The 69,745-nt window shown below is 47.0% G+C and overlaps 4 protein-coding genes across 8 annotated transcripts in view; 1 reads left to right on the forward strand and 3 right to left on the reverse strand.

The window, feature by feature from the left end:
* Positions 1 to 334: 334 nt before the first annotated feature.
* arhgef19 (Rho guanine nucleotide exchange factor (GEF) 19) lies at positions 335 to 19,493 on the forward strand. The gene is made up of 16 exons (XM_076026497.1): positions 335 to 782; positions 12,402 to 13,107; positions 13,196 to 13,687; positions 14,019 to 14,154; positions 14,244 to 14,329; positions 14,406 to 14,662; positions 14,747 to 14,907; positions 14,983 to 15,135; positions 15,820 to 15,949; positions 16,150 to 16,224; positions 16,313 to 16,402; positions 16,492 to 16,655; positions 17,223 to 17,381; positions 17,465 to 17,541; positions 17,631 to 17,735; positions 17,814 to 19,493. The coding sequence occupies exons 2-16, from the start codon at positions 12,423 to 12,425 to the stop codon at positions 17,966 to 17,968; spliced, it is 2,925 nt and encodes a 974-aa protein (XP_075882612.1). The 5' UTR covers positions 335 to 782; positions 12,402 to 12,422; the 3' UTR covers positions 17,969 to 19,493.
* A 344-nt stretch (positions 19,494 to 19,837) lies between these two features.
* On the reverse strand, positions 19,838 to 27,395 carry LOC142888315 (pleckstrin homology domain-containing family N member 1). 2 transcript variants are annotated; one of them, XM_076026501.1, is made up of 11 exons: positions 26,442 to 27,395; positions 23,511 to 23,697; positions 22,746 to 22,892; positions 22,514 to 22,600; positions 21,944 to 22,031; positions 21,704 to 21,840; positions 21,477 to 21,623; positions 21,059 to 21,145; positions 20,854 to 20,929; positions 20,681 to 20,757; positions 19,838 to 20,271 (listed from the first exon to the last, which is right to left on the reverse strand). In XM_076026501.1, exons 1-11 carry the CDS (start codon positions 26,534 to 26,536, stop codon positions 20,233 to 20,235), a joined length of 1,167 nt encoding a protein of 388 aa, XP_075882616.1. In that variant the 5' UTR covers positions 26,537 to 27,395; the 3' UTR covers positions 19,838 to 20,232. The 2 variants fall into 2 exon arrangements, with proteins under 2 accessions (XP_075882616.1, XP_075882615.1); XM_076026500.1 differs by having other exon boundaries at positions 19,838 to 20,284; positions 26,442 to 27,394.
* Positions 27,396 to 27,563: 168 nt separating this feature from the next.
* Positions 27,564 to 35,272, reverse strand: ttll10 (tubulin tyrosine ligase-like family, member 10). Of its 2 annotated transcripts, XM_076026498.1 has the most exons (12): positions 35,141 to 35,272; positions 33,635 to 33,941; positions 33,395 to 33,497; positions 32,847 to 32,965; positions 32,619 to 32,739; positions 31,502 to 31,587; positions 30,551 to 30,728; positions 30,210 to 30,381; positions 29,387 to 29,527; positions 28,605 to 28,721; positions 28,446 to 28,539; positions 27,564 to 28,341 (listed from the first exon to the last, which is right to left on the reverse strand). In XM_076026498.1, exons 2-12 carry the CDS (start codon positions 33,897 to 33,899, stop codon positions 28,076 to 28,078), a joined length of 1,662 nt encoding a protein of 553 aa, XP_075882613.1. In that variant the 5' UTR covers positions 33,900 to 33,941; positions 35,141 to 35,272; the 3' UTR covers positions 27,564 to 28,075. The 2 variants fall into 2 exon arrangements, with proteins under 2 accessions (XP_075882613.1, XP_075882614.1); XM_076026499.1 differs by lacking the exon at positions 35,141 to 35,272 and having other exon boundaries at positions 33,395 to 33,450; positions 33,635 to 33,835.
* A 32,152-nt stretch (positions 35,273 to 67,424) lies between these two features.
* mib2 (MIB E3 ubiquitin protein ligase 2) overlaps positions 67,425 to 69,745 on the reverse strand; it is a 42,645-nt gene continuing 40,324 nt past the window's right edge. For all 3 annotated transcript variants that reach the window (XM_076026506.1, XM_076026505.1, XM_076026504.1), the window contains exon 19: positions 67,425 to 69,745. This exon is cut by the window's right edge and continues 316 nt beyond it. The gene's annotated coding sequence lies outside the window, so the exon portion shown is untranslated.

The following is a 69,745-nucleotide window of genomic DNA, read 5'->3' on the forward strand; positions in this document are numbered from 1 at the left end:
TGGGACTGAAAACAGGAGCTGCTCTGGGCAGATAAACACCACTTTGCCGTGCTAAATGTGCACGTCTGACATTTCTCACACCGTTCACGCGGCCACATCCGTGTGTCGCCGCTCAAAAATAAAATAAAAATTACACTCCGGGCCTTAAACACGGCCGCAATGAGCCCCGTCCCCTGCAGCAGCCAGCGAGGGTTTGTGTCCCTGCGAGCAGGTGCTGAAACGAGACACTAAATAACTATTAGAGGTAGAGGCAGGGCGAGGAGACGGCGGGGGTGTGGGAGGAGGAGGAGACAGAGAGAAAAGGGAGAGAGAGCTCTTCCCTGGCAGCAGGCAGCCAGAGAGGGAGGGGAGAAGGAGTGTGAGAGAGAGCGGAGGCAGAGCAGAGAGGAGCTTAGAGAGGGGATCTGCATTGTAAGTAGCTCAGAGGAGCAGCAAGTGGTGGCTCCTTTCTCCAACTTGCTCCTCTTTTTTTCCCCCTTCCTTCCTGTGGCGTTTTCTCCGAGGAGGAGGAGGAGGCCGAGCATGAGGACGGCAGAGGGGGAGAACTAGTAAAGTTTTGGAGCGGAAGGAAGGAATTCCAGAAGCAGGAGGAGAGGAGAAGAGCAGGAGGAGGAGGTGGAGGAGGAGGAGGGAGCAGAGAAACCGGGAGGAACACAAGGCAGCAATGGATAGCGGAGGGGCTCAGCCTGACCCCGGGGTGGCCTGGATTCACACGCTGCTGCTGCCGCTGCCGCTGCTGGCCACCGTCCAGCACACGCACTGAGGCTGCTCACACCAGCGAGGTAGAGTGCTGACACACACACACACACACACACACACACACACACACACACACACACACACACAGAGTGAACAAAGCGGAGGAAGATGTTCCCACTCCTCTGTTTCTGTTCCTGCTGCTGCGAGTGTTGAAAGTTGAAGCTTGCAGCTTCAATTTTTTTTCCGTACGGTGTGTTTTATCCGGCGAGCTGCGCTGTGGCTTTTTTGTGTGTTTTTTTTTTCCTCTGACAGCCTCGTAAAACAAAGCTGCCTATTGTCTCCGCGAGCGGGTCTCAGGTGGGAGACGATCCCGACGCTGAACTCCCTGCCACGGGCGCGTTGCACCGTAGCCGCATGCACGTCTAGATCTCGTCATGAAGCAGTTTTGCAAAGTTGTTTTTTTTTCCAAAGGGTTCACAGGTTGTCAAATATTCCTCTCAAGCTGTTGCACGAATCCTTCCAGCTCAACCCAGAGCTTTACATTACTCCCCCCAACCTCCCCCCCTTCCTCCCTGTACATGCTGCCTGCATGTAAAAGTCAGCGAGCAGCTGTGCTGAGCGGTGCATTGTGGGGGTTGGAGGGGTTGTGAGGGGGGGGGCTCAGCTCTCTGGTGGTTACAGTGCAACAGTGAGCCGCCGCAGAGCAGAGCCGGGGCAGGTAAGTGCATGTCTGGAGTATGCCGGATGAGGGGTTGTTAAAAAATTGTACATGGCTGAAACTGTCGGGCCCCTCCGTGGGAATCTGAGGCTGCGAGGCTCCGGAGCTTCTCCTCGGGGTGGTGGAGGGGGGCGCTGAGAGGAGACCCCTGTAGGCTGGGAGCGTTGAGGCTTCACCTGGTGGTGTCTCACCGGTTCAGTTTGGGCCTCGGTTGTGTTTTGTTCACGGGATTTGTGAAAGAAAGCAACCAACAAACTTTTTGTGTTCTTCTTCTTCTTCTTCTTTTTTTTTATTTCTGTCCATGCCCTCCTCGACCCTGGGTGCCCAAATGATGTAGGCCCTCTCCTCCTCCTCTCTCCTCTCCACCCGTCTGCCTCAGCAGGGTGACTCATTGCGCCGTCATGCGGGTTTTACTGCTGCATGTGCGGACGGTCGGCAGGTCCATATTTTGGCTGCGGCGCAAATTGATAGCTGTGTGCGTCTTCGAGATTATCTGATTTACTGAGGAGAGTCGGAGGGAGGGAAGGGGTGGGGGGTGGGGGGGCAAGTCAGTCACCGCAAACGACGGGCCACCTGCGCGCTGGGCAGAGAGAGAGGGAGAGAGGCATAAATCTGGACCTTGGACCTGTTCTGTTGCGCTTTATTACAGCCTGGAAATCCCCAGTGTGGCGGCCGGGGCCGCTGATAAGGACGAGAGGTGAAGGCAGCGACGCAGGTTGGAGCACAAGGCAGTTAAAGAGCCCAGTGTGCGAGATGGAGTAGATGTAGAGCGTGTAGCGTGACGCACCACAAACAGCAGATGACAACCAGGACCAGTCAGGTGACTGCAGGGTCAGTCTACAAATGTTATGTGTTTTTTTTTTTATTTCATCAGTGAGTTCCAGCAGACACCAGTTGCAGCTCTGTGATGACCTGTTGTCTCATGTCCCACCAGCACCAGCCCTTTAAAACAGCTTTATTCACCCACAAGTATGTCTGTGTGTGTGTGTGTGTGTGTGTGTGTGTGTGTGTGTGTGTATGTGTGTGTGTGTGTGTGTGTGTGTGTGTTGTTTTCCTCCCACGTGCTCATATCATAATCAGATTTATGGCCCCGCCCCTCCCACCACCACCACCAGCAGCATGTCTGGAGAGCACCTGCCCATCAGACACCTCGCTGTCGAAACGTGTGTGTGTGTGTGTGTGTGTGTGTGTGTGTGTGTGTGTGTGTGTGTTGTTTTCCTCCCACGTGCTCATATCATAATCAGATTTATGGCCCCGCCCCTCCCACCACCACCACCAGCAGCATGTCTGGAGAGCACCTGCCCATCAGACACCTCGCTGTCTAAACGTGTGCGTGTGCGTGTGTGCGTGTGTGTGTGTGAGGGGGGGTGGACAACAACCCATGTTGCCGCACCCTCGTGCAGCCTTTTCCCTCCCCTCAGCGGCCTCACGTGCTCGCACTCAGCTTTGACCGTGACACACACACACACAGTATTTTTCTTTCTGGTTTGAATGCTGTGACCTGGGTCGGCCCATCATCAACCTGTCCTCCACGCACTTCCAGAGAGGCTCCCGGCCTGTTTTTTGCCTCGTGGCCTAAATAGCAGCGGCCCTAATGGGCCGTAATAGCGGCCCTGCACGGCTCTCGCACGTGCGTGGCCGACTTTTTTTTTTCCTCTTTGTTTGTCTGCAGCCTCGCTTTAGTGGTCAATTTCAGAGGAATGAGCCGGGCCGGAGTCATCCGGGGAATGTGGAAAAGTGTCTCGGCTCTCGGCTCCGAGCAAGGAGAGGAGGAGGAGGAGGAGGGGGTGGGTGGGTTTCTCTCTCTCTCTCTCTCTCTCTCTCTCTCTCTCTCTCGCTCTCTCTCTCTCTCTGTCTCTCTCTCTCTGAGGACGGACGTGAACTTGCCTCCATACCTGAGTCGTATAACAGGACCACCGGCCGCGTTGAAAGAAGTGCGCCTTCTGCAAGCAGAGGGAAAAAAAAACAAACAGTGTTTTCTCAGGGGAAAACCTGCAGCGCTGGAAAAGCGAAAAAGTGCAACCACGGTGTCGTTCCTTATTCTGACATGTCAGGGAATATTTGGGCCCTAATGGGAGTAAAAAAAAAAAAAAACCCCAAAAAACCCTGCAGCCTGCAGGTCGTGTTGCTGCACAGCTGTCTGGCAGCCGAGCCCTCGGGCCTTCTTTCACGTTTCCATCCTGGACGCGCTGAGTGTTTTTCACATCTTGTAAGCCGTGAGAGATGAGGCGTCGCTGCTCCTCGTCCGTCTGGGCGTCCGGGTGGACTGACGGATGCTTTTTGTTTTTGCGGCAGTTCGCAGAAGCAGCAGACGGACCAGGTGTTGTTGTCGCGTCGCAAGTCGGAGGCTCGTCAATTAGATTTCCGATGACACCGGTGGAATTCAGAGCGCCGCGTCTCAATAGTTTATAGTCAGGAGGCTGGGGGCGGGGGGGTAGTTGGACTCCGTCCCGCTCCTTAAAAGGGCTGTTCTACTTTTTTTTTTTTTCTTTTTAAGCTGGTTAGGTTTTCAAAACAACAAGCAGCCAAATGAGCGGACGGCTTGTCCATACCTGTCCGCACAATAAAAAGGTGTGTGTGTGTGCGTGTGTGCGTGTGCGTGTGTGCGTGTGTGTGTATGTGTGTGTGTGTGTCTGTGTGTGTGTGTGTCTGTGTGTGTGTGTGCGGGGGCAGGGGGGTTGTGGAGGGGTGTTGGGGGGGCCGTAAGGAGAAACCAGCGGCGCTCAGCTGGGAGAAAGTGGAGCAGAAGACGAGGGGGAAATGGTGCATCAGCTCTGCGGTAAAGTAGGTCAGCCCGCTGAGCTTCAGAGACTCTGAGGCTCTGATTGACAAGCCCGAGCGCGGCAGCGACCGTCTATACGTCTTATTTATAAACTCGGGCCAAGGAAAACCCTGTAATGAGGGAAAATAAACACGGTCCTCGGCCATGTCAGTCAGATCATCGGCCTCAGGGCCATTAAGGCAAATATGTGGGAGATTTCAGGTGAAGCTTGGAAGGCCTGTATCATCAGATCTGGATTTGACGCCAGTGAAGCAGACCTGCACAATTCATTTGCTTTTCTTTTCTTTTCTTTTCTTTTTTGTAGCTTCCTGCTAAAATTCTTCTGCCTTGTTACATCTTTCTCATGTCTGGAAGGAAATGAAAAGTATGTTTTTTCCTTGTCTTTTTCTTTAATTTGTAATTGCAATATATGTTAACACCGGGATGGATAAGCTCTGCTTCCTCCTATTCCATTTTGGATTTCAAAAAAAATATATGTATTATTTTTATTTATTTTAGTAACTTGCTTGTTCAATCTTAAGTTGTTCGAAATAAAGTTCACAACCAACCTAGAAACAAAAACAAGGTGGTTTCAGTGGACAGAGCCAGCAACTGACCCTAGAAGTGGTTGGGTTGCCCTTTATGATGTCACAAGGGAACAATTCCCTGATCCTCTTGAGAACATTTCTGAAGGAAGGAGTTTAGTTTAGTTTAGTTTAGTAATTTTTTTAAAAAAACTTCTTCCAAATAATGACTCATTTTCATGAAGTTAAAGGAAGCCGCTGTGTAAGGTTCTATTGAGTCTTCTTTTTATTCTCACTGGTTGTATTTAAAAGCCATTACACAGTGTCTCAGTTTCATAACTCCTGGGTTGTGGATCAGGGCGCCGATTTGTAAATCTGCCGACAGGGCGACGCGCACGCGGGAGAAAGACAGGAATCCGTCATCCACCTAATTATATTTGAACAAATGCCACCGAAGAAAACATGCGAGCTCAGCACTCATCCGCTCACACGCAGACAACCAGCGTCTGTCAGGAGGTGCCGATTATAAGATTCTTCGGGATTTGGCGCTCGCTGACGCCTCTCGCCCCTCCTCCGGCTGCTCGGCTTCGGCGACTTACGGCAAAGCGCCGCGATTACGGCAGGTTGTTTCCACCGAGGTTGTCAAAGGGCCCCTTTGTGCTGCACGTCTCCTTCTGTGGAAGTGACCCCGGTGTTTTTTGAGAGGGGGAGTCGCGAGGGTGATGGGGTAGGTGGGGTGTGGTGGCTTGGGAGTGGATGGATGGATGGATGGATGGATGGATAGATAGATAGATAGATCTTTTATTATTAGGGAAATTGCGTTCCTCATTGCACAATCAGTTCACAAAGGCCATCGGACTGCAGGCAAATTAGATTCAAATCAGATTCCTTCTCAAATCCAAATTTTGTTGGCTGACTGTCCACACTGTTTTGAGCAGTTGTCCAAATGGGATCTGGCTCTGTTCAGACCGGGCCAGATTATTGACCCATCTGACAGGTTGCTGTAGCAATGACTTCGTCCAGCGTAGCGTGCAGTGTGTGGCATCATATAACTGCGACAGCGGCACTTGTTGCGATACCTTGCGGTACCTTGGCTTGAACGGAGCCACAGTTTCTCCCCACAGACTGATGAGGCAATGACCAGGGACTGCTGGTTTCTTCTGTCTGCTCCATTGCGTTACAGCTCCACACCTCGAATCCGCGCCCTCTGGTCTGGCGCATTGGCTCTTGCACCGCGCAAAGTCACGGACAGTCAAAACCCGATGGGTGTGTTTGGAGCCGTTCACACTGAGACACATCTGTCCAAATGCCATTTGAAACTATCTCTCCCGAAAGTGGTTTCAATCCGTTTTGCAAAAATTGGATTTCACGTGATTTGTGACTGCTCAGACGACAAAACAGCCATACGGTTTCAATCTGGTTGGGCTGAAAATCGGATTTTGCCCGCCAGTCTGAACGGGGCTAAAAGAGTGCATAGAGAGTAAAAGAATAATTCAAATAAAGAAGTGAGGATTTGAGATAGCAAAAAAGTGACAATGCCAGAGGTCTGAAAAGTAATCTGTGGGACAACACTGTGTGGAGAGAGAGGGAGGGAGGGAATCGGGGGGGGGGGGGGGGTGGGCTGGAGGTCAAAGGTTACAAAAGTCTTGGCGTTTACGTGTGAGATGGTGGCCATTTTTTTCCAGCCCTCTTAAAAGGGGAGATCAGTGTTTGTCCAAGTCGGTTAGCGGGAAGTCGGCCTGGCGAGACGACGGGGTCGGGGAAGGCCTCTCCACGACCTGTCGCTTCCAATCAGGGGTCATGACTCACACACACACACACACACACACACACACACACACACACACACACACACACACACAGGTGCGTGTCGGCCTCCTGTCAGAGCGTCGTGGCTGCGAGGCCCGAAGCTGCAGAGGAGGATTAAGGGGTCCCACAACCCTGCGTAAACATTATGGTAACCCCCCCGCTCCCACCACCACCACCCACCCCACCCCCTCATACACCCGCCTCCTCTGATCAGCTCACCTGTCTCAGCGGGAGCGCGGGAGATTACCCAGAAACCCCCTGACCCCGAATTATTCAGCCATTTAGCGCAAAGATGCGTCAGCCGGTGCATCGTCCTCCCAGGAGGAAAAAAAAAATGAAGCGCTCGGGTCAAAGCATCAGTCTGACATGTGGTTGGACTTTTTTTTTCCTCCCTCCTCCCCGTTTGGAATGCGAGACACGCTAAGAAGTTTGTTTTGATGGAGAGGCTTTAGATGGCGGCAGTCGGCGCAGCGAGAAGATGCTGACCGGCCTTTCATCCAGGTATTTCACCTCGGGGAGAGGGATTCACACACCTTGTTGTTGTTGTTGTTGTTGTTGTTGCCCACCTTGTTTGCTACATTAAACATCGACGAAAGACAATTTGTATAATTTAGAGACGGAACAAATTTGAACTGGGAATTTGGCAATTTGCATCACACAACATAAAAACCTAACCGTCTCTTTTGAAGGTTATTATGAAATCTGGTTGACAGGTTGAGTTTAATTATCCCCCGTCAACACATGATAATCTGCACTGCCGTTAGCGACGGCTGTTAGCGAGGGCTGCAGGAGACCTGTTGAAAATTCGAGGCGGTTGCCGGTTCACAAAACTGATTTTGTTTTTTGCTATTTTTGCTGGACGGCAGAATTATTCGGAGGAGGCGGGACTCAAACTCAGTCTGGAGCTCCGACAAACCGCTGAGACTGGATTCACACTGCAGGTCTTCTAATCGGTTACAATATCCGACTGTCTGGTCACATCCACCTTTAAAAAGGAAAGACGTTCCTCAAATCTAAGATGTGAATCCATCTAAAGTTTGCTAAAGATGCCGTTGTTGTGGCTTATTCAAACTTCATCTCTCTGAATCTCATCAGCTTCCAGCCAGGAGATCTGGAGGATCTTTTTTGTTTGTTTGTTTTGTTGTTTTCATTTATCCTCTCCTCTTTTCTCGGAGTGACGCTGAATGACGTCACATCTCGTCCCGGCAGACAGAGCCGGCCTCTTTTTACGGTTTGTTGCCCCCCCACCCCTGGCAATTAGCGGCCCGATGCCACCAGGTTGGACTGCGATGTGGCACGCACACGCCAGCGGCTTGCACCACACAGCGAGGACACTCCAGCCTGTCTGACCAAACACACAGCCGGAGAGTTACAGTCACGGGGAGGAGCCGTGCGTTTGTGAGGCTGGGGGTATGGAGGAGGGTGGGAGGGAAGGAAGGATTATCGTTTGAAAAAGTCTGAAGCATAAAATATCAGAACCTCTCATCTGTGACCAGAAGCGCCGCAGCACCGTCTGACCTCGTTCACCTTCTGAATGTGGGTTATTTTGTTTTTGTTGGGGTTCCTCTCAAAAGTGTGACTCTGCAGCGCCAGTGGAGCTCTCTACCTTCACCTCGCCCAGCAGGGAAAACAAGCAGCAGCACACAGCCTTCTTATTGTTTGAGCAGCATTGTGTTCTCTCGGAGAGAAGCAAGCAGCAAAAATCATTCAATTTACTGGCTTGTAAAATCACTCAAATCAGTTGATGTGCTTTGTGGGTGACACAAAGCACAATATTTTATTGTTTTAATTTTAAATTCTTTGACTCTCTCTCCCCCTCTCTCTCTCTCTCTTCATGTATATGTATTTGCTCAGCTGCACAGCTCCCATCTGCACAGTGGCACTTTTGTTTTTTTGGCCTGTCTCCTGGTGCAGGAAGTTAACATTAATCCCAAAGCAAAGCTCCGACTGGCAGAGTTTCTGCTTGGTTCTGTGCTACTGAAAAAAGCCCTTGGCAGACCTTTCAGACTGATAATCTCCGGGTCTCCGGGTTGTCGCCATGTATGAGCAGCTTTAACGCAACAGATTTAGAGGGGAAATGTTTCTGGGCTCAAATTGCTTCAGAAACTTTGGAATTTAGAAAGGCCCGGCTTGAGCTGAAATACTTTTATTTAGAAAAAAACAAAAAAAAAACAAAACAAGAAGTCTGCCAATGTTTGCATAAGCAAACTGGGGGAAGTTCCAGATAGTAGATTGATGGATGAAAATAGTAAAAGATGTATAAACGCTACCTGAGCTGGGGGATTTGATAGCAGCTTATAGTTTCTACAATGTCAAACAAAAAAACTACACAAAACTGTAACCGCCCAAAAAAAAAAAATTCATATGTGAAATCTCAGCACAGTGAGGTTACTTTAAATTACCAACTTGAACACTTTGGTTGCATGACGTGAACAAAATGCATTATAAATAAATCTGCATTTGCAGAGACAAAGTTTTGTTTATACTGTTACAACCTTAAAAATGCTGCTGCCTTTTTACAGAGAAAGTATTTTCCAAAAGTCACGTGCCATGAGTGAAAGTGGTCTTGCTGTCAAACCTCATGTGAGGATTTAAATCTTCATCTTCATGTACGGCTCCAAACAGTCCAGCCAGCTGTTTTAACACCTTCGCCTCTAAACCCTGCAAACATCCCACTCCTCCTGCCGCGCACTTGTGCAACTTTCGGCTCTGCTCAGATTTATGCTGTATTTGCATGACGGCGCGCCCTGCAGAGGAATTATTCCCAGATCACGGAAGATGAAGAAAAAATAAAATCCCAGATTTAAGGATTTTTCGACATATCGTGGTTGGCAGCGAGGACATGCCGGAGCGCCGCTCATTAGAGGCTGCGAGCAGCCGCGCCGTCTTAGAGCTGCCGGCTGAAATTACAGGGGGGGGAAAGTCCATAACCGTCACAAATAACAGCCTGCTGTGACAAGGGAAATTACACCTCCGAGAACCTGAACTTTTAATGTTTTGATATGATGCTCCGTATCAGCCTGAGGAATGCCCGCGTCATCAGCATCACCAAGTTTGATTCATTTGGCGGCAAGGAATTTGTCTTTGAACTAGAACTTTTGAATGTGTGACATATATATACAGTATATACAGTATGTATATATATATATATATATATATATATATATATAAAGTAGCATTTAGAAGAAGAAAAATGAAATGACCGTCTAAAAATATAACTGCCGAAATTTAAATTTTTATATTTTATCCCACATGGATGCAGGTACAATGTGTATGTGTGTTTGTGTGTGTGTGTGTGTGTGTGTTTGTGTGTGTGTGTAAAGTTTAAAAAAGGCGAACTAAAGGTGATTTGAAGAACTCCCTGTCAGTCAGTTGGAGAGTGGACCAATCAGATTTCAACCACACGAGTCCTTTCATCTTGATTCTGATCCGGTTCCTTGGCGCTCAGGCCAGCTGAAAACACTTCAGACTGGAGCTCGACAAAGTGGATGTGCGAGAGTTCAGGCTTGAAACTGACCAACCTGTGGCTTGCAGAGCTGTGAAGTCAGTGATGCCGTTCCAAAGTAGGTTACAGTGTTCAGTTGTTTAGTTCTCTTTTCAGCGTTCATGCATCACTTTCCTGTAGGTTGTGCAACAGTTTGATCTTTGATCAAGAGAAAAGAAAAAAAAACTTTTCACAGTTTTTCCTCTACCGTGCGACCTTATTGCACAAAGAAAGCCACACCCACGAGAATATGCAAAAAATAAACACCTTGAAATTTTAACATTTTCGAGAATGTGGACTTTAATCCTCCAAAAACACAGGAAAACCTTCCTTGCAGGACTTACTAAAGTACGTTTATGATAAAAGTCCTGCAGCACTGCTGCGTGTGAGGAGTTCCCACAGCCTCTCAGGTGTCCTCTGCTCAGGGCAGCCTGGCCATGTCACACACACACACCCACACACACACACACACACACACACAAAGGCTGCTATTGTCTGCTGCGGGGAACAGGTAACCGTTTGTGCCTGAGCTGACGTGCACGCCCGCGTACGTGTGCATGTGTAATGGTTCCGCTGGTTCCTCACCAGCGGAGACTGACGAATGACTGTGCTCGCCACAAGGTCAGGCCGGTACTGGCGTCTGCGGGCATGTGTGCGTGCGTGTGTGCGTGTGTGCGCGCACTCTCGTTAAATGACGCTTCCGGCCTTTGATTCTCCAGACAAATAAACGCTGTGTCGAGGAAATCATTAATCTGGCTTTTCATCCACCGAGTTGGGCTTCACTTTAATGGGTCAGGATCTCCGTTGCTACTCCAGTTTTATTGTGACACCAATAAGGTGCAGAGGCTGCTGATTCCAACGGTCAACTATCTGCATGAACACAATCTCAGAGGGGCAAAGCGAAAGCAGCCTTAAGATCTTTGGTCTGTTTATCAGTTTTCAGCTGCTGAGCCTGAAGTCCATTCAGAACCACAGGGGAGCTTCCTTTTGTCCCCACCAGTCCCTTCCACCTCCCGTATCTTTCTCATTTCCACAAAACATGACCGGTATATTTATCCCTTCATTGACGCCATTCTGGGTTTTCAGCTTCTTCAGTGTTCTCGTGCACACACACACACACACACACACACACACACACACACACAAAGAGACAGGATGGACCTTTTCTCATTTGTCAGCTCGCTGGTTGCTGTTATAGGAAACGCTGCTACTTAAGTAATAAACGTTCCACATGGCGGGAGTTTGGAGACCAAAGTCTGACTGTATGCAGCTTAGTCCAATGACTTATGATGTGTAGGAGCAAAGATGACCTATCGTGAAACTTTCAGAAATACTTTGCGAATGTTTAAGAAAACATGTTGTTATGACGCTGATGCTTTTTGAAAATCATCTGCATAGAATGGAATCAATCGTGAGGGGAGACAGGCTGGCTGAATAAATCCCCTGCATACGGGTGTGTATGTGTGTGTGTGTGTGTGTGTGTGTGAGCGTGCATGCACGCGCACACGTGTTTTACCTGGTGTTTAAGGCAGCAGTTAAGGATTACCTGCTCAGGAAGCAGGGGGTATGAGGACACAAAGTGTGTGTCTGTTTGTTTTGCAATGAGTGTGTGTGTGTTCAAGAGCGTGTCAGGCAGCCCAGGAGAGATAACTTTACGAGCCGCTGCAGCTGCCTTCAAACAGACAGCTACTGTAAACAGTTGATCAGAAAAGGAGCCGCGGGTCGAGCGAGAGGGAGTGATGGATGAGAGCAGATCTCAGGTGAAAGACAGTGGGCTGTCTTCCTCCGTCTACCTGGTGTAGCAGTGTCAGTGCAGTCCTGCCTTTTTGCGCGCGCGTGCACGCGTGTGCGTGTGTGTGTGTGTGTGTGTGTGTGTGTGTGTGTGTGTGTGTGTGTGTGTGTGTGTGTGTGTGTGTACAACCATGTTAAGTACAGGGGCTGAATACCTCGTGTGGAGTGGTCTTTAATTAGAGCAGGAAGACACGGCTCAGGAGACACACTACCAGACTTCCCTGTATGTGTGTGTGTCTCGGAGAGAATGACTTATGACTGTGAGATATCAATGGACTCCATCTGGACTTTCTAAGTCTATGTGTGTGTTTGATGAAAGTCTTGAAGATGATCCAAAAAAGAGGACAGAAAAAAAATTACATAGTAAGATGTTTGTGTTTTTAAAATGATCCCTCTCCCTAAACCAGTCAAATATAACGATCCATTTAGTTTGGTTTACTACTTTGTTGACAAAGTTGTGGGCCAGTAATTTAAAACTACTATTTTGCCATCTAACGACACTGAAGCTCTTGGACCCAACTCTTTTAAAGAGTAACTCTCTCAGTAGCATCGGCTCATCGGTGGTTCCCAGCTTCGCATATTAAATCCACGTCTTTCTCCGTCTTGTTCCCGCAGCGTCCATGAGTCTGTTCAGCCATGCTCCCTGGCTATGGATTCTCGCCGTTTCCTGACTTTCAACCCCACCTTCGCTGCCGTGGAGAGAGTGCCAGCATGTGGATCCCCAGCTCGGGAGACTCACCGGCTCTAAGCGAGTCCCCGGAGGACCGGCGCCTCCCCTTCCCTTGTCATCACAAGCACGTGGCCGTGTGCCAGCAGGAGACGCTGTCGTTTATCGAGCTCCAGCCACCGGCGAGTCCCAAACTGAACGGCCTCGTCTCTCCGAGGCCGACCATTCTCCCAGACGCACGATGCGCCACGCAGCCGTTGACCCTGAACGGTTTCAGGCAGGCGCTGAACGAACTGAATGATGCCCAGAATGGCTGCCATGGGACAGAAGGTGAGGACGAAACACCTTCGGCAACCATCAGCCCTCTGGCATCCGCCGGCGATGACGAGCTCCAGGGCCCGGATGCTTTCAGGATTTGTTCGCAGGAGCAGAGCGAGAGGCCCGTGGCAGTGACAACCGTGTGTCGTCCACTCCACGCGCCCCTTAGCCTCCCCCTGACGCTCCCCCTCTCAGCACTGTACACAAACAGAGACTCGTGGGAATCTCAGTCACCTTGCTCTCCATCCCCACCTGAGGGTTCCGGCGTTCAGAGCCTGTATCCCGGTCAGCCTCAGAGGAGGACTTCCCAGGGATCACTGAAAGAGAAATCTATCCGTAAGTCAAATTGCAACAAATTGCAACAAAAGCTTAAAACCATGTTTCTTCTTGATCCGTTAAAACATTTTTCCCCTCTAATTGCCAGGGCGAAAGATGCAAGTTTACTCCCCAGAGAGCCTGAGCGATGAGTCTCAATGCAGCTCCATCCTGGATGCGGATTACATCTTCCCTGGACCTTTTGCATCCTTCCTGGAGGAAGACCTCAGTGGATTATCTTCCCTAGAGGCTGTTTCAAGTCCGTCATCAAGCGACGGTGTCTCAGACCTTCCAAACTTAAGTCATGATGACATTTATGAACTCCCCACGGAGCCTCTACATATAATCGAGGACTCAGTGCCAGGACTCAGGGAGGACAGCGGCAGCACGGACACATCGAGCGCGTCGGGGGGAAGCTTTTTGCTACGGGGTCGCCACGGGGATCAGGAGCGACGGCGGTTCTCGGCTTCAGAGCTGATATCCAGACTTCAGCTGTCTCAGAGAAAGAACTCCTTCACCCTGAAGCTGGGGAAGTCACTGTCGGCTCGAGTAGCCTCCCGGGACAGACAGGGATCCACCGGCCTCAGCCTCAACCCCGACTGTAAGTAGCCAGTCCAAGGTTACTAAACACCACACCCATCACTTCAGGTGGTTTTGGGCCAATTTGGACTCAAGTGGAGGCACAAAGCTGGAGATCGAAAGATAAATTAATTGTGATTTGATGGAATTGATGTTTTCCCTACACATCCTCAGCATTCTATTCAGCCAAGTTATGGCATTTATTTTGTAGGGCCTCCGACTGACGTTACCAGGCTAGCAATCCACTCCAATGGCTTGACAGAAATGTCCTGATTTTCTTGCAATAAACGTCAAATAGATTGTCTTTACTTTGATGAGAAAAAGCAAAGCACCAATTTCTTTTTTTCCTCCAGCCAAGTCCAACGGCAAGCATCGCAGCTCGGCTGGTTCCACTGACAGCGCCCCCCACAGTCCCGTTGGACCTTCGCCTAGTTTGGTTCCTAGCAGTGAAGGCAGCATGCCTTTGCACCGGTGGAGCACGAAACTCGCGTAAATGTCACGCTATGGTGTTTTTTCTCACTAGAAGCTGCAAAGGGCTGCCGGCAGTCGTTCACGTGAACTCTTCAATTCCCTCACAGAATGCGCAAGAAATCCATAGAGGAGGACGCTGGTGCAATTCCCACAGTTGCCAATTCAAATCGCTTGTCACGGTTTTTGCCTGGCTGTAAGTTCCCCCCATGTATTTGTTAATTTGACAGACCAGTTTAAACATTACTTTACACTGTCAATGTCCTTTACAGCCATTCTGTACCAGGAGTACAGCGATGTCGCCATCAACAGAGAGATCCAGAGGCAGCAGGGGAAGGAGCCAGGCACAGAGGAGGAAGGACTCAGGGACGAAGGGTCAGACGGGATTCCGTCCCCTTCTAATCTGTCTCCATCCAGCTCCTTCCGTTCATCTCGGGGCTCCGCCTTTGCTCTGTGGCAGGACATCCCCGATGTCCGCACCAGTGGTCAGCTTGACTTCTTCAGCAACGAAGAGCGGAGGTTGCAGGAGGTGACTTTGAAACTCTGAATGCTTTCTGACCATTGGACATGCACCACAAGAACCAGCTGATGTACTCTGTCGTCCTCAACACAGGCAAAGTTTGAGCTGGTGACGTCGGAGGCCTCATACATTCGTAGTTTAACGATCGCAGTAGACCACTTCATGTTGTCCCACGAGCTGGCAGAGTGTCTTGGAGCTCAGGATAAGCAGTGGCTCTTCTCCAAGCTGCCTGAAGTCAAAGACGTCAGTGAGAGGTAAAGTCCTACGCTGACGATGTATTGGTGTGACTCCCCAGATTCTGTTTCATCATGTTTCCCCCTCTGCTCCAGGTTTCTTCAGGATCTGGAGCACAGGTTGGAAGAAGACATTCTTCGTTTTGACGTGTGCGACATCGTCCTGGAACACTGCCCGGCTCTGCGAAGGGTTTATTTACCTTATGTGACCAACCAGGCGTACCAAGAACAGACATACCAGCGATTACTGTAAGTAGTGGCTTATTTTAACTAGGAACTACATTTACAACCACCTAGCTTTTAACCACCTGTAAAATAGCAATCCGCCAACGCTAAGTATCTAACTATACCTTAGGTGTAAGTATATGTGATTTATATATATATTATGAATAAGTACATATCGACAGGGAGACTATTATTTTGTTGTTACTTTTTATATTAACTATACTATTTGTAACTGAAAAAGTCCTTCATGGGTGAAACTGAGGAAATGACTTTTACTCATGTCAGAATTTGGTTTATTTAATTGTTCAGACAACAAAATAGTCAGAAATAAATGCAAATCATCCAAAAGTAAAAAGTAAAGTTATTTTTTGTTTATTAAGATACAATGTGAAACTTGCAATCAATCAGTGCGTAAAGCTTTTACTCTACTACTTAAACAAAAGTGTCCAACTGTGCCGGACAATTCTGTCATTTCAATACAAAACTTCAAGCTTTCCATGATTTTTTTTTTTTTTTTTGGACTGAATGACCATATTCTTTCCTCTCAGGCTGTTCAGGTGTTATTTTACAACCACATGACTAAACTTGCAAATGACTCATTTAAAGGCTGTAGAATTTTTTTTCCTTCCTCCCCTCCTGCTGGAATTTACAGCCTCTTTCACTAAAAGTCATTAAAATCATCTAAATTTGCTCATCTTGTCGTGTCAGGCATGAGAACGCTCGGTTCCCCGCCATCCTGGCTCGTTTGGAGGAGGACCCCGTCTGCCAAAGACTTCCCCTGACCTCTTTTCTAATTCTCCCCTTTCAGAGGATCACACGGCTTAAAATGCTGGTGGAGGTGCGTGATTAAAATATTTACTTCATGTTTCCACTTGAAATCCATTTACGAGAAAGCTGTAAATGCGGTGATTTTGGGACCAGCAAAGCAATTTGCTGCCGCGGCTCATATTTCCAGGGGCGTGTCGCCAGAGTATTGTTGACTCTCTGGTGACTCTCTTTGAGACGGATTCAGGATTGTATTTGTTTTCCTTTCTGCAGAACATACTGAAGAGGACGACCCCTGGATCTCGGGACGAGGACACTGCCACGAAGGCATTCAATGAGCTCAAAAAGGTGATTATTATCTTTAATAACTACTTGGATGAAGTGCTGCTGCTGGTGCGGTGCGGCGGTAATAACCACGCTGGCGTGCGTCTCCTAGATCATCAAAGAATGCAACTCCAGCGTGCAGTCCATGAAGAGAATGGAGGAATTGATTCACCTCAACAAGAAGATCAATTTTGAGGGAAAAGTGAGCGGAGCGGAGCTTTGTTCCAACATCTTTGGCCTCCTCCAGATTTCCTCCAGTGACCTCACCCAGCTCGTGCTCTCTACCTGCAGATCTTTCCTCTGATCTCTCAGTCCCGCTGGCTTGTGAAACACGGAGAGCTGCTGGAGGTTGACACCCAGATGATGACCATGTCTGGGTCCAAGCTCAAGTTGCCCACCAAGCCCGTGTACCTCCATCTGTTCAACGACTGCCTGCTGCTATCCAGGAGGAAGGAGTGAGTAACCACAGTAGTAGACACCGATGTTCCACGCAAACACACACCAGGAACTGTGATGAGTTTTAGTGCGAATGCACAACAATACATGGCATGAAGGCTAATGTGAAAATGATCCATACTGGAGATCAGCCAATAGTTGATGTAATTTTTGTCATCAGAAGAGCATTTATCAGTCAATTTCCTCCAATATCCATACTCACCAAAGACAAATTGGTTGCAGGTCTTTATTGACGCAGAGTTCAGTGGTTTCCCATTCCTTACCAGTAGTGCCTTGTAATGCCATTTAGCTGTTGTGGAAGAAGACCCATAACATTTGCGTCCATATGGTTATCAAGTAGGGCCGTTCAGTGTGTTTTCAAAGATACAGATTTTTTTTATTATTTATTTATTTATTTTTTGTTTATCATGACAGTTTTGCAAATGTTGCCCCGTACTGAATTAGCAGTCTCTTGGAATCTAAAGTAAGACATAGAGTTGCTCTCCTGCTCTTTGAATTTTCACAGGTCTCCCTTGACTACACTCCCTCTTCAACTAAATCTCTTAAAACGGCCTCTTGTTTTGCAGCCCATGGAAGTTCATGGTGTTTGTCCACGCCAAGATTGGAGAGCTAAAAGTTAAGGACCTCAGCCAGAAGCTTCAGGGCATCTCAGGCTTCATCTTCCACCTGCAGTTGTGTGAAGGCCAGCAGCTCAAACACCAGATCCTGCTCAAGTCCAACACCGAGTGAGTCTCGCTCTCGCCTGTAGGTTTGTGGGAACTCGTGCGCGCGTCATCGGGCGACAATTTATCCGCTGTTTGTTCACAAGGAGCGGGAAGCAGCGGTGGATCACAGCGATGTTCCCATCCGATCCTCGCGAAGATATCGAGCAAGCCAGCGAGATTGGTCAGTAAAGGAGTTTGGGTGCGGCGTGACTCCTCCTGGTGTAAACCCTCGACTCATGGTGCTCACTGGTTTTGGTCTCCCCCTCTCAGATATATCCCAGGTCCAGTGCATCAAAAGCTACCAAGCCCAGGAGCACGACGAGCTCACGCTGGAGAAGGCCGACATCCTTCACGCCAAGACCATCACCAGCGACGGTAAGGGACATGATAATGTTCTGCACATCTCTGGACGATGGTTGCCGAGGTCTAAGCTGGGTTGTCGCCGTCCTCCAGGCTGGGTGGAGGGCATCAGGCTGTCTGACGGGGAGCGGGGCTGGTTCCCCAAATCCTACGTAGAGGAAATCACCAGTCGCAGCGCGCGCCTCCGCAACCTCCGGGAGAACATCCGCATCAAGTGCGTCACGCAGAAGCTGGAGGGGGAGGACTGACCGCCGTGGTCACGCCTGGTCACGTGACCGAGGTGCACCTCGCTCGCAGTGTTGCACTTGTAGCTCCCGGATCGACTGTTTAATGTTGAGTTGGAAGCGCAGAACATGCAGCTTAACTTGTAGACTCTAAACTGGGTGCCAAGGTTTTTTTTTTCACCAAGCAATTCTGAACAAAATATATCAAATATGCGAGGCTTACACATTTATCAGCACTTCTCAAAACCTTGAACCATTTTTAAAGGTGAATGAGCACATTTATCTGTAGCAGCAGAACCAGGAAAATGCTTTCATCTTTTATGCAAAACCAGACATTTGTTTTTTGTTAGACATTCAGGACGATTCATTCTCACCATGTTGTAACAAAAAGCTGGAAGCAGATCTGCACAAAGACACAACCCAGGCTGTTTACCACACCGTTGGAGCTGCTAAAATTCTGAATCTGTTGCGTCTTCCACGATTTAAACCACTTAGGTTGAAGCCTTGTGCTCCTGTGTGTGTTTCAGTGCAGATATGTGACGTGTGAAGTGTGAGTAGAAGATAAAAGAAACCTCTTTGTAATCCACGATAAACCAAACACATCCTCATTTAAAGGCTGCGTGGTATCTGATGTCTCTCGCCATTGATTACAGGATCCCACCTTAAAAGCCACAGAGGTGAGCTAAACTTGGAAATAAGTCCTGATCAGTCCCACTAGTAGGCACCGTCTGAGAGTCCAAAGCTTTGATGAATTCATTCCTTAACTCACATTTGCTGTATTTTTTGTCAAAATCTAAAAACAAAAAAAAACAAGCAAAAAACGCATCGTTGAGCTTCAAGGTGCACATGGCTTTTAACCTTGACTACTACTACTCACTGCGAGTCGAGCCCGTTTCCACAGTCACACTGGTGTAAATACTGACCTACCCGTCAGGGTTGGATTCATAAGGTGAGAATGTCAAACAGTCTGTATGGCTGAAGCAGCAGGTGCTGCTGTCAGGTTGGAGATTTTGTTGTTTTTTTTAGTTCCATCCTGCTGTTTTTGTAACCTGTCTCTAATCACGAGAGCATTGGATTATTTAAAAGCCGACAGAATCCACATTGTTCTGTCGGTTTTTAAGCAAGGCTAAAAGTGCTGAAAAGCACCTCGGATCAAAACACAAACTACTGACCCATGTTTAGAATTGTCCTGTTTGTTTGTTTTTTCCTCTTTTTATTTTGTTGTTAGTTGTAATTTAAGTATTTTGTGTATTTTTTTTTGTGTTTGTATTTATACTCCTCTAGCTGGCCCTTCTTTAAGGAGACTCTGATGTAAATGTCCGTCACTATAGATGGCTCTATGTATAAAGAGTAGGAAAGTGTTCTCATTTACTTTTCTCTCTTTTCTTTTTTTATTTTGTAATTTATAAGGAGAAAGAGTCCGAAAATATTAATACATTGTTGAACTAGTACAACATTACATATACAAATTGTGATACACTGGATGTTTGCCAGGTTTGTGCTTACTACTGCAAATGTTTAACCATTAAAATGAATGAAAAAACCTCCAGTTTACAATGTGTGCAGTGTTGTCGAGCCTGTTTGCAGTAACCTTTTTATCCACTAAGTGGCAGCGAATCTTACGCAGTTATTAAGAGACGAAGTGTGGACATTTTGATATTTTGACTTTGTGTATTTTATTTATGTGTATATATGTATGACTTTTTTTTCAAATTTTAGATATGTTGACATTTTGCATTCTATCACTCTTTTTCATGTTAAACTATCATATAACAGTCGTTCCAGTAAATTTCGGGCTAATTGTTTGGTTGGGGGGCATGGGGGGGAGGGGGGGGGGGGGTTCTATTTTATACTGTCCCAAAGAGTTAATTCTGAAATCATTAAAACAATCAGAATGGAAATAAGAATTTATTTGCATTTCAGAATTTCACAAATGCATCAAACTGTAATATTAGCATTTACGTTGTTAACTGAGTTGCAGCCCTAGGTACGTTTTGTTTGGTAGAAAACAGGGCAAAATGGCTCTCTGCATTGTCAACAACAGAGCAAACCAGCAGAACGGGAACTGATTTTGCAGGTCAGAACACGTCAGAACCTCTTCACAGCTGACCTCCAGACCTCCAGTCATATATACACACTATCTACACGGTGCTTCAGGTTCCCGGTCGCAGCGATGACTCCGCCGTCCTGTCAGCTGCGTCGGTTGACGTGACACCGGTCGGCCGTGATCATCGGTTCCTGCGACTCCTTCCGCTGCAGCTTGGGCCCGACGGGGGGCGCCGAGTGGCTCACAGCAGCGTGGCTGTTTTTGTCTTTTGGCTGTGGATCTTGTTGAAAAATCTTGTTGTTGCAACGGTGCCACACACACACAGAACACAAGCTTTCATTTGCAACCATGCCAACAACAGACACGCCTGATGTCTTTCAGAGCCCAGCGTGCCAGATTTAGAAACTGAGACAGCATAGTGGCTGCCATGACGGAAAACTATTTGCATTTTTGACCTTATCAATTTATATATACAAGAATCAGGCCAGGAATGTTTTTTTTTCCATACACATAAACGTGTTTTCTTCTTAAACAGACAGAAAACATGACAGTTTCACGGCGATTCCATCAATTTCACCCAACCCTATGAACGCACCTATCGGCATTTGATGGCATTGGATCGCTGTGAGCACGCCACACACTGGGCCCTCAAAGACTTGGATGGTTGTTGTGTCGGGACGTTTTCAAACCTGTTGCAGCTGGAAGATCCAGTTCCAGTAATCCTCCGGAGAGGGGCAGGAGACCAGCAGGGGCTCCATCAGCTCGCCTAGAACACAACCGGAGAGGCTGTGAGCTGGAGCTCAGGCACCGACGGCAGATAAATTTGGTTTAAACTGTGTTTTCTTGTGTTTTTGGAGTGTACCTATGAGCTCAAACTCCATCCGCCCCGGCAGGGCCGACCTCTCCACGGCTCTGATGCTGTGCCGCGCCAACCTGCCCTGTTGGACAAGACACCAGAGAAGAAGAAGGAGAAGAAGAAGAAGAAGAAGAAGAAGAAAAGCAAACATTGTAATTTTCTCTTACGGATAAAAGTTTGGCATTCTAAACTTGACTCTGTGTCAAACTACCTCATATCTTATGTTGAGACGCTTGTTGTCCACTGACAGCAGCAGCACATCTTGGGGGAAAAGAACCATCAGTCTTTCCTGGACACCCTGTGAGGAGGACAGAGCAGAGAAGTTCAGCTCCAAACTACTTCAGCCCAGGCGGACGCTCAGTGAATGAGTTCACAACATGTTGTTCCAAATAGTTTTTGTATGTCTATATTTTGCTTTTCCTGGTGATGAAACTATATGTGAGGTTTTGACTCAAGTAAAAAGTAAAACCTACAATAATTGACACAAAATAAATTGCAAATAAATAACATAGCAATAAGTAAATAAAATAAAACAATGAACAAACTGTATTTTGAAGAAGAAATATTGTAACGAGAAAAATATAGAAATGTATCAAAGGTCCGGTGTTTTGCAGACGTCACATTGTCACCTGTCTCTGGGCGTTGATGATGTGCACCATGGAGATGCAGCCCGGCTGCCCCATGTGCTGGATGGGCGTCCCCTCCCACTGCCAGATGGGAGACTGGAGCAGGTACTTCTTCAGCTCCTCCCTTTTCCAGTGCTCGTCGCACGGCAGCTGTGACACAGCGACAGAGCGAGGTGACGGGGGTGCGCGTGCGTAAGCGTCCGCTCACCTGCTGCTGCGACGACGCTCACCAGGTAGGAGAGGGCGCAGTGCGAGGGGCTCAGGGGCTGCGCGGTCGACTTGTACTTCCTGTCCTCCATCAGCTGCATCCACTCGTCCAGCTCGGCGGCAGTGGCGCAGATGAAGGTCTTGGGCTCCATCACCGGACCTGGGAACACAAAAGAAGAAGACGGAGAGGAGGAAGTTAATCGAAGCACAATGAGTTTTTTTTTTTCCTTTTTTTTAAACAGCATCACCCGAACTTGACTCACCACTGATCTCGAACATGTGCGGCGAATGTGAGGGCTCAGAGTTGAAGGAGACGACTTGGAGAGAAAGTCCAGACAGTGGGAGGATGCCCTGAGAGGTCAGAGGTTATATATATAACATGATATTAAATATCATTTTCCCAGCAGCAACAGTGTGTGAACGTATAATTTCTGACTAAAATTTTCAAAATGGGAACCGTTTAGTGAATATAGGAGCAAGAAACATCTCAGTGTTCTCCCTTTGAATGCTACAGATTGATCTTAGACTTTATTTCTTTTAGAATTCTATTGATCCCATTCATTTTTCGCCATGTTATATTCATTCCTTATTCTTTCATATTACTTGGGAGCGGACGAACAGAAATCTGGACATACAGAATTTCAGCTGCCAAAGCCCCTGAAGTCTGTTTAGAAAAACAAACAAACAAACAAACAAAACAAGCAACAACTGAGGGTGAGGGATTCAGTCTAAATATTCCATCCATTTGTATTTGCATTTTCTTCTGTTCTTTCCAAGATCGGAGTGCCATGGCTGCAGGCACTCTAAATGCTGCTGTCTTTTCAAAGTTATACCTTGTAGATGAAGTCCTGCTGGGAATGATCCAGGGCCAGAATCAGGAGGTGGAACGAGAACAGCACCAGGAAGTGCTCGCTTTTGCCCTGCAGGGACAAAAATAAATAAATAAATGAATAAAGAACACATCAGGATAAATAGCCACATGAATAGGAGGAGCGTGACTTCACTGCAGTTGGTCCCTGAGCCTGAACTGTCGCCCCTCTCACCTGCTGACTCCTCCCACCTTACCTGTGTGTAGCAGTCGTACAGGGACACCAGCGAGGAGTGGACGATCTCTCCGTACATGTGAGGCGGCTGGCCTTCCCAGTCTCTGATTGGCTGCTGCGAGAAGATCCTGTGGTGAAGTTCATCTCTGCTCTTGCCCCACAGCACCACCTACAGGCGTAGAACTGTGTCAGCCCACATGCATGTGTGAAACGATGAACGGAATCGTGTAATTGAAGCATTTGTAATGTTTTTTTGTTTTTAAAAAGAAAAAAGTCATTGTGTTTCTTAAAGCAGCATACTGTGCATTGACATGCTGCATTTTTCTTGTAAAATCTATGTTTAGCAAGATATTTCATGAGGCATTGAGTCACTACGTTACTCAGAATATTTGGAATTTTGCCTGCGTCACACATCTGCTCGCTTTTCTCAACAATGTTGCCCAAGAACTTGACATTTGAAAATCAAACTGAATTGTTTCCTCGCGTAAAAACAAAAAGAAAAAACCCAAATGCCAGAAGATTGTCACATTGCATTTAGTTTTTCGGACAAATTTATTTTCAGTTTCTTCTCTCTTGTAAGAAAGATGTTTGTGTGATCATGTCTCTTCCTTCCATTGTTTCCTGTTTGTGTTGAATCAGCGGCAGAAGGGGGGGGGCATAGCATCACAGTGCTGTGGTGGAAAATGTGTCATGTGATGTTCAAGTGTGCCCTCGACACCACAAAGAGAGTCGTGACGCCTCTCGCACCAATGCTGTTGGTTTTAATGCAAACAGACAAACGCGTGACCTCTTTTTGCTGGTTCTTTATCGAAGGCCGGCGTTGTGGCGGTGGCGGAGGAGGAGGCGGAAGTGGCAGCTTTGGCGGAGGCGGCAACTTTGGCGGCGGCGGCAACTTTGGCGGCGGCGGCAACGGCTTCCCCTCTTGGCTGTTCCTCACTGACAGCTGAAGCCGGGATTCTCCTATATTCCAGACCCTGGACAGACACACACCTGACGTCAGGCCGAGCACCTTCATGCGGGCAACCAGCCCAAGGTACCGGAGTTAATCGTCAAGCAAGCAGTTTGTGTTTTGAAGACTCAGATGTGATACCAAATGTTGACGTCAAGAACTAAACTTGCTTCATTAATATGTCACAAATCCATCCAGGAAATAATAACCTTCAGTCTAGAACTTCTCCAGCGCCGTGGTTACAGCATAACCAAACTCCTGCAAAAATAACCTTTAATGCTAAAACGAAGCATCAATGCTGCTCTCTTTAGCATATGTTGCTACTGTTGTGTCCATTATTGTTGTGTTGTATCCAGGGGCTGAGCCTTCATAAAACTGTGTCCTTCACAAAGAAAGAACAGAGCACTAGTAAATGAGACAAAAAAAAAGTGGGCCGCAATGGATTCTGGGATGCGCTGTGTCGTGAAGGAGTTATCTCGTGCTGTCCTCAGTCTCAGCCAATGATATCTTTTAGCTGGGTCAGTCAACAAGCTAAGGGGCAGCTTGCAGCTATTGATGCCTGCTTTCATCACAACTGCAAGACCTGTTGGAGTGACGGCTTTAAGCTGAAGCTTGTCAAGATGGACGAGTGAGCAGGTCTGCAACTCGAGGCCCAGATTTCCTGACTAACATCACACAGATCACTCACACACACACACACACACACACTCACACACACACACACACACACACACACACACACACACACACACACACACACACACACACACACACACACACAGGTTTTGTAAAACTTCTTTGCATTTATTTCTGATCAATTATAAAGTTGTGTAAGCAGCATTGCAGCATTATGCTGAGACTGCTTGCAAGTCTAAAATTTCAAAAACTATTACATTATCATTATTATTATCATTATTATTATTATTATTATCATTATTATCATTATTATTATTATTATTATCATTATTATCATTATTATTATTATTATTATTATCATTATTATTATTATTATTATTATCATCATAAGCAGGGTTTTCCAGTTTAACGGCTTGCTCCCCTCCCCCGAAGCCACCAGTTGCTGGACATAATCAGATTAGAGACAGACCGGCCACTGACTAATTACCAATATATGTATATATGTTTTTTTTTCCGCATGTCTGTGCCTTGTTTCTCATTTTTGTTTCCTTTGAGACCGCAGTCACCTAAATCAGCTGAGTCAGAGTGATTCTCACTCTAGAGTTTCTGTTTTTGTTCTCAGGAAGCTTTTTGTTCCTCTTTAAATACACGTTTGTATCTGCTAACCTTTTAAACCCCAGTTACTGAAGACCCATTATTTCCATAAAATGATTACTCCAGTAAGGACCATCCAAGCTAAATACAAATTAGCTTGAGCTCTTTAAGTTGCTAATGAGACTGATCCATGACATGTACTCACTGCTATTAAACTACAAGGTAGTAAAGTAACTACTTTACACATGTATGGATTACGATAATGACATTAATACAAGCTGGAAAGCTACAGAATAAGTTTGCGCTGAGGGTGATTTATACTTGAAACTGTCACTGGATGGATGAAGCCACAAGTGATCAAGGCTGCATCTTCTCAATATAAATATAACAAAATAAATAAGACAAAAAAAAACAGCACCAGCATCCAGCAACATAAGCACACAACAACAGCCACACACGCGGCCAAATAGCTATTGTTGTGATTAGCCGTCGCTAATCCCCCGGCCTCAGATGAGCGGGGATTTGTCCCGCTCTTCCACGGCATTAAACCTCTCCACGCTTCAGACGTTGTCTCTGGGTAATCTGCTAATCACATCAGTGCAGCATCGCCGAGTTCTCCAGGTTCATGTTCAGTAAATAGGAACCAATTAGTTCCCTCCACCTCGTCGTGCTGCTGCTGCTGCTAACGCTGAGTCACGGAGGGGGCGAAAAACAATCATACCAATGTCATCAACCATTCCTGTAGGTGTTTCTCCCGTTAAGGTTGAGTGATCTGAACAAGTTTGGCCTTTTCGTTGCGACGCTAACAAGTGGGATTAGCTTTGTGTTGCAGTTCACCTACTGTGTCTCTTTCTTTTTCTTTGCTTTCTTTTTTTTAACCAGCGAAGCAGCTTCTCATTAACAATTATCCCCAAAAAACTCTGTCGATGTCCAGAAAACAGTGTATTTAGCCCTCTGTTTGCAGCCATCTGCAACACACCAGGTTTCAGCTCCCTGACAAACTGCTAGCAGACAGAGCTTGGACAGCCCACTGCAGGATGGCCTGGCAGCCACCTGCATAACACTGTTGGGGGGCAAGTTAGGAGAGGAGCCAGTGAGCCCTTTGTGTCATCACAAAATTCAAATTTTCAGAATTGCATTATAGCAGCAAGCAAGAGAAGACCGGGACCCGTCGAGTTTTATGGAGAGTTCAACGACCTGCTGAAGACGCAGAATATTTTTAGAAAACATGAGTAGAGTGGCAGATAGGAAAGCGTTCAGACAGAAGGAGACATCCTCTTGCGTTTTGCATTTCCTGCAGCAGAATGTGACGCAGGTCATGCAGAAGTGTTGCAAACAAATATACAATCAAATCGAGACAGTTTGTCAATGAATGTCACCACTTCCTGCCCCACAGCGCCGCATTGTACATTTGAAGAATGAAAAGACGCATGTTGTGTTCTTTGACCCAGACACAGCAAACAGTCACGCACTCATGAATCACAGCGGGAGTGTGTTTCTTTTCTATTTCTTTTTTTGTTTTTTGCCTTCCTCTCTTACCCCAGGTTGTCTCCGGAGAGTTCCAGCAGCTCGATCTCGTCGGGGCCCACGTCGTCCACTCCAGTATGCCTCTGGGTCACACTGCAGCATCCCATGACGGGCGAGCACTCCTTCCCCGGCGCTCTCAGCTCCTAGTCCGCACTCTGAGCACCATCTGCCCAGACAATCATCCCCACGGTGTCTGCGTGTGTGTGTGTGTGTGTGTGTGTGTGTGTGTCTCACAAAATCCAAAGAGATAACACACCAAAACAGGGGGCTTGTCGGGTCCAGAGAGGATATTGCGTGCTGGCAGGAGGGAGGAAGGCAGAGGAGGGGGGAGGGGGACAGGGGAGGCTGCTGAGCTCTAGTTACCCCCTTTTTAAGAAAAAGAAAAAAAACTAATTTGCATTCGCCGATTATCCCCTTGAAGACCCTAAAAAAGATAGTCGTCAAAAGTCTTTGAAGAGCAGTCGAAGGCGAGAGCAGCGACAGGTTCTCATCAGTCGAGGTTCCTTCCTTCCTGTCAGCTGGTTCTTCTGCAGAGGACTGAGCGGCTGCCTCGGTTTCTGTCTCAACCGCTCTGACCTCACATGGGGAACCTGCTGACGCCTCGGCGTTGGCAGCAGCAGAAAAAGACACCTCCGCGTCCCTCGCGCCGGGGTGTGGGGGCAGGGAGGGGATGTGGATGAGGCAAGCTGTCCTGCTGGGAGAGACGGAGCCTGAGACTCTCCGGCGTTTTCCGCCCACCCAGGGGCCTGACGCGCCGCTGGGCGAGCGGGATAATTATGACTCATGAAACAGAGAGGTGAAGGGCTGGCAGTCAAAACAACGAGCCGCAAAAACGCAGTGTTGATCTCCCCCCTGGGACTCAGAGGGATGAGTGACGGGCAGTCAGTCTCAGTTTGACGCCTCTGTTTGACCCACTGCGGTGCATTTTACACCTGATTTGCGCTTCGATTACAGTGAACAGAAGAATCGTCCTAAAGTAAAATAAGCCACTGAAGTCAAAGGAGGGCAAATTTATCGCCACATCAAGGTTATAAAGATTTGGGACTGTTGACGATAGTTGATGACATCAAGACTGATTTCATTGCTTGTCTGGTTGTGAGATCTTTGAAGAAAATCACAAAGCGACCCTGCAGGTGGACTGACAAGTGTTGTTTTTAGTTTGTTTATTTCCATCTTCAAATCTGACTCAGCCCCCTGGCCTTTGACCCAATCATTTTTCAACCCCTCCTAGAATTAAGCGACCAATCAGAGGTCCTTTCAAGTGAAAAAAAAAAAAGAAAAACTATGACGAGTGAGATATAAAAGCAGGTGTTACACGCAGGCTTTACACGTGGAGAAGAAAGTTTCTGTTTCACTCTTTGACTGTTTTGGTCAACTTGTTGTTGAACACTACACTGGAGTTCACTCACGGCTCCGGCTCCTTCCAAGAAAGCCTCAAGAAGTAAAAATCGAATTGCGCTACTTGCAATGAAAAGAAGGTACAAAAAAGGTCCAAGGAGTTTTCTTTCACTGATATTGTAGCAGGTTCTTTCCAAAATGTGAATGTGAAACACATTCAACAGAGAAGGTAAAGACTCCTCCTGCCATGAGCACGAACATCCTCATCATTCTCATTCGTCAGTCTCAGATTATCAATCCTCAGATTATCAATCCTCCTTTGATGGGCTGGAGTTCTTTCTGATGTCCTCACGAGGGTGGGCTGCCAGAGTCAGAGATTGGATTTTGCCGACAGGTTCTGACTTAGACGTGCACGTCTTTGGGGATGTTTTGGCGTTTTTCTGGTTCGACCCTCTGCTTGAGTTTTTCTCAGAGAGACACGCCCCGTTATACAGCAGCACAAAGTCCCTCTGGCTGGCCAACGGGAGCATCGGCTGCCTGAGGCGACACTTGTGGAAGATCTCTAAGGACAAATCTGGAATCGGGGAAAAAGTGATGTAAAGAGGCACAAGGCAGTATAAAATCTTCAGCTAATTTCTGTAGTTAGCATGTAGCATGTGAGAGCATCACTGGACTGACCCAGTGTCTCCACCACGGTCCTGGGGACGACCTCCTTCAGCACCTCGCAGTTTGTGTGAAGAGCCGGGTTGCAGTTCATCTCCAACAGCCACACCTGTCAGGACAAGGCAGCTTGGAGACGTAGTCGCCACACCAAACACTGCGACTCCAGGTCCAAACCTTAAAGTCCTCGTCAACCATGAAGTCGCAGCCGAGAAGGTCGAAGAGGCCGAGGCGACGATCCAACTTGGACTTGACGGCGAGAAAACACTGAGTCATGATCTGCTGCATGCGTTTCTGAGGGGAAAACGAACAAATGTACTGCCACACAAAGCATAAGCATTGAGTGTAAGACGAGACAAGAATATTGTACAGCAAACACCAAACCGCAGTGCTACTTAAAATGCTTTAACACTTGTGTGCAACCTGCTTAAAATATGCAGCCATACCTCAGTTAGCTAGCCTGCTAAAACTAGCAAACTGTAGTCTTTTCTAACACTTTTTTAATTACGTCTCACGCACTCTCGGACACAACTCATAAATCTAAATACAAAAAGCAAGGGGATCAATTATAAGGGTATAATCACATACAAGCAGATAGTGTTGTTGTTTTGTTTTTAAATAAACGCTACATTAAGAGGAAGCAGAACAAACGTATCTCAAGTTTCACCAAACTTGTAACTGACTTCTCGACATAACACTAAGACGTCCTGCTAAGGAAAAGCGACAGCCAAGGCCAGGAAGACGGTACCGACCTACTGACCGACCAAGAAAAACAACCACCGGCCTACCGAGAAGCACACGTGACCACGTGACGTTTAATTTGGGGTAATAACAGCCCGCTTGTCAGACTCAGACAGGACTGACATCATCCGAGGCTGAGCCACCATCTCAATTAGCCGCAGAGAGCAACTACTATCATCAGGCTGGTAATTGGTCCCTGAGAGCAGCGGGCAGCTCACCGTGAAGGCGCCCAGCACCCAGTCCCTGGGCACAGCCCCGCCCACGGCCAGCCGCTCGTTGACGTAGACGTTGAAGTTCCGCATAGACCACACCGTGTCCTCCTTCAGCTGCCCGTACAGAGGGTTCCGCTTCTGCAGGTACTGCACTCCGACAGCAGGGGGAGACACACGAGAGGCAGCAGCAGCAGCAGCGGCAGCAGCAGCGCGGTTAAAGGGCCGCTGCTCTATGGTGGTACATTTGAGTTGAAATAATAATCACAACCAACACCTTAACTAAGACAAAATAAAATTTAAATGGGAAAAAAAAATCCGAAAACACACTAATTAAAAGGAAATGGAAATAGAATGGAAAAAAAATAAAAGCAAGCACGCATTAAACCTAAAATTCACTTTTGAAGCAGAACAGCAATAGTAGTTTCCTTTATTCCATTCGTTCCTAGTCATTGCATAACTGATGAAAGTAAAAAATCTAATTCAGAAGATAATTTCTCACAAACGGTCCTACATTTTGTTAATAATTATTTTTCATTATTGCCACGGCACTCGAGTCCCTGTGCCCGAGAGACTGTTTGCCTTGTTAAAGAGCAATTTATACTCTTTGTGAGTGTGACATTGAATCAATACCGCATGCTAAGCCTTAAATAAAGCACTGTCAACATTCGCTAATGTCTCTCTGTGTGTATTAAAGGTGTATCTACACCTGCTAGTTTCTAACATAGGAACCTAATCTAATGCCACGGCGGGTGCTTTAAAGGTTCACTACCTTTTTCTCTGTTTGTTTGTTTTTGTTTTTTACTTTTATAGAGGAACCTTGAGAGCGTACCTGATTGGTCAGGTGGGTGCACAGACTGTTTGAGTCGGGGTCGTAGGCGCCGCAGGTCAGCCGCACGTATCCGTGGCCAAAGAAGACCATGTAGGGTGAAGTGCAGGCGATCAGGAGGTACGAGCGCACGTCGAACTTCCTCCCGTCCAGCAGCAGCGGCTTCTGGATGTAACTGAGAGAAACGACGTGGCTGTTTCTGGGTCTGGTGGTGAGTCCGCCTGCGTTTCTCGAGCGGGTACGACAAGGAATGAGACAGAAGTCTGGCTGATTTCACAGAGACACTCTGAACCTCCAGCTCCGCCGAGAAGATCAAGCCTCGGAGACACCGCGTGTTCACCCACCGCTGGACGACGCAGGCCTGCGGCCGGCGCTGGGGCCTCTTCCTGCCGTTGTCCAGGAGCTGCAGCTTCAGCCTGAAGGCCTCGACCTCCTCCCGGCTTTTCAGCAGGAAGATCCCCCGGCCCCGGTTCAGACCCGTGGGCTTGCAGATCCACATGCGGCGCTCGGCGTCGCACACACCTGACCACACACACGACGGCACGTCAGTAAAGTCAAGGAAAGTTTCATTATAAATGGAAAAACAAATCACATTAAAAACTATTGCTGACTATCTATCTATCTATCTATCTATCTATCTATCTATCTATCTATCATGACAGGGCCATCATCAATTTCGAATTTCACCTAATGGGAAAATGTGGTTCCTCTGGGTGTTTTCAACACATTACTTTCAAACTGAAAGCGAGTGGAACCAGGTGTCTGCGTCTTTCCCCTGTTTGCCCACTGATAACCTTGTTTGTCGTGAACTCGCGCGCTGTGCATATCATAAAGCTGCGGCGCCACACCGGGACCCTTTTCAACTGCCTCGCACCACCTCCTCTTCCTCCTCCTCCTCCCCTTCCTCAAAGATGAAGCAGCACGTCTCTCACATCATATTGAATTCTTACCTGTCCTCATATTTTTTTAAAGTACTTTGTTTGTGGCCGCGCCCCGCCCTCTGCCCTTTGCTGGCTGGTCTCCATGGAAACCAGCCGTTCCCCTGGTGATTCTTATCGTGGCCTTACGGGAGGTGAAGTGCATTATTTTTCCAACGTCCTCGGCATCTTAATTAAAGGGTCACCAAGGCGACCGTTGTCTCGCAAGCCGACCCCCCCGCCGCCACCACCACCACCACCACTACCAGGTCTCAGGTTTGACTCATCCCCTTTCAAAAAGTGAAGCCCACAATCCAAACCCGGATCCAGTCGGACCGGTGCGCTGTTGCCTCGGCAGCAGGATGCGTTCGAGGCTACCTTCCTGCTGGTTGAAAAACTCCTCCCTCTCCGCCGTCACGTCCATGCGGAAGGTGGCGGGAACAAACTCATCCATTTTCAGCCTCCTGCGGAGAGCGAGAAGAAAAGGGGCGGAGCCCTGAGCCGCCCAGCCGTCCGTTTGTGTCCACAACAAAACAGTTCCAGGGTTCCAGGATTTTTTTTCCTTCCTTCTTATGTGTTGCAGATTAACCTTTGTATTTAATAATCATTTACAGTGGCCTCAGTTTGAGCAGTTATGATGTCATCAGTTTGAGCCAGCTTGTCAGCTTGACCTGACCAGAGACAAATGAATGTTAAATCCACAGTGTTCACTTTGATGCATTTCTAAGAAACTTTTTGAAACAGGAAGAAAAAAACAAAAGGATAATTTCCAAAAAAAAACTGCTAAAAAAGTAGATCTGACCTTTTACTTTTTACATTTGTCTAAGTGTCGCTGTCTTAAGCGTATTTATGTGTGAAAACACTTTGAGGAAAACTGTTGATTTACACTTTAGAAATGTAATATCTATTTTTGTGTATCCCCCTGAAGCAGTGTTTTCAACCACTGTGTATTATGTAATTGGTCTAAAAGTAATAATATTCAATTGTGAAGTGATTGTGCTTTAAAAGGAATGTGAGCTTATTTTCCTCCCTCAATTCCTCTCCAGGATATCAGCTTTTCGTGCCTCTTAACAGGTGTCACACTGAGTATAAGTCTAAGAGCAGTTTGTTGCATGTTTAGCTAAACTCTGTGCTCAAAGCCAGTCGGGAACACAATGGAACGTCTTCTTTTCTCTATCAATAATGGAGAAACGTTGCTCAATTCTGGTTAAACTTGAAGCCCTGCAGCAGCAGCAGCAGCGGCAGTCACACTGCGGCCTTTGTTTACAGGCTGGCAGTGACTTCCTGTTCCTCGTAACAACTAGGTCCCCTGGCTGCAGGCAACTCAACGCACGTCGGTCGAAAAAGTCAGCTTCATTCTTTTTTTAATTTTTTTTCCAAGACGCAAAAAATGTCAGGCGTCCATCGGCCCTTAAAGGTCAGCACCCACATGTGCGTCCCAGATTAAAACTGCGGAAGAAACAAACTCCCTCAGCGGAGAGACGGCCCACCTCACCTGAGCTGTTGACCGTGGCCGACTTTGCCGCTCACGCGCTCGTACTCGCGCAGGCTGCACAGGAGGCCGATCTTGGTGGTGAGGACGCCGTTGTTGGGGATCTGGAACAGCAGCTGCTCACCTGGGACCAACGGCGGAGGGGCGTAAGGACCTTTGGCAGGCGATCGCCTCACCGTTTTTCCTCGACCTGGCGAGGGCGAAGACCTCTGACGGGAAAAACGTGCCGACCTTCTCTGAAGTTGCTGTAGTTGGCGGTTGACTTGGTTTCGCACCACTTGAGTTTGAAGTCGTCCCTGTTTCTGTCGTGGATCCTCTTCCAGCCACGGCTCTCACAGTAGCCGCTCACTCTGAGGGAGAGGATGGAAGAAAGTCCGCTGTAAAGGCCCCATATTAGAGTCAAGTGTAGACTTTTACATATAAACAGGTGAAAATAGGTTTTTTTTTAGCCTTCTGTTTACAGCCTCCTGCTGGATTTTAGCCTACATCTAATGATGCTTTGTTGGACAAAAGAAGGGGACAGAAAGAAAGTGCTCTCAAGGGGCAGAGCCAACAACTGACTGGTGGGTGTGATCTCAAACCTGGTAGAGGTATCATCCCCCTTTCTGATGTCATAAAGGGCATATTTCCAATCTTTATTCTGGTAGGAATCATTATCAGTCCTAAGACGCATATTACTGCTCAAATGTCCAGAACATGGGACTTTCTAATCAAGTAATGTAAGTAAAAATATACCATAATGACTTTTGTGATACATGTATTATTTTTTTTTTACTGACATTGTTGCCCCGTTGACTCCCCCGAAGAAGAAGAAGGGCCCCAAACCCCGAGGTTCCTGCGTGGAGGACAAGGTTCTGCTGGGAATCGACCTCCGGAGGAAACCTGACACAGGTGATCACAGAGAGCACTAGTATTGTGTGTGTGTGTGTGTGTGTGTGTGTGTGTGTGTGTGTGTGTGTGTGTGTGTGTGTGTGTGTTTTATCTTGCAGACCACCATGTTGTCAGAATCATCACCACACCTGACACCTTCTTGCTTGTTTTCTTCCTCCTCTGCATCTTCTCCCTCCTGGCCCCTCCTGCTCCATCCTCTGATGTCACTTCCTGCCGGCCGCTCCGGTCAGGTGACCAGGAGTTCTTCGGAAGCTCTGAAGCTTCCGCAGGGCGCCTGTCTGGAAGGGGAACCTTTGCGTCCTCATTTTCCTCCACTTCCTCTCGCTGCTTCTCCAATGCGGTCGACAGCACAAGCGTCCCGCCGCCAGGCTCCGCCCACCTGTCAGCTGACATCCCCGCACGCCGCCTGCAGAGCGCTGGAGATGGCTGCCAATGCTTCAGCACGGACAAGCAGGCGAAACGTGACGTCAGTGCACCTCTGTGTCACGCCAGCGTTTGCACGCTCTCACATGAAATGATTTACTGACATCAAGTGTATTTAAAGGTCCAATTACAAATTTTATTGGACCAAATTGGACCCGAGTGATAAATGTTTTTTTTTTTTTTTTTTTTTAGGCTTGTCATATCCAGAAAAAACAGCATATTTATCGCTTGGAAAAGATGGTTGTATCATTTATGGTGAGTTCACTGGCAGGATACAGACACATATAGTCTGAATACGGACACATATAACTTGAACATATGGGTCCTCTAATAACAACACAAAGCTACTAACATGATCTTAAAGTCTAGGAATAATAATATCTACAAAAATACGTTTCTCAAATAGGTTTAGAGCTTAACATATCCATTAAATATTTCTAGTTTTTATTTTCTAGTTTATATAGTATATATATATTATAATATTTCTAATTTAAATACCCCTTGATATTTTGATATATGATATACACTACCAGTCAAAAGTTTGGACACACCTTCTCACTCAATTTTTTTTTATCTTTACAACTTTCTACACTGCAGATACATACTGAAGAGATCAAATATAGTGAGTGAGATACATGTAATTATGTAGCAAAGAAAAACACGTTATATAACTCTAAATGTGATTTTTATGAAAGGTGGCTACTTTGAAGACTTCAAATATAAAACCACGTTTTGGTTATTTTACACTTTTATTGTTCCCCACATAATTCCATGAGTGTTCTTACGTAGTTTTGATGCCCTCAGTGAGAAACTGCAATGTCAATCGTCATGAGAATAAAATAAAGGACATTAAAAAGGTGTCTCAACTTTGACTGATAGTGTGTCCATGTTTTCTTTGTTTCCAGTTTAAAAAAAATCTGCATCTGACCTTCATTTCAGCAGGTACACCTCGGTAGTCACCTATAGCAACGTTAACTTTTTACGTTTAACACAGCACCACTACGTTCTACTGCCGTTAGCATTAGCATTAGCAGTTTGTTTAAGTTGAGCGTTTCAGCCTCTAGGGGGTGCGAGCTCCTGAGCGTCGCCTCAGAGTCCTGGCCGATCGTCCCGGCCGATCGTCCCGCCTCCCTGCCTCGCTGCTTCAAGTGTAAAAACGGCACCAGACCAAACCCACTGAACCGGCACAGAGACGAAAAAAGCTTTTTTACCTGCAGCCAGACGGGCTGGGAGCCCCACTCAGCCTGCTCCTCTTCTGCAGTGCACACTCAGCCTGCGCGCCGAAGGCCCCCGCTGATAAAAATCACATGTTCTGTCAGCGGTTTGCCCCTCTAAAATGACCCCCTGACCCCGCCCGCCGTCCCCCCCTCCTCCCCTTGTCGCGGATATATTAAAGTCGATGTAAACAATCAGGCAGTCACTCAGGTAATAGGAGCCTTAGCAACAGTCGCCTCTTGTAGGTTGAACCTTTTGACAACAGCAGCCCCCAGACAAACTAGCCTCTCAAGGTTATATGCACACACACACACATACATACACACACACACACACACACACACACACACACAGACACAGACACACACGCACACACGCGCTACAAACGGCACACACGCCCAGCCTCCAGGTCCAGCTTCATTCATTATTAACGGCCCCTAAGCTTCTGTTGTGTGAAGCCTATGGTAACGTAAGACCGGGCCTGTCACTCAAAGTGGATCTTTCAGGGAGTCACATGCTCACACAAAAGGCACAAGACGTTTCCCTTCAACCTCAAGCGACAAAAGTTTCGACAAAGCAGCAGGAAGGAAATATTAACCAGGCTTCCTCCAAAAGAGGAGGCCCCGTCTGTTTTAGTATTAAACATCCAAATTAGCTTCGCGGAAACCATAGCATAACCTGAACCTGGAGCCGTTTGGCCTCTAGACATTGTTTTACTGACAACACAAAGTCATTGCGTGGAATCGTGTTCAGAATTACAGCAGTGTGTTGACATTAACCACGTTGTCTGGAGCCAAATCCAGCGGCAGGCAGGCAGGCAGGCAGGCAGGCAGGCAGGCCGCAGAGCAGCATAGCCAGCCAACTTAACACCTCCCCGTCTCGCTGACTCGGGGCCCAGAAGGAAACACCCAGGGTCCCGACCACAGTTTGCAATTACGCATAATCTCCTCTCTTCCTCCCAACGGCCTGATAATTGACAGGGTTGGGTGGCTCTCTTGCGTTGCATCCACGCCACCGTGTAATTATACGCAAAGTGGGGTTACCAGGAGCAACCTGAGTGAGAGCGAGTTGCGCTCAGGTAAAATTACATTTTAAACTAATTTTTTATAGTAATAATTGATAATAATCCAAAGTAAATAACCCGCTAGTGTGAAAAGTTTTAATGCATTTTTTATGGTTCTCAGATTTGGTTGGCCGGACAAAAAAAATACAACTAAGCAAGTAAGTAATGTTAAAAACAAACAAACAAACAAATTGCGAATAAAACCCATATAGAAAAATTATTGGAACCACAGCTGTTAGAAATATATTATGTTATGGCAACAGCAACACCAGCAATGACAACAGGCAATCTTTTTTGACTGATGACTTACTAACTCACTCACAAGCCCACGCACGCACGCACACACACACACACACACACACACACACACACACACATATACAGGTATATATGATTTCATTTCACCACTAGATGTCGTAGTTTTGCGCTGCATGTAACCCCAAAATAAACCGGATCCCTGCATGCCCTCTGTGACCTCCAGCGGGCAAACAAGAACAATGTCAAGGGACAAAGCGAGGACGTGATACTGGAGCCGCAGGAAGTCCTTCTAATTTTCTAGTGGGTAATTCCCAAACCACCAAACTCTTGTCCCATCAAGAACTTGAATGAAAGCAATCAGTCAAAAGTCAGCTCCACGCCTCATTTGCAACGTTTCGAAATGTTCCTGTCATCAGCAGCGTGCAACAGCGTAGGTGAGGCTAGAACCGCTTCGCACATGACTGCATTTACAAGCAGGAAGCAGCAGTCTGTCGCGTCGGCGCCCCCTTCGTTTAAACTGAGGCGGAACCTCCCGGCGTCGGTCCGGGAGTCCAGGAGTGCGGAAAAAGGCAGCGGGGAGACGGAGCAGCAGCAGCAGCGCTGTTACCGCCGGCCTCCCGGAACAGAACAGAGCTCTTGGTTTCCAGCAGCCGGTGTCGGCCACACCTTGATAAAGAGCCGCCATCTGATAGACACGCTGAGTAAAGTGCCGTGTAGGTGGACAAAAGGGAACAGGCTTGTTTTACAGCCCCGTCCAGCTCACAGATCACCATCTGCCAACTGTGTGTGTGCGTGTGTGTGTGTATTGTGTAGATGCGCATGCACATTTGAGCGCACACCCTTATCTTTTCTAATATGTGGGCGCGTGTGTGTGTTTTGTGTGTTCACTGATCGGTTCCTCTTTTTTGTTATAAATTTGACTTTCCACTTTTTTTTCCGGACCTCAGGTCATTTATCAAGTTTCTCCCTTTCATTCAGCTGTCAGAAAGCCCTCCTCCTTTCTTTTACTTTTTTTTGTCCACGCCGAAACAGAACACACACGCACACACACGCACACACAGCGTTGGAAGGGGTGATTTACATTTTTCACCTGTGTGAGTGTGTGTTTTTTTTTCTGCCTTTTGTGTGGACCGACTGTGTTAACTAAACATTTTTGAAATATGAGGACATTTCAAGTTATGTGAACTGCCTCACACAACTCAGAATGACGTAGATGTAGTAGAAGAAGAAACCACGGCCACACGTGTGCGTGTCTATTTACAGTAGTGATGTTTGTTCTCTGTATTTTGGCCCGTCCTGGTCTGAGGATGGACTAAATATTCAGGAATCAAGTGTTTTGCTATCTGTGTGAAGACTCAATTTCTTTCCAAACCCAGAAGAATTACAGGTGAACATGTTCACTTTTCTCCAGTTATTGAAATGGTTTTCACTTGCTGGTGAAAAGGAGGTTGCCCTCAAAGCTATGGAAATGCATGTGTGTGTGTGTGTGTGTGTGTGTGTGTGTGTGTGTGTGTGTGTGTGTGTGTGTGCACTGCCGCTGGAAACTCGTCCGTTCCCATGTCATCCCAACCGCCTCCTGCAGCAGGAAGCGCTCGGCAATTACAGGGATGCAGCCTGCAGCAATGGTGTCCCTCCACAACCCATTATTTGGAGGGATTCTCCTTGTCAAGGTGTTGCGGTGGAAGGCGGCGGAGTTGTATTACGACGTAAAGAAAGACTCCAATCAATAGGGTCTCTCTCTCTCTCTCAATCCCTCACCCTCCCATTCACAAGTTCCTTACTGAGTTACAGAAAGGGGAATGGGTGTGTGTGTAGGGTGTAGGTGTAGGGGGGGGGGGGGGGGGGTGCTCCTGCAGCAGGCGGGGCCTGGTTTCGTTCCCAGGGTCGGCGTCCGACTCATTCCCGCTGGTGACGAGTGGCAGGAGGACACATCAGATTTCGCCGAGACTCGGCCCGACGTGGGAAAACAGGAGGATTCTGCCGTGAATCACTCATATAGGTTTGCTGAACAGTTCCAACCTTTACCAAATCAATATTTGGTCGTCGTTCAATATTTAAAGCGGATTTGTATGAGAATTCCCATGTGTATATATATATATATATATTGGATGGAGCAATTAAGAGTGCGACACGGATTGTGAGTTATGCTGTCAATTATATTTTTTACACCCTCAAATTTAAAAGTTAGTTGGAACTGAGTGGCGGCCATTTTTAAAGGACTGGGGAGATGCAGTGGAAAATTTCCATTTTACCAAATGGGTGGGGGTTGTTGCCATGGCAACACCTCTGTTCCAGCCTGTAATCAGTCGAGTTGCTCTCAGTGCTCTGTCTGTCTGTCTGTCTGTCTGTCTTGTCTGTGGAAGAAGTTCCCTCTGACTAAGTTTTGCACCTTCCACTGAACACACACACCTCTTCCTCCTTCCCGCCGCGGCTCCTTTCTCCCCGCCCCACCCCTGGCTGTTCCTCCTACCGCAGCCCGGCGGCTAGCAAACCCCGGTTCAGTGAGCCCGAGCGTCCTCGTCCACGGCCCGCAGCCGTGCAGGAATCCGGTCCGACCGCCTCAAGCATGCACGGGCCGGCGCAGGAATCCTCGGCAGGCGGCCTGCCAGTGGAACAGTGTGATTCAGTGGCGTGACGTCGGAGGAGTAACTCGTTCCAGTTTCCCAGTCTCACTTGCAGGAGAGACGGCGACGTGTTTTCCTGTTTTTGTTTCTCTGTGCGTAAATTGCTTGATTTGGAGGTTTTATTCTCGTTACTTCCCCAGCAGTAAAACAGACCAGGCTGAGTGTTTCACCGGAGAGTGTAACATGGGCAGCGACTGAGGCGGTTCAACCCGGAGATGGTTGTAAAAGTCCCACAATTCATCACTTTATTGCTGGGATTCAGTGTTTGCTGGAGGTTTAGACTACAGCTCAAAAATGATTCCATAATTCTTAACTTCAGAAATACGCTTTATAGTAACTTTAAGCGACAAACTTATTATATATAACCATTATAATACAGGAAGACATTCTGCTTTATGCTGGTGAAAATACATACCACTAAAATAGTTTTGATATTTAGGTGAATTTGCCCCTTTGAAAAAATTATGACAGGTACTTTCTTTGAGCGGAGCATTTCGAAGAAGTAGTAGTCCACCCACGGATTGTCCCTTTAAAGCTTTTAAGTTTTATTGTTCTTTGCCCAGAAAGTTCTAGCAATGATTATCCACCGTGTTCAGCACTTGAAATCAGTCGAATGATTCCATTTATAACCTAAAGTTTTTCAAGTTTTAGGATTTTTATTTCATTTTTTACAGATTTAGATGAAAAAACAAAGAGGCGGGTGTGCTGTTGTTTTATGGGCCAGTGGAGCAGGTGTTCTTTTACTCTGCCGCAGTCACGTCGAGGCTTTTGATCGTCGTCTGCGAGGAGACGGGGTGAAATCCTGCCAGAAAAATTAATGATTAAGTTGCCTTTTGTCTCCTGCTCACACTTTGATTCCTTATTTATATAAGCTGCTCCAGGGAACCAGGTTCAGCCAGCCCGTAATCACAGGACGGGCCCATAAAGATTCCTAAAAACAATCATTAAACCCAGTTATGAAATACTTCTCCTTTCAGCGAATCGTTCCCGCCGTTCATTTCGCCGCTTCATCAAAGTCACCTTTCAGGTTTTGCAGCCGCGGACATCGTGTTTCCGAGAGCGAACTCGTGTGAGTCTCCCCAGCGCTGGGGGTAACCAGGGGCCCCGGGGCTTTTTTTATGCTCAACGGCTCAGTTTGTCTTCCATCTGATAAAAAACCTGATGAACAGCTGACCACCTTCGAACCAACAAACCTCAGGGGCCGAGCTGAATAGCTTTGTATTTACTTGTGTTGAGCTACGTTAGTGACAGTGATCAGTCCCGAATTAAAAAAAACAAACAACTAACCGACAAGAGTCTCGAGTTGTCTGGCAGTTGTCTGCTTGTCCAGTTTATCAACCTGTTTTTTTTCCCCTCTCTGTGTGTGCTGGGATACAATGAGGGCTTAGCTGGGGAGTTGGGGGTGGGGGGGGCTTTAGGGGGAATTGGTAAACTGAGGCATTTAAACAGAAGCTCTGTTCACAGGTAACCTGATCCACACCTGACTGCAGCTCGGCATTCCGGTCTGACCGAGAGATCCCCGAGAAAATAAAAGTCTACAGAAAGCCAGCAAACCGCCAATGGAACAAAGCAGATTTTAAAAAATAAAACTGTAAAAGTTTCATTTGAAAGAATGAAGCGGAGACAATTTTGTTTTTTCCTTTTCATTTTTTTTTCTTGCCACTTTATTAAATCTTCTCTCACAGTCACCACAGTCACTTCACATCATGGAGTTCACAGTGCATCAGAGATAATGACGCCTCAGTAGAAGGAAAAAAAAAAGCCTTTGGAAAAAAACAGCCTTTGTTCTACTGTACCTGGGCGAAGGCCAAGTCGCCGGCAGAAGAAAGCAGGTCGCCCGACACGTACAAGTCGCAGCTATTTCTTAATATTTTCCCCTCCTTAAGAATCACGTCAACATTCCTGGAAGAAAAGTCGTTTGGAGCAGATTTCAAACACGACAGTTGCCGAAGGGGACTGCTGCTCTTAGGAGGGAACTCTGACTCAGGTCACATGGAAGGAAACCTCAAGCTGAAAAAAAAAAATCACTTCCAGTGCGAGGATCATAGTTCCATAGTTTTCGCAGGTCACTCGGATACACCTGCTGAATTGGAGTGAATACGAGAGAATACGCTGAGTGTGGCGTGCGTGTCGGACAAGCGATGGGGATGAGGGTAAGAGCAAGAGCGCGGCAGGCAATGCCATTTAATGGACGGCATTACCAGACAGTATTAGACACCAGTAATTACATCTAACCATGTCTGGTAAGACGCCTATCAACAGGCTGGAAGGGCGACGTCGGAGCTTCCACCTGTGCAAAGAGGTGGAAGAAAGGGTGGTAAGAGGGAGGGGCCGGGGGGGTCGCAAGAGAAGGCAAAGGACGGCTAGGCAGTGTGTGGGGGAGGAGGGGGGGGGGGGTAAGCAAACACAGTTCAAAGTTCCCTCTTTTGGTGGGGCGCAATTTTAACGGGTGAAGAACGAAAAGTGTTTCTGCTGTTATGTGGCTGAGATGAATGGGAGCATCGAGAGCAGAGAAAAGGCTGTTTACCTGTGTGTTGTGTTGTGCTATGTTGTGTGTGTGTGTGTGTGTGTGTGTGTGTGTGTGTGTGTGTGTGTGTGTCTGCGCCGCTCGGATGAGGCAGCTCGGTGGGCAAACAAAGGCGCGGCTCAGTATTTGCGGGGTAATTCTCCCTCCTTAAACAAACACTGAGTTTCTGCCGGCTCCAGGTCTATTATTTGCCTTCTCTCTCGCTATCCCTCTCTCACGCCGGGGCTGGAAGCTTCGCCTCTTAAATTCACATTTGCGACGGGACGTTAATGAAAAAACAGGCCCCCCCCCCCGCCAGGCTGAGCTCCCAGCTGGTTTGAAGCTGAGAGGAAGAGCCGCCGAGACTGGATTGAAACTGAAGGGCCAGTACACTTGTGGCTCTTTCATGTGGGGGTGAGCGCCTCAGCCTCAGGTGAGCTGCTGCGTCAGTAACCAGGATGTGCCACGCGGCCGGAGGAGGCGAGTCGCGCCAATCACTGCCACACAACACAAAGGGTGACGCTGGTCGGGAAGTGGGCGGGTCCTGCAGGACCGGTGGAACCGTCAACCGACTGCTATTCTTTAACCTGGGTGGGGTGAGGGTGTAATGACGGGTGCCTCTTCTTCTTTTTCTCTCTCTCCCTTTCTCTCCTTTGCACAACGTAGACGGAGAAGTTGGGGGAAAAACATTCCTTGCAGGAAGTCATCGTTAATATTCACCTGAAAACTGGTGTTTCCATAAAACACTCGCCTCGGCTGTTACCCTTCCCCCATAAATGACTGTCACGCAGCCTGAGGCACCAACAGGAACTAGGGCAAACAAAAGGAAGCCAACTTAGTAATAATAGTAATAATTCAAAAGCAGAATTTGAAGAGCCGTACGATGATCCAGTGGGTCTCCCAGGAAACATCGTTACCAGACAGTGTTAGAACAACACTTGTACAATCCAGCACTGTCAGGTAAGATGGATCCTGAGAGCCGATCTCCAGGGTCCAGGAGGCTGAAGGTCGTGGTGCCACAGGTTGAACCTGGTCGCTGCCGGCGGACAATGATCATCATCATTACCAGGCAGTATTAGAGAGAGAGATGATATCCAATGCTGCCTCGTAAGATGGAGACGATCGCCCAGACGAGACCGATGCTAAACGCTAACACCCCGCCGGCCGGTCAATGCTACCAGTGAACAGCATGAATGAAACTGGGGGAGTTTAAAGTACGAAAGAAAGGAATTAAAGCTGAAAATGTCTACAAGCACAAAATAAGACAACATAAAAAAACAACAAAGCTTGGAACATGCACAGGGCGGCTTTCGCCCTGCGACGCCTTCGGTCCCTCTGCGTGGCTCAAAAGTAAGAGGGGGCAGCAGAGAGGAGGAAGTCCATATTTGGAGGCCGAGCTGTGCGCCGTGACATGTAATCGCCGGGTCCTTGTTGTGGTTGAGGAGGGTGGAGGGCTTTAAGGTTAGAGCCGCTGTCACGGGGAGACGGTGCCACACTGGCTGTTAATGATTGCCCAGGCCTGTTCTGACGAGTCTGAATCTACAGCACGGCGAGCTTGAAAAGGCCTGCTTCTCTACACACGCACGCACGCACACGCACACACACACACACACACACACAAAGAGCGCTAACATCAACTCTGTGAGGGTCGCACACATCCTCTGAGGCACGCCACCGGGTTGGAAAGCACATCCGCCACTGAGAGCCCTTCAGATCCGGGTATAGGGGCTCCTGAGCGTGACGCACGCTATGCTACTAGTTTCAGACTGCGTGGGTGGAGAGGGAAGTGGGGGGGGGGTTTAGGGTTTTTTGTTTGTTGTTGTTTCTTTCCTCTGTCGTTTTTTTCCGTTGGCGGATCTCTCAGGCGGGATGTCTTTGTGTTTGCCGAGTGATGAAAGGCTGATGGAATGCTGCTCGGCTCGACCTGAGTGGATGCCGTGTGTGCAGAAGGTCACCGCGAATGGTCCCCGTTTACTGAGTAACGCGGGTCGTTTGCGGACTACGCGGCGAGAAAAGCTCACACCTTGGCGGGCAAAAGCCTAACTTGCGCCCTAGTTCGGTTTGTCAAAAACAACAAAACAAAGAAATTTAAAAAAAAATCACCCCGTTGGTCATGCTGAGCATTGCGCGTACCACCAAACAAGCGTGAGCAACAGTTTGCTTTCGACAAGGCACGATTAATTTGATCTTAGAAGAAAGAACGATGAGGCGAAAAAAGACTGCATTCACTTTGTCCGACGAAGAAAGGCGGAGCTCAAGTGAGAGCGAGAGGAAGAGAGGGGAAGAAAAGTCGGAGCGGAGAGAGGGAGAGAAGTGAAAATGGGAGAGTGCACCTGTAACCTTACCGTCATGGAAGGCACCACAAGGAAGGAATTCCACAGAAACAGTAAAGCGAGCACGTTCTGGTGAGAGAGGAGAGGAGGGAGGAGGGGGAGCCGAGGAAGGACAGAGAGAAGGAACTGAAGGTGGAGGTCTTGAGTTTCCAGCCCGCTGCCTGAGACCCGCTGCGTCTTCCTGCCGATCAGCCAGCCAGTCAGTCAGTCGGGCCTCCACCAAATGAGAGTGGCGAGTGGAGCTGCTCTCCCAGCCTAGACTTAGTTAATCATCAGCATAATGAACGAGCACTGCAGGGTCTTCTGAGGAAAGGGGAAGAAAGAGAGGGAAGGAAGAGCGGAAAGAGAAGCCGTGGAGGTGGAGGTAGAAGTGGAGGGGGAGAAAAAGGGAAAAAGATTAGCCCACAAGGTTGGAAAACGGCGGAGAGGCGCTGCTGTTACCTGGGCCAAATATCTACCGTCCCGCCTGTCTCCTCGCTCGCTCCCGCGTACGTCCAGCAAACTCTCGGGTTGTCCTCCCTCCGTTAGTCCACATACCTGTGCCACTCTTCTCATGCTAATTTGCCGCTCAATGTGTCCCATTGTTGCACATGGTGCTCGCTGTGGTGGGAGTCCGGGCCGCTTACAGCCCCGCTCACGCTCCTTTTTCTCTCTCCCCCTTTTTTTTTTTTTCGCTGCCTGGTGGAAGTGAGGCGCGCTCAGGTGACTCCGCCGTGACTGCGCTGGAATGCGACTCTGCCGACGGCCCCTCCGATAGGTAAACTGGCCCTGGCCCTTAATCAATAGCCGCCGTCTTTGTGAGGAAACAATAGGGCAGGGAAACCCAAAACCTTATTTAAGCGCGGACCTTATCTGAGGAGCCACCTCCACCTCCTGGAGGCCTCGAGGCCCGGCCAGCAGCTGGTGCTCAGGCCTGGTGTGTGCCGCCACCACTGCCGCACGTCTGCTTTAAATGCGTGCTAGGTGACTAGCCAGGCGCTACATGTGTCACAGCCATAGGCTCCTCCCTTGCCGCTCACCGTCCTTTCACCGTCCTCTCTCAAATATTTCCACTTAATGTCTTTAATGTTCACGGAAATGTGACCATAGAACAGGATTCAGGATTCAAGATTGTTGTTTTTTTTACTTTTATCATTTTAAAGCTTTGTATGGGCTCCTCTCCGAATCACCGGGATTCTTTTAGGTTACATTCTGCCCATCAAAAAAAGGAAGAGCGATAGTTCTGGACTGCAACAGGTGAAAACCAACGTGGCACATCACGCTTGAAAAGGATTTTATTTAATCATGCCGACTGACTTCTGGGCTATTTTGACAGTAATAACGCAATAATTCTAAATGTCTTATTACACTGCCTCTTAATGAGAAGAGTAAACAACATTACTGAAGCAATTGCACGACATTAAGTCAAAATGGCCCTGGGCCATTACACAGCGTCATTAACCCTGTGATTAAAGCGAACCTCTCACCCCGTGGCGTGACACAAATATCCCTCAATCTTGCCTCAGACCTGCAGGAAGACTCGACGGCTTTGACGAGGATCTCTGGCCGTACTCAAACCCCTCCGCTCTTCCCCCGCAGGAGCGACTTGAGCTCACGTGACCCGCATCTATTCAGCCGTACAATAAAGAAACGAACAAATGTTTCCTCTTTCCAACCAATCACAGTCCTCCACCTCGCTCTGCCGCTGTACGTCGGCGCCGGCAAGCGGACGACATTTTCCCTCCGTTTCTCCCCCGTCGGCCCTCCACTGCCCAGTACAAAAAAAAAACCCTCTCGCTCGCAGCAGGGGCGGATGTGACAACAAATACGCCGTTTATCCTGTGCAAAATTCTCCTCTCTGATAAGTCCAACGCTGCTGCAGCTGCAGCCGCGACTGCTGCTGCGGCGGTGTGTTTCAACACGCTCTGAGGAGGAAGGGGGGCAGCGTGAGCAGACATTTTACGTCCGACACGCGGCCAGTTCTGTGCAAACTTCCTATAGTTCCTCCCAAACGCCACACAAAAAGGCAGACCATCTATCAATTTGTCTACAAAAGGCACGAAAAGTTGAAGCAGCAACTTTCTAATACTAAAAAAAGAGAGAAAAAAAATTGCTCATAGCCTCAACCGATTCGGAGCTCAACAGGTTGTCAGCAAAAGTTGCCCAATGAAAAACAACTCAGTGTGAGAGCCGAAGGTGGACCTAGGAGGTAATTCAGAAGCCTGTTCGGTACTGTGGATGGATCCTGGTGTTCAGCACATTTTAGCGCACCGCAACTAGGACTCAGCATTCATAGCCCTTGACAAGTCTGGCAGTTCGACCTGCCCCAACTGGTCTGTCCAGTTTAGGAATGAGTGTCGGTTCCTATTGTTTCCTCTTTCTTTCTCCCAGGTTAAAGAAGCAGCAGCAACTCGATACGTGCTATTTTTTCGCATTGCCATCGAAACTACCTCGCCTTGCAGTCACACGGAGGGGGTGGGGGGGGGTGGGGGGTGGGCCCAGGTGGGTAGGGTGGGGGGCGCTTTTTTTTTTTTTTTTGACCGAATTTGCCAGACGCACGTTTCCTGATTCTAGTCGCCGCCGGGACGGGCGATCTCGGAAAAGATAAAACTTTTTAAAGCCCTACCGTTGGCGGTGGCGACGGCTCTGCAGCGACGGCTCTGGCTCTCGGCGGCGAAGTGAAGACAAAAAGATTCGGGAGAAGGGCGGGGGGCTGAAGATCACCTTTGTGAGTTCAGCCCCGGCGGTTGCCAGGTGTGGTCACCGAGCCAGAAACCCCCCAGACAAGGGCCATCATTGTGCAAAAGGTGGGGGAGTGCGGGTGGGTGGAGGTGATCTTGACGCCCGCTTGGCTCGCCAGCCTTCCTCCTCCCTGCTCCCTGCTTGCCGGCTGAAGGGCGGCCGACCTCTGGAGCGGCGGCGGCTGGAGGAGAAAACAAGACGGCGTCCCTTCCAGGAAGATGAAGCCGCCGAGTCAGACGGAAGGGCCGGGCCTCTCCGTGAACAAAACCAACCAGTTTGGAGCATGTCAAACTGCAACTCGTCTCTTCCTCCTCCTCCTCTCCGCTTCTTCTTCTTCTCCTTCTTCATCTTCTTATCCTTCGAGGAGCTCTGTTCAGTGCTGCGAGCCAGTTGAGCTCCTCAAGACGACAGTGGCTGAGTTTTTCAAGGGCTCGCTTTACATGTAGGCCAACCCCTCCCTCCGACCCCCCCCACAGGTGTAATTTTCAGCCGACAGCCAATCTCTGGCTCTCACAGGTGTGTCCCCCCGCGCCACCTCCAGCCAATGGTGATTGAGATCAGTCTCCCCGACCACGCCACTCCCTTCCCCCTACCCTTGGCCCTACACTCCCTTCGCTCACCCCGCCCCTCCTCAAAATCAGCCCCCAGGTACCTTGTTGTGTGTTGTATTTTATGATGTCAGCTGAAGCTTCTGTGGGAAACAACCTCCCGTGTTTCTGCCGCAAGGTGGAAAAAAGGGAGGATGAAGAAAAACTTTTTGGTCTATCCACCTCAACTGTCACTGACACACAGAGAAACGCGTGTCGAAGGTCGAAATCATTTTCAAAAAATAAGCGTTTTATAACAAGCCACTATTCACCCGCCATAACCTGAAATACCTGCCCTTTGCTCCACTGCCTCGCTTTGTGTCCACACACCTTTATGCAGCCCAACAATGAGGCGGCTGGGTTACAGCCGGAGCGGCAGGTGAACAAAGTGCGGCTGAGTAAAAACTTGGGAAAGACACACCAGCACTTTTGAGGTCAGCATATGAGTGGTGGGACACGGTAAGGCGACCACCCTCCGCTTCTCCTTTCCAAACCCCGAAACTCTCCCGGCCCAAGGGTCGGTGGGCTGGGTGGGGGTCTAATCCCGGGGCCAGAACGGGGTTTGGCTGGATCCTGGGCGAGGCAGCCACTTTCGGTCTCGGGGTGTAATTGTCGGGATTAGTCTCTCAACAATGAGCACAATGCCAGAGCGGGATCGTGTTTCGGGAGGGGCGTGGCGCCGCTCGCTGAAGGACTACACTGGCGAAGATGGAAAGGGGCCATTGTTTGAGCCCAGAGGGCCGTAAAACAGGGACACCACTCTCTGGCGCGCTGAGCTAAACAGCAATAAAGTCCAGCGTTATCAGACAAACTGCTTGTCCGATTCGTCAGTACTTCCAGGACCTTAGGACTCAACCGTACCGGAGGCTGCATTGTTCCCTCCAGAACAGGGAAAGAAATGGATGCAACACGTGTTGCCAAATTTGATTTGTCGCTGAGACTAAAGAAAGTGTCTTTGGTGGCGTTGAACAGTGGGTCTCCCTGGGAAGTTGTGTAGCTTTTTTTTTTCCTATAAAGCAGAGCAAAGAGAAAACGAGAACTTCAATTCCCATCAAGCTTTGCACCCAGGTCCCTTACACAGGGGTCAAATGAGTGATGAAGTTTGTGAATCTGCAGATGTGACATCTGACATTCAGTGCAAAACAAGATGTAGAGACTTCTGGACTATTATTGATACAACAAAAACGGTGTTGCATATTGTAACAACAGTTCAACTGTTGTTTGAAAAATGCTGACTGCACCTTCATCATGTCTGTTGTTTTTGTTTCTCCCCTTGACACTGACTTACTATCATACTTTTTCAAATCATTGCGTCAACGATCAGTATCCAAATACAGTGCTGAGGTTGGATGAACTATGGTTGTTTTTTTTGTGGTTGACGCTAGCTGAAAAACCAAAAGTAAAACAGCACAGCATCAGGCCATTCGATGTTGTGTTGTTTTAGTAATAAACAAGGTGTTTCTAGCGTCACTTTAAATAAAGTAAAATGTAAGGGCTTGACACGTTTGGCACCAGCGGCCTTGGACTCGTCACTACAACAGTCACCTGACTTGTGGCATTTTTAGCTTTTTTCATCCTTTCCACCTATCAACCATTAGCAAAGCACAGACTGTCCTCTAAAGGAAGGTTAATAAATGTCTCTGCTCTCTCTCTCTCACTCACCATTTTTTTCATTTGCATACCAAATGAGGCCCAGAGCAAAGCGCGGCGGCTTGACCCGGGCTCATTTGTATACCGATGACTATCTGGTTGGCCGAGTCACGCACGGCAGACCACGAGGACATCCATCAGAGGCAGTGAGACAGCTGAGAGTCGACAGCATGGGATGAGTCCCACAGGGAGCAGGACTCTGAGTTGTGACTTTAAATTCCTCGCTTTATAGTGCTTGCTTTGGGTTTGACTAAACTATGTTTTTGGGCCTTTGACTTTGACGTTTCACAAATAGGGTGATCCAATTGTGAATTCCTGCAATCCCGAAATGATGCAAACAACACAAGTGGCACAGCTTCATGTTTATGGATAGATAAATTAATACATTTATCCACTACTGTCAAAACAACCAATTAAAAATTCTCGAAAAATATTCACAAAATCGGCCCTCCATAGGAACACCTATTGTGCTCGATATCAAATAGTGTAATATTTCTTCTTTTTACTCTAGATCTTTTCCAGTTTGTTTTATTCATAAGTTTAATTTAATATTATATGGCATTTAGCAATTATTCATATTGTGTTCATTTATTTTGATTATTGTTGTTTTGTTCTGTTTTTGTTTGTTTGAATTGCACTGAGGTGACCTAATAATGAAAAGGTCCAGGATCAGGTGGGGAGGGGCATTTCTGCGAGCATGCTTTCCCTGTCTCTTTGTGTGCTCCTACAGCTGGTGCTCATGTTTTATCCAGCAATCCATGAAAAAAACATGCATGAGGTCAATGCCCTGTCAGTTTGCTGGACAATGTGATGAAGACAACGATCTGGTCCCTGTTCTGCTAAATAGCAACTGCTTAGGGAACCAATTTGTCTGCACCGTTTACGTGGCCAATAAAGTCTCTTCTATTCTGTTCTACGGGCTAATTCAGCAGATGGCAGGCTCACGGTTTGGAGCCGTGCTAGGGTTCTGAAGAAGAAAAACACTGACTCATATTTGTTTTTTCTCCTGCCGTGTGCTGTTGCAGAACATTTCCATAAAGGCTGATCTGCATTCTGTCTCCACGGTAACAAGCAGCATTGAGTGTGTGTGTGTGTGTGTGTGTGTGTGTGTGTGTGTGTGTGTGTGTGTGTGTGTGTGTGTGTGTGTGTGTTCCCTCAGGTCTTTGTGTGAAGAGATGAAGAGCAGTTTTGTTTTTTGGTTGTTTTTTTTGTGCTGAGCCAAATGAGAATCATATTGCCAGGTATTGAATGAAACATGAGCTCACTGCATCAGAAGATATCCATACTGATGATAAATAAATCCATTTTGGTCACATGACACTGATCGCATGTCTAAGTAAGTGCCACTACATGACCCAACCACCTGTGGACTACATTAACCTGACTTCCCCGGGTTTCTGGAGAAAGACGTGAGAAAAAAGGGCGCTGCTATTTTCAGTTCAGTCATACATTTGTGAGCATTGTGGAGTGAGAGACGTAATATAGGCCATGCTGCTAACCAAACAAACTCAGAACGGGCGCAAAAAGGCAGAAATAGACATACACATAGAAGTATGTAAAACCTTGTGGTGTTGATGGTTGGCAGGGATGCAAAACAATCAGGACCGATCAACTCGTAAGCACATATTTCAGCTGAGTTCTATTTTTAAGACCTCAGAGGAGGTACGGTGGGAAATTCTGAGATCGAGGCTGTGAAATCAAAACTTCAGATCAAAAAGATTTAGATCTTGAAGCAGCACTATGTTGTTTTTTTTGACATTGAAAAAATCATTTCAAAATAGATTTCACAATACATTCCACTAAGGCTAAACTAGCAGCACTGGTCAGAATTCTGATTAGGCTGGTTTGAATTTAGCAGACACAACGTTGGTCCAATCAACTTCCACTTTATCTCAAAATGGTCTGATTTGTAGGCAAACACGGAATATATCCCATAGATACTGTTTATGAGCTTTCGATGTGACACATAGGGCCAAGGACAGCATACCAACAGCCACAACAAACTTTCAGAAGGGCAATTATATCTGTCAAAAAAATATCCAGAGGGATTGTTGGAACTCTGCAGGTGGATATTTTAGACTTGCATAAAAAGTCTATACAGACATTGTTGACAATATCAAATAAACTGAGTCTCAACGCAGCATTATCGGCGCAACACGTCAGACTGAAGTGATTTACGCCGACTGGCCCGCCGTGCTCGATGTTTAATCGGCTCCACGCGATCGCTCCGCGCCGTCTGAACGCTCGCAGACGCGATGCAAAGCCACGGAGGGCTGCCGCTCCTCAGACCTCCGGCAAATTACAGGCCGATGGGACAGAGTATGCAGCATCTGTCCGCTGGGCCTCCGTCTGTTGTTTCATCCACCTGTCACCCTGCTCAGCCATGCTGCTCAGGTGACTACGGGATAATTACAGAGATTTACATTGTCTTAGAGGAAATTGGAGGACTTAGCCCAGGTGTGATGTTTGGAGGCCCCTCATTACTCTGATCAGCCCTGAGCCGCTGATTTCCACCCAGTCTCTCGCCAATTAGCTCCGTGTCTGCCTCCCTGCAGCGGCGCAGGACTGTTTAACAACAATCACAAGCTTTTTTTTTTTTCTAAAGGTTTTGGCCTTTCCGTACACCGTGGCGTCAAAAGCTGTTTTGCGAAATCTTTGTTTTTGATACGCCCGAGAAGAATAAGCACCGTTTATTTGCACAGAGTCGGAGAATCGCCCAGGGAGTAGCGGGTGACATGCACACAGGCCGTCTAGCAGCGGCCGTGCTCCGACTTGCGGGCCGCCACCGGCAGCCAGTAATTGGCCCCGGAGGATTCAGGGCGTGCAGGACGCTCGGCGTGAGCGCATGACGCAGCCCTATCCCGTAATCTCGAGTGGGGCAAGTTGCCATAGAGAAGCGGAGCGAGGCACGCCAATTATTACTGCATCTCCTCTTCTTCCACAACACCTGCTTGGCTCATCTGGCGGCCCCGACCGCTGCAGGGTGACATCAGTGACGTGCAAAAGAGGAGAGATGAGCCGCCTCAACCTCGTCTGGCTGCAGCAGGGCGGATCTGTTTATGGTGCGAGTGCATGTGTGCAATGAAATGATTGGTTTTGCCGAATAAAATGCCTGAATGTGCTGAATTTTTAAGGCCTGGTTTTACTTTCAGCATGTTAAGAGATTTCCAAGAGTCCTATAAGGGATGCAGTTCTCCCACTCTCTCTCTCTCTCTCACTCACACACTTACACTTACACACACACACACACACACACACACACACACACACACACACACACACACACACACACACACACACACACACACACACACACACACTTGACAACATAGACAGATAACCTAACGATCCCTTGCAGGCTCACTCTTACTCTCCACCCACTCATTTATCAAAATCTATCAGGCTTCAGGATCTCATGGTAAATATCTTTAGTAGATTTAGTAGATAAAAGCGGCCACACTGTTGGCCACTGCAGTTTGGATCAAGTCAACTCTGAGCGAGGTGTTTGGGCTCTATGACTTTTGCATCCCGGCGCATTAAACTGTTGATTGGCTAAACACCACAGAACAACAACAAAACGTTAAAAAGGCCTGGTTTGTCCAATCATTTGAATGGGCTTCTCAGGCAAAAGACGTTTCCTAATGGCTTTTGATAGCAAGAATACGTGGCAATACAGTAACACAGCAAGTCAGGTTATGTTGATCATTATTGGCTGCTGGGTTCTCTCTGTCACAACTTGCTCATTGTTCTGACATGCACCTGCAGGAAGTTGAGCTGAAATCCCAATTGTGTTTCAGAATGTGTAAATCTTTATTCTCATTCCAGTACAGAAAGCCTACAAAATGCATTTTAATATACAGTATATTCTTTACCCACAATGCACTAACTTGTGTATGGATTGCAACATTAAAAGGAAAAAAAAAAGCTCCAAATTCTAAATACTCATTTTCAATTATTGCCTAAGGAAAATCCAGAGCATAAAAAAAGTTTAAACAGCTCTTAATTCATGCAGGCACTGGACCCTGTTCACCAGGATACCCACTGTGTTTGTTTCACATAAGAGCTTTTCAAAAGTTCAATGTCTCAGAATCCACACACACACACACACACACACACACACACACACACACACACACACACACAACGTCTTTGGCTCCCGTCGACCGTCAAACACACCTGCAGCGCTGCTGACCGGGATCAAGTTTCAGCCATTCACAGTCGCGATGTTTCCGTTTGTTCGGGAAATGAGCGTAAATACTGACCAAGGGTCATAGCTCGCTGTGCCCCACCTTTAACGGAGCGGCGGCCTCAATGCCACAGTCGACATTGTGGAGCAGTAAAAAGGGGCTGTGTGTGTTCAGATCAAGGGCATTATGTCTCCAAACACACCTGCTGGTGTATTTTTAAAAAGTCGTAGTTGTTTTGTTCGGTGGGGTAATTAGCTCTGTGTCTAATGTGTTTAGGAAGGACAGCGGCACTGAGGTGAAGGAAGAGCTGCACGCACGTGAGTTTGCGTGCGCGCTGGACACACTCGGCCATGAAAAGAGATGAATGGCTCAAACAGAAAGTGAGTGCAATAGAGTCTTTGGGGCAGAGGTGATTCATGGAAAAGCAGCTGCAAGACATTTGGTTCAGAATGTTTTATGTCTAATATTTTCAAGCTAGAAATGCAGCCATTTGTCTTCAGGTCATATTTTTTTTGTGTAGAGAATAGAAACTGATCTCATTATGGTCTGTCTATCTTTGATTTTTTTTTTTGTTTGCTTCAAAGTCTTTTCTTTTATTATAATGTATTTAAATGCATTATCTTTTGACATGAAATTTAAAAAAGCAGCTGCTTACTTCTCCAACAATCAGGAACTAAAACATCCCTCAAACAAGAGCAGGAATTTAAAACCATTTGACATGTTCGTTTGCACCGCCCGAGATAAGTTGAGCTGCGTTCAGGGCTGTTACTGTAGCAGCTCTTGAAGTCTCGATGATGCAACAGCCTGCAGGCTCAAGTTAATATGTGCAGGAGGAAAAAGGTGCCTTCTTACTGACATTTTTCATTAGATAATATTTAATTATTTATCTCAGACATCAGAGATTGTGAGTTTCCGCAGGACACATACAGTAGTTCATTGTTTTAAACATGGACAAAGACATTTTCGGGGAATAAAACTATGAAACAAACGTGGTCTAATGTGTGTCTTTTGTGTGTGTGTGTGTGTGTCTGTGTGTGCGTAAAGGCTGATCTCTCCCACAGAGTGTATCATGGGGTCGGTCCGCAGGATAACAACAGGTCCTGCTAATGATGCAAGATGTGTTTGTGAGGGCGGGGGTGGAGTGAGGGGGGAGGAGGGACGAGCGAGGGGAAGTGGCGGTGGGGAGTCTCTGGGGAAGAAGGGTTCAGGTGAAGGCTCAGCCAGGACGAGGCCCACTGGGACCAGTTACCAAGGCAGAAACTCCACCCAGTCACACTGGTGCTCTTCACCTGCACCTGTGCCTGTGCATGAGCGTGCGCGCGCGCGCGCGCGTGCGTGCGTGCGTGCGTGTGTGTGTGTGTGTGTGTGTGTGTGAGAGAGAGACAGAGAGAAAGTCCACCACTAGTCTGACAGTAGACACACTCTGCTGTTCCCTTTGTCTTGTTTTAATACACACTTCTTTTTCTGCCTCAACACTCTTCAACTTACAATGGAGGTGGGGGTAAATTTACTGAACTAAAATTATTACTCTTAAAAACACTAATATTAAAGTTACCAATGTCTTGTCTAAATAACAAGTAATGGGCAAATATGTTCAAGCTATTGAGGTCATGTTTAACATGCTTAACTTATGCTAGCTTCCTTGGCTCAGAGTAACATTAGGAAAGCTACAAGCATTAGCATCAGTTAGCAGTCAGTCTGTCTTTGGCCGACATGGGCAGCAGGGAGCTTTGTTGAGGTGCACTGTGGACTGGGTTGCAACCTCCGTTTTGAGGAAACAACAAGGTTCCTTTTAGCTGTGGCAAAAGTAGGAAGCAACAAGGGCATGTTGCCCTAAAGGACCACAAAAGAAGACAAAGAAGAAGTGACAGAGAGCGTGGCTGCAGCGGAAAGAGATTGGCTGAAGTTGAGCCTCAAAACTGCCAGTAACTTGACACCAAATAAAATTCACCAAGCTGGTGAAAATCGTGGCAAATGAAGTTTCCAGGAAAAGTCACAACACCGTCATAACGCCGCGTTTACTGATGTACGACCGCAGCCCTCAATGATGTTTTCTGTATAGAAGCGTCACTCTTTTTACCGCACTTATCGCCGTCTCATCCCTTGGCCAGACCTCTGCATATAAAATCCAGTGGGAGAGCTCTTTTTCACATTGCCGTATCTGCCGGCTGTAAATTAGCGTTGAGCAATGCCAGGGAGGGTTCAATTAAGTCAAAGATTTATCGCCAGACGTAAAAGGAAATCTTTTTACTGTTCCTGGGCCTGCTGACTGCTGCTGCCGCCGCCAAAATATACACCTGACCTCAGCAGTGAGGTGGGAGACGGTGAGAACTTCAACCTGTCCATGTAAAGGACGCCAGCGTTCCAGGAGAGCAAACATGCATCACAGCGATTCAACAAAGTAAAAAAGATCGCTAGTTAAAGGATTACGCTTTTTGGGTTTTTTTTTTTAAAAAAAGAAAAGGATGCTGATTCATGTGCAGCGTAAAGTGCAGCATATCTTATCAGAGCAAGCAAGGGTAATGATGTTTTAAGATTTTGGTTTCTATTGAAGGCACTGGTAAGCTTCCTTGTAGCTTTGTAAAAAAAAAAACGTAGGGAAAAAAAACGTCACGATCTGGAGTGTGCATATTTAGCATTGCGGTGGAAGTTAGGAAATCCGTGTGCGAGAGATTGCTGCCCGGTCTACAGGAGGAAGAGGATGAGTGAAATGTATCTGACAACAACTGACATGGCGGCGGAGGAGAAGTCGATATTATCAATGCGACAGTTTGGAGAGCTTCAAAATTGTGGCCAAAGAGGCAACCGTATATTTGAAAACATACAGATGGAGAACACTATGCAGAGCGTGTACATACATATCATTTGGATGAGCCAATGCTGAGCATAACTGAGCCTCCGACTGTCACTTGTTGGGAAATTATCAACGGAGGAAATGTATTTTCTACATTCTATCAGCATGGCGCAACACGAGTGGGGGAGGACATGTGGACGGATCCAACCTGCCTCGTGGAGATAAATCATCACAAATGCATTTCTGTTTGGCGATTTACGATGGAACACCACGTTGCACACGAATACAATCTAATGTGTATCAACTATGTACATTAGCCATTAACTCCAAATATGACTTAATAAATTGCAATTTGGAAGCGGTTACACAAGAATATGACTGCCGCTAAAATATAGTTTTGCAAATGTGTGAAACTCCCTGGTTTCACAGCCCCGTGATCTCGATTCATACAGGTCAGTATGCGAGTGAGGGTGAATAACTGTCAGACTTCTTTCACGTCGCGCGGGAAGAGGACAGTGAGTGTCAAAGTCCACAGGTTTTTCCTTCCAGGAAGGCGCGTCACCCACCGCATGGCAGGAGGGCTACACATTAACACACTGGCAGCAGTCGCTCGCTAAGAGCTTCGCCGCCGTTTTACAACCCCTCCAAACACACCCTGCGGATTTGGGCGCCACTCTGTCAACAGGGCAGTCTTCACCCTCCCCCGGATGTAGTGTAAAAATACAGCAGAACTAAGTTCCACAATGAGCGGCGGCGCTGTTGTTGTTGCCGTTGCCATGGAGACCAGCTCTTCTCCCGACAAGGTGCCTGGGGGTCAGGTAGAGCTGGCGTTTGGTTGCTGAAGTGCACGCTGCACGTGAGCACCTTGTTCGCAGAGTATAATCTGATCGTCCAGGAAGAGGACGGTGTAAAACAGCCATGAGTCAACATCCTGAAAAGCCCTGGATGGAAAGGGGCTTTTTTTCCCCCTTACGTTACCCGTTACTGACTTGACCGAAAAATCCGGAAGCTGACGCTGCAATAGGGTGAATAAAAACTCAAAACACAACTTGAAAGTAACAAAGCAGTGCACAATATGACAGTTCTGGTATACAACAGCCAGAGGTTTTTCGGAGTGGACGGCAAAATTCTATTCCATCAGATTTTTATCACCGATTCTGAGCGGGTCCAAGCCAACTAAAGGAGAAGCTGCGGCTACAATCTGGGCAAGTCACCAACACAGAGACAAACAACCTCCCACGTTCACGTTCACAACTAGATTATTTAGAGCTGCCAATTAACCGAATTGGACCAATGCAATCGCAGGGACAACCGTCAAACTCCTCGCACCAAGCACCTGTCGCTTGGGTGGTGGTGTCTGTCATGGGATCCTGGCGCAAAACGATCCCATTTTTCACTGATACGACAACAGACAACAAACAACAAACCACCGTTCTCACTGCGGTGATCATCACCATCAAAGCATCAACGGCAATGAAAGGTGGCATTGCATCATTCTGAAGAGTCGGCTAACCTCGCCTCGCCGCTTTTCCTGCTATCAGTACACTTTGCAATCCTGGCGCTCACGTGACCAGGCTCCATTTCCCCCCACCCCCTCCTCGTGCGACTGACTCCCACTGCCCTTCTCGCCAGGTCTCCCGAGGGTAAGATATGAGCAGGGTTTTTGCCAACAAAGCCACTATCTGCACACGTCTCATCCGTCAAAACGTTCCCCTCGCTCCTCTCCCAGCCTGCTTCCCCGCAGGTCGAAGGCGAGCGGACACTCAATAGATGTGGGAAACACCTTCATCTTGGAAAACGCCTCCGGGCTGACCTACCTCTTGACGAACGTGACCCACTCGTGCTCCCGGGAGCGCCACCCGGGGATCAGGGGGGGACGGGGACGCTCCAAAAAGAAGTCGCCTCGTCTCCCCGTCTCTCGACACTCATCGTGTGTCTGTGCTGGACCAGCAGAAAGGAGAGTGGAGGCTGAGATGTTGGTAGCTGTGATGTGTGTTGGGAGGAATGCGCCGGTGTTATCACTCAGGCCGAGTTATGCAAGAATGGTTCGGTGGAAACCTTTGCCTGGTACAGTGTGTCGGGCCTCAGCCTCCTTGAGCACGGGCTGAACACACACTCAGCAGCATATGAGTATACACACAAGCGCGTGCGCGCGCGCACACACACAATGAGATCCTGCCCTGAAGATCTTCTAATTACCCTGAGTGAAGGGGAGGCACTCAGACACAAGGAGGGCCGACCAGCAGGGTTATCGCACACACATGCAGGACTTCCCATCCTGCTCCACATCTACTATATTTAGCCTTTATCTGTGGCTCTTTTTCTCCCACAGAGGGCAGAGGTGTACGGGAGGCAAATTGAAGGGAGAAAGTTTATCTCGAGAGAAAAAGATTTTTCTTTTCTAAAAGCCTTTTTTTTTTTTACCACGACTTGGGCTCGACCTCACAGAGTTAAGCAACCAGGTTTCCAAACAGAGCTGGATAATGGAGAAAAATGTTGAGGCAGACCCAGAAAATGTGTGGTGATGACCTTGTAATCCACAACATTTAAGGAGGAAGAGTTAAAGCAGTTTAACTAAAGCAGTGCATAGGTCTCCCTTAGTGATTCTTTGGATATGAAACTGCCACAAACACCTAAAAAAGTGCCACGACTTCCAAGAAATTAATTCAAATCTTAGCAGCATAGCTGCCTCTCACATTTAGTCCTTTATATTTGTGTTCAATGTGAAAAATGTTATTGTTCAGCGGGTGGTTCAAAATTCATCAAAGAAACTACCTATCTTAAGCATAATTGTACTTAACAAAATGTGTTCAGGAGATGTTTTTTAGGCCTTCAAGGTCTCTGTTTGTATTCATATTTGTCTTGAAGCAAAAAAAAAAAAAGGACCAGAATGTCTCCAGAGGTTAAACCCGATGTGGAACGGGGCTGCAGCCTCGGGGGGGGTGTGCACGGCCTCTGAATGGAGTGACAGTGAGGTGAGGAGGAGTGGTGTCAGGTGAACACATGAAAGAGGGGAGGTCGCTGGATTTAGGGCTTCTACTCCTTTTTTTTGGTTTTGGGGGGTTTTCAAAGGAGACAGCTGTCGACTGCACAAGGCCCCGACTCTATTCATGTGTGTGTGTGTGTGTGTGTGTGTGTGTGTGTGTGTGTGTGTGTGTGAGGGTGAGGGGGTGAGCACAGGCAGAGACCATGCCAATATACACACACATCAAAAGGAGTATGTGTATTTCTATGTATGTGTGAACTGAGCAAATCAGTTTGGTTCTGATATACACAGACACACAGAAAATGACTGCATTAGTCAGACAATCATGTGACTTTTTTCTATTTCTTTCAACTTACCTTAACTAATAAACCAGAGGTAAAAATATTTAATATTTACTAAAATAAACCTCAGCTGGTGTATAGGCGCAGGTTTGGCTTTTGCACATTACAAATTAAACACATAGGCATAAAGATTAGAGAGAGAGAAAGCAAATCAAACTGTTGGGATTGGCGTAATTAATCGTTCTGGGAAAATGTCCAGCATTTTTCGAAAAAGAACTTGGGATAGTAATTGGACAAACCTTTGGCGCTTGTCTCTCAAAGTGGAACAGAATGAGCCTGGTAGCCACAGTTCGGGGATTTCTATTGGGACAGACAAAGTAGTCAACAACCACTCCGGAGGGATAAGAAAATAATTTTATCCCTACGAACCATCTTCATCGTTAAAAAGGGAACAGAGATTAGCGTATAATCACCTTAGCTAACGCCTCCATGATGCTTCTCGGGCAGTTGATTTAAAAAAAAAAAAAAAAAAAAAAAATACCGTCTTCATCTTCATGAGTGATGTTTAAGAACACTTGGCAGTTACTTTTATTCACTGGAATGTGGACACCATGTTGAAATGTTGAAACTTTTCCGGTTCGCTGTGGGGATGCTGACACCGCCGCCAACAGACAACAATGGCATACAAAAAGGGAACGTAAACGCGCGTCCGTTGCTACTGTCCTTAAACAGGCAGCAAGTTTTCACTCTCTCACACACTAAATCAATCCGAGCCGTGCCAGGGTACGATTGGCGCCCGAAGTCCAGTTTGTTTGACTGGTGTGGTCTCTCTACTGGCCGTGATGCGGCTTGAGGGGGAGGCGGTGTGTGGTTCGAATGCGGTACAGGTGTTCTTCCGCCAGTAGAACCACGGCCGCGCGTCCAACGGGCGCTACGTGACCGTTTGAAATGCGACCATGGCGGCAAGACGCCGCATCGCACAACTACCGATCAGCACTACCGCGTGCGGGCGATCAAGCTGTTCACAAAAACTGACAGCCCGCGCGCATCGACAAATGTGCTGTGACGTTGAGTCGTCGCGTGTGTGTGTGTGTGTGTGCGCGCGCGCCCTATTCCAATTTACGTGATGACGTTGCAGCGAAACAGGCGTGCGTAGAGCCCCCTGGAGGTGACTGTGTGTGTAGCAGCGAAAAGGTCTCGCCGCCTCACCTGCTACTACTATGGCAAGCCTTTTGGACATTAAACAAAGATTTCTAAAAAAAAAAAAAAAGGGGGGGGGGGGGGGGGAGCTTCGTAACTGACAGGGAAGGAATACGACGTCATTTGTCCTCGGAAGATCGTCTTCGTTGATGTCTAAAATGACAATTGTGGATAGAAAGAATAACATTGTAGATATCTGAAAAGTTATTGTTGACTTGGAAAATTAGATGTATAGATATCTGTAACACACATCTACATTAACTATTAAATGTTTAAAAAAAAAAAAAAAAAAAGGCTTGCCATATTACTACAGCCTCAGCTGCGTGATGCTCCCAGTCAGATCTCTAGCTCCACTTGAAGCAACATTTTTGTTTGTTTTGTTTTGTTTTCTTGCCGCCTGAGCTGCGTCACAGTTGATATTTGCATCAGAGGGAAATCAGCTGTGAGAGGAAGAGTGGCAGCGCCCACGCCCTATTGTTTCCATTCACCTCCCTGATGTTTTTTATCAATATTTGTGACTGACACTGACTTATTTATCCATCATGCAATTCTTTCGACTTACACAACCTGCATCTCCACTGGGTATTTTGAATTAAAAGGAGACAATTTTAAAACTAAATATGAGACCAATAACGCCTGATTAATCCTCAAACACGTCCCCTTTACAAAACAGTTTATTAATGCAAACAGTGGCCTATTTTCCACTGAACCCGGAAACTTGATAAATGAATAATTGAGGCTATTCAACTATTAGAAACATCTCTGTGTGCTGTAGTGGGGCGCAGCAACAGGTGGTTGACGTGATCGGAATTAACCTTTTAATAAAAAAAAACAAAAAGGATTATGGAATAATAAATTATTGTTTCATTTTATTTTTATTTGTTTATTTTTTTTCATTGGGAGAAGTCACCAGAAGTGTCTAGAGATCATGGAAAGTATTTTTTTTTTTTTAATATTTTACTAGAAACATGCACACTGTCTTTTTTTAAATATTGTAAACTAAACTTAAGTGAAGAAGCAGCCAATTCCTCTTATACTGGGTTTGATGCTCTGAAAGCACGGATCCACCCCACTGGATTGGTTTGTCACTTTACAGTTGCCAGCAAGTCAGTGCAACGGCCAGCCTCTCTTTATGTTGTAATTCAAAAATCAGATCCCTCTGCCGTCTGAAAGAAACTCGCTCTCCCACATACATGACACGCATTTCCCTATGCAAATAACTTTTGCCTGCACTGAGCGGATGTAGGCGCAGCTGCAGGAGGGGGACTAGGCAGCTCGGCCAAGCCCCGACATCTATTGTTGGGACTCAACCGCAGATGCAAAACCTAGATTTGACAGCCAGACAGACCTAAGACAACTTTAGTCCGGTGGACGTTTGCACAAGGAAACCGCCACAGAGGCCTTGAAGTGACGAAAGGCCTTGGGTGTCATTTTTAACAGAGCCATCGTTATTCCACAGTATGTTTGGTGTTGTTGGACGAGAACAAAGTCCCCCCCATTCTGCTGGCTGTAGGAAACCTTGATGGAACATTGTCTGATATCATTTATGGTCTGCAAACAAGTCAACAGATTGCCTTCAGGATCCCAACAGCATTTAGGGTTCGGTAATCTCAGGACGGGATGGGGGGGGGAGCAAAGCAGGTGGCAGCACATATTGCCCGGACGTCATCGGGCCTCAATTAACCTGTTTTCTCATCCTACGCGCCCATCTGCCACGCCGCGTCCCTTTACATCTGCAAACTCCTATAGGAAATGTAATGACCACCTTCTTAACAAATCCCCCCCCGCAGCAGCAGGGAAACCACAATGGAAGGCAAAAAGGGGGTGTGGGGTGGGAGAGGTGGGGGTGTTTTCATGATGTGTTAAGCGGCGACACAAAGGTGGGGTCGGTGCGCAGGTGACAGAGGGACAACGTGGCCAGAAAGCGTGTAACGTATAATCAGGCGTGGCAGCTGCGTAGCTAAAATTCATAACACTGAAATCACAAAAATCCTCCTTCCACAACTCCGATCTCAAGCATTACATTGTCAGTCTTAATATTTTTTTTGAGCAATCAAGCTCTTTGAGCAATCAAGCTCTTTTTCAGTCACAACAAAAACAGGAAGTGACTGCTACTAGCCGCCCTTGCAAACCTCCACCCCCCGAAAAAGAAGAAACAGGAAGTGACTATGAGCCTAGCTGTTGCTCAAGAGATTAGCATGGGTGCTCTGTTAGTTGATGTTTTATCAGAACTGGATTGAAAAAAAGAAAAAAAAATTGTTTTTGACAAATTCTAACATGATGATATTTGTAGCTAAAACAGGCGTGCGTAGAGCCCCCTGGAGGTCACCTAGTGTGTAGCAGCAATAAGGTCTCAAAGCCTTACCAGTTACCACAGTCTCAGCTGCGTGGGGTTCTGTCTGCACTTGAAGCAACATGTTTGGGTTTTTTTGTTTGTTTTTTGTTTTTTTTATTTTCCTGCATCACGGTTGATATTTGCATCAGAGGGAAATCAGCTGTGAGAGGAGAGTGACAGCGTCTACGCCCTGTGTCTCCTTTCCCCTCCCTGATGTTTTTATTAGGGCAATTCGTGTCTGACACTGACTTATTTTCCCGTCATGCAATTCTTTCGATCCTTTTCCACAACCCGGATGTCCACTGGGTTGTTTGAATCAAAATGAGATTTGCAGCCAATTTTAAAATTTAATATGAGATCGATTATGCCTGATTAATCTTCAAACACCTTCCCTATTACAAGACAGTGGGTTAAAGCAAACAATGGCCTTTTATTCCATTTAACTCAGAAACCTGATAAATGAATAATTGAGGCTATTCACCCATTAGAAACGTCACTGTGTGCTGAAGTAGACAACAACAGGTGGAGTGTGTGTTTTGGGTGGTGGTGGTGGTGGGGGGGGGGGGTCACGATGTGTTAAGCAACGACACACAGGTGGAGTCGGTGCACAGGTAAGAGAGGGAGAACATGGTCAGAAAGCGTGTCACATACGATCAACTGCATCGCTAAAATTCATAGAACATTAAATCACAAAAATCCACCTTCCACAGCTCCAATCTTTAGCATTTATAGCATTTTTCAAAGTTTCATATTGCACCTTGCTACTGACTGGCATGAGCAAGATTTTACTTAGGTACCAGATGGCCGCATAGCAGTGCATCTGTTGGAAGCCTCACAAGTTTTTATTAGCATCAATAGTTTTACTTAAAATTATATTTTTTAAAAAAGGCCCCTCTTTTTTCCACATAGTTTTTCTCTGATGGCTGTTAACAATACGGTTATGATGTTAAATACTGTTTAAAATAGACGTTTAAATATGTTAAATTTGTTGTGCCAACCTATTTTGGACTTTTGGGCTCTTTTTTGGGTTTTTACATTTTTTTTCGCCCAAATAGCAGCTAACCAGTCTCAAACTTTGTGTTGTGAATCAGGGAATGAAACCATGTTCTCTTCAAACGTGATTACAAAACGGATACCATTGCTTCGTGTGGGAGCAGTCACAGCCCTTTTCCACCCGCAGTCGCTTCACTCCCGCCTGCTTCGGGAGGCGTTCTGCCACCCACCCTGATTTGCATATGTCGCCTCAGGCTATAGCAACCTGGCTCATCCTGCTGTAAACAATCTGATGGGTCCGCCCGCCGTCCAAGGTTTTCACTTCCCGTTCAAATATCTACTCAGGCCTTCTTCCCCCCCAAGTAAATACATTGAATGGATTTTTGCGTGTCAGGTTATGGAAGTAAATGAAAGTCCTTTTCTCAACCTTTTGTGCAAAAGCCTCCTCCTCATTATGAGCTTGCGGGCGCCTCCACCCGATATCATGCCGTGCCTCGCTGTGCCTAGAGAGTGAGTCAAGCTCACCTCCTTCTTGCATCAGTGGGACTCCCAGCGCAGCAACCGGCCGCCTTGCAATCCACCCGGGAGGATGGAGACAAACACCGCCTCGTCTCAGATGTGCAAAGGCCTCCTGTAAGACTCCTGCACACACAGCCCAAACACCCGGAACCCAGGTGCGGTTATCCATTAACAGCCACCGGACAAACACCGAGCAGGGGCCTCAGGGTCCATAAATGTTCACCTTTATTCGGTGTTGGATCATGATTTATACAACGAGCCCCGGTATCATATTTTAGCCGAAGCGGTCGAATGAACATGTACATTCAGAGATCTTTTTATGATCACTATCACAGAGGGCTCGGCTCATACATTCAGAAACATTTATGATCGCTGCCGCAGACGATGAGGAGGTTTCACTCCCCTGTTAGAAGAGCCACTCCCACCAGCACGGTGTGAGGATGATTGGCTGCTCTCATGTCTGAAATGATAATAATAATAATAAAAATCTTGCAAGAGGATTGGAAAAGAACTCTGGAAGTTGATCCTCTTGGCAACACCCGAAAGCTGAATGAAGACACCAGATGATTGTCACCACCCTGGATCCACCTGCTCTGTGTGCCATGTTTGGAGTAAAGTGACAACCTACCCAAAGAAAGTTCTTCTTCTTCTTCTTCCCAAGTAAAACTGCCACCACTACATCATCCATGATAATCTCTTTATCACAAGCTAGGCCTGCAGTCACTTCTTCTTCTTCTTTGTCTTTGTCTAGACTGAACACAGCTGCTGCTGCTGCTGCTGCTACATGGGCACCTGCTGTTTTAAGGGGCCACTTAGAGCAGTCACTTCCTGATTTTTCTGACCGCAGGGATACTAAAAAGTTTCTAATTGGTGAAATAATGCTAACCTGTCGACGAGAGTTTTTCAAGACGCATGGGCCTGATTCCAAACTTGAAAATTATTTGCTATCCAAGACAAGTAAATTAAACCCAGATTTTGGAATCATTCCACTTTTTCAACTTCATTCCGAATCAATGACATTCCACCATCCAGTCTTTTGTCTTTTTCTCCTAGAAGAGTTGTTGTTGTATAAGACAAAGCTCCTCAGTGGCCCCAGAGGACAGCTCGGTGTATTCCCTGGACAATAGTCAAAGCCCGCACCTTCCATCACAGTCCAACACGACACTCAGCAAGTCCTGCACAACGGTTTAGCTGCTGGCCATTTCTTTTCTTTCCTTTCCTTCTCTTCTCCTTCTCCTTCTTTGTCTTTTTCCTAAATTCACACCCGTTGGCAACAAGAAGCAACCGAATGCAGCCGAGGCAACCTGTTGATGGAGCAACAGTTGTTTTAGTGACACTGTAAACAGAGACGCCTCATCTGTCTCGACTTGCTGCTTTTCTTTCCCTCCACAGGAAAAACTCTCATCTCCTCCAATAACATCCTGGGGATCAACCGAAAATATAGGATCCTTAAAGACTTGTTTATTATTGGGTTGTTGTTTTCTTTTAATTGTAAGGGATACATACACTTACGCAGATTTTTCTTTTGCTGTCTTCTCGCTTTCCTTGTCTCAAGGCGTTTGTACATTATTTGCATGAGTCGAAATGTCGTTTTGAGAAAACTAAAAAGCTGATTTTCAGGCTCGAGAGATGAGAGCTGCTGTCACTGTCGAGGGCCCTCGACACACACGGAGGAGGGGCAGGCGGTTCTGCGTACATGTGTGCCCCCTGCAGGAGACGCTGGTCATGAGACGTCAAACCTCATATTCAGTCCGACAAAAAAGTAAAAACAAAATTGAAATGAATGATACTGCTCACCGGTGTGATGCAGATGTAAATTAAAAAACAATATGCTACCTAAATATTTGCCCCTGTTGTGTTTTCACTCATAATGTAGTTCCATTTAAAGGTTGTTGTATTGTTTTGTTTTGTTTTTTGCCTTCGTATTTTGCTTTCGGTAAGTGTTGGTTGGCGTTCTTTTTTCATGTAACCTTAAAGTTGTCTTCGTTTAACTTTACATGTAGACCGCTAGATGGCGCGCTCATCCCGTGCTTCCGAGCAAGTCGCGTAGTGAAGTGGACCGTTCGAAGAGCACGTCAGCCGATAAAAAGATATATGATTAGCCTAAAGAAATCAAAACAAATGTATCTAAAAATTGTAACATATATTTATTTATGGCTTTGATAAATCAATAACAGCAACAAAAAAAAATCACACAGATTAAAAAAAAAAAAAAAAAAGCAGTGGAAAAATCTAATTTTGCCTTGTGCCATTATTATTATTATTATTATTATTATTATTATTATTATTATTATTATTATTATTATTATTATTATTATTATTATCACTTGCCACAACTTTCCAAGTCAAACATTTGCTTTGAGGTAAAATAAAAGTGTTTTAACTACAAAGATAAACTCCAAATTATCAGCTCTGTCTTCAAGTCTTCGAAACTCTAATAATCATGAGTTAAAATAAGGTCCAGGCTTCACGTGTCCTGCTGGTTCTTCTGGTTCTCCTGGTTCCTGGGCAGCAGACTCGTCTCCCCGGTAACCAGCCTGCACGCTGATTGGCTGCGCGCGGCGTGTCCGTGTGTGCGTGTCTGTGTCACTTCTCAATCCTAATTGACTCACGGCTCAGACGGCTCAGCTCCGGCAGATGACTCAGCGCTTCGGCAGTGACGTGGACGGTGGTGACGCCGCAGCAGCTCAGAAGGCTGCGCGCCGAATGTCTTGCGATGAATGTTTCAGCACCTCGCTGAGTTTTTCTTGGAGACGCTTCTAGACTCCTTATGCAGACTCGCTTGAATATTTTTTGTTTCTGTGTGTGTGTGTGTGTGTGTGTGTGTGTGTAAAGGGGGGGGGGGGGGGGGGTGCTAATGTGCTAATAGCTAGTTTTTTTTCAACTATTTTTGGTTACAGCACCCAATATAAAAACTGGCCTGCTAAAATGGCTTTGAAATAGAAATCAAAATTCAGGTATCTAATTAAACATTTGAATGTGATCTCCAAATAAGTCAGTTCAAGTATAACTTCGCGGAGGACAATATGAACCAAGTTACCCTATTTAAGTAACATGAACGTTGAGGTGTAATTCAGTCAATCATTCTCAATCATACTGCTTTTTTTTTAATCTGTTTTAGTGACACTTTAAACAAAGTTGTGTGAGGACCTAATGGTCATACGAGACTCAAAAGTTGATAACATTTCCCACGTTCAAAGAAGAAAGAAGAAGAAGAAAAAGAAGAAGACGTTGACAACGAGCCCTTAGAAAACAGTTCCATATTTATTGCAAAATATTTTTGTACAGAATACAACCGAGAAAAAAAAACATCAACAGAGAAGGAATGGACAGTAAGGCCAACATCAGAACTCCAAGAGCAGAACTATACAAACACCTATAATAACATCTGCTGCTTTAATAATGTCTTTATACACGGATCCTTTCCCGCCTTCAGTAGCCACCTTTAACGGGGGAGAGAGGAGCAAAAACAAAATCGCATGTCCTCATTGTTCTCACTGTCCCACATTATTGCATTTTGTTGTTGTTGTTGTTGTTTTTCTGGCAAACCAACCCAACAGTCCTGTGACTGATAATGTCTGACAAAATATAAATATAGATATACTTGTAAAAAGCTCCAAACGACGCAGGAACTAATGTCTTGTTTTAAAGAGAGAACACAAGGAGATTTTGGAGCACAGCAGCTGAGACAGTGGAGAAGCTAACAGTTAGCTCGTCGGCTAACTGAGCCGACGGCGACTTGAAACCGTCTGTACACCGAGTGAGGCTCAAACTTTGAGAGGGAACTCAGTTCAGCAGTGTGGCTGAGCTCGGAGGAGTTTTTTTCTCTGGTTGGTGTTAATACGCCCGCCTTTAGGGTTAAGAGTCGACCGTGCATGCTCGTGCACATCCTCATGCGATTTTGGCACGGGTCTACTTCCTGGCATTAGAAACACAAGTTTTTTTTCACCCAGTCAGTCTCTGCTGTTTCTCCCCTCCCAAACTGTTTCCTCTGTACAGTTTTTAAAGGCAGAGTGAGACAGGATGCACAAGCCCCGCCCCTCCAACCACACCCCGCCCCACCCCCCGACATTCAAATGTACATCTTGCACATCTGTACAACATTGTCTCTTCCCAAAGTGTTGGGATCTGATGAAGACGGACAAGAAACGGACAGACAGAAAAACAACCCCTTCCGCTTTGTGGAAGTTCCTCATGGATAATAAAAATTAAATAAAGATTAAAATAGACATGAGGTTGTTTTTTGTTTTGTTTTTTAAGTTTCTCATCATATACGGATAAGCCCTTCAAGAAAAAACACTAAAAACATCAGAGGATGGTGTACAATCTAGAACTCCAGAGGAGAAACGGAGGGTTGTGAGACACACGTCGTCGTCGTCGTCGTCTCTCTGATTCTACGTCTAGGATTTTATCCGGAGGACAAATAACACACAAAGAATACTGCGGCTCATCAGGAGGGTGCGCTACGCTGGTCAAGTGACAACAGACACACTGATACTTGCTCAAAGCATGTTTCATTAACTTTTTTTTTTTTTGCATTTTTTTTTTTTCAAAAAACAAAAAACAAAAGAGAAGAATAAAGTGTTGTTGCAGAAACCCATCCGCAGACATTCATTTAACCGAAGAGAGCTGTTGTGTGAGAGGTCTTCCTCAGACACTGTGTGCGGCGGCTTTCCGTGATCAGAACAAGAAGCGGCGCCCTGCTAAACTTCTGCAAAACGCTCGGCCCTGCGGGGAGGAACTTTGTGTTTTTGTAGATATCACAAGTGACATCGATGACTTGATACCCTGAGTAGAGGACGTAGGCTTGGGGTGAACTTCAGTGGAAACATACAGGCTGAAACGAGCGGGATTTTACTGGGTAAAACCTGCTTTCAGACATACAATTTTAAACACAAAAACAATAACAATGTGCACCTCACAGCACGCAGCGACCGCAAAATGTAACTCGAAGTAGAGAAACTAGACCGAAGACGAGTCACTCCCACCATGCGGTCATAATTCAGTTTAATAAATATGCATATCGGACATGCATATACAGTGTGCACGTTCCCCCTGCATATAGGCGACCTGCAGCCAAACACTTTGCTTGCAGCAACTCAGAGACTGAACACTCATTATTCTGGGGTCGGTACAAGTGAGAGCAAACTGAATTTACAGGGTGGGGTGGATTTGGGAGGAGGGGGTGTTGTGTAAACAAGTTGGGCGGCTGGACAGCCAGAGAGGAGGATGGGTAACAGACATCCACTGAAAGCAGCAAACGATGGGACAGACAATACGTAGAGACGGCCGGCCCAGGGCTGGTGGGAATATGTTCCAGTTTTGTGATTGGCCTCATCTTTTTTTTTTTTTTCCTTTTCTTTTTTTCCCACTTCCCGTCGAGCGCCGACCTTGAAACTGAAAGACAGCGGCGAGGAACAGCGAGTTAGAGCGAACAGGACCTCGTATAAGCCGCGCAGGTGTTTTGACCACTGGGGGGCGGTGGCGAGCAGGAAGGTGAGTTCAGCTTACTAGTTTTCATTATGTTGTTTTTGTTTAACACTTACAGCCCCCACTGGCCCCCT

The sequence above is a fragment of the Nelusetta ayraudi genome, unplaced genomic scaffold (assembly GCF_046127955.1).
Source record: "Nelusetta ayraudi isolate G7.1 ecotype Tasmania unplaced genomic scaffold, CSIRO-AGI_Nayr_v1 ptg000019l, whole genome shotgun sequence".
In the NCBI taxonomy this organism is placed as follows: domain Eukaryota; kingdom Metazoa; phylum Chordata; class Actinopteri; order Tetraodontiformes; family Monacanthidae; genus Nelusetta; species Nelusetta ayraudi.

Coding starts and splice junctions, on each gene's coding strand:
- ttll10 (XM_076026498.1), bottom strand. CDS start 33,899: ATGTCAGCTGACAGGTGGGCGGAGCCTGGCGGCGGGACGCTTGTGCTG. Junction 33,498..33,634: donor AACAAGCAAGAAGGTGTCAG/GTGTGGTGATGA, acceptor CACCTGTGTCAG/GTTTCCTCCGGAGGTCGATT. Junction 29,528..30,209: donor GCACCCACCTGACCAATCAG/GTACGCTCTCAA, acceptor GTCGGAGTGCAG/TACCTGCAGAAGCGGAACCC.
- arhgef19 (XM_076026497.1), top strand. CDS start 12,423: ATGCTCCCTGGCTATGGATTCTCGCCGTTTCCTGACTTTCAACCCCAC. Junction 13,688..14,018: donor CCTCAGCCTCAACCCCGACT/GTAAGTAGCCAG, acceptor TTTTTCCTCCAG/CCAAGTCCAACGGCAAGCAT. Junction 16,656..17,222: donor CTGCTATCCAGGAGGAAGGA/GTGAGTAACCAC, acceptor CTTGTTTTGCAG/CCCATGGAAGTTCATGGTGT.
- LOC142888315 (XM_076026500.1), bottom strand. CDS start 26,536: ATGGGATGCTGCAGTGTGACCCAGAGGCATACTGGAGTGGACGACGTG. Junction 21,624..21,703: donor ACTGCGCCCTCTCCTACCTG/GTGAGCGTCGTC, acceptor GCTGTGTCACAG/CTGCCGTGCGACGAGCACTG. Junction 20,758..20,853: donor GATGGAGTTTGAGCTCATAG/GTACACTCCAAA, acceptor GTTGTGTTCTAG/GCGAGCTGATGGAGCCCCTG.